The sequence below is a fragment of the Phalangium opilio genome, unplaced genomic scaffold (genome assembly GCF_054372755.1).
Source record: "Phalangium opilio isolate 3A_F unplaced genomic scaffold, DU_Popi_V2 ptg000059l_1, whole genome shotgun sequence".
NCBI lineage: Eukaryota > Metazoa > Arthropoda > Arachnida > Opiliones > Phalangiidae > Phalangium > Phalangium opilio.
Genome location: NW_028324176.1, coordinates 492,043 through 546,787, shown reverse-complemented (window position 1 = coordinate 546,787; position 54,745 = coordinate 492,043). Strand labels below are relative to the sequence as shown.

At 39.1% G+C, this 54,745-nt stretch overlaps 3 protein-coding genes and 1 pseudogene across 4 annotated transcripts; 2 read left to right on the top strand and 2 right to left on the bottom strand.

Annotated features, from left to right (window-relative positions):
• Positions 1 to 1,315: 1,315 nt before the first annotated feature.
• LOC149667232 (uncharacterized) lies at positions 1,316 to 4,732 on the bottom strand. 2 transcript variants are annotated; one of them, XM_089841363.1, is made up of 10 exons: positions 3,653 to 4,732; positions 3,073 to 3,170; positions 2,806 to 2,979; positions 2,578 to 2,720; positions 2,426 to 2,499; positions 2,314 to 2,363; positions 2,109 to 2,241; positions 1,812 to 1,986; positions 1,637 to 1,717; positions 1,316 to 1,573 (listed from the first exon to the last, which is right to left on the bottom strand). In XM_089841363.1, the coding sequence occupies exon 1, from the start codon at positions 4,730 to 4,732 to the stop codon at positions 3,956 to 3,958; it is 777 nt and encodes a 258-aa protein (XP_089697489.1). In that variant the 3' UTR covers positions 1,316 to 1,573; positions 1,637 to 1,717; positions 1,812 to 1,986; positions 2,109 to 2,241; positions 2,314 to 2,363; positions 2,426 to 2,499; positions 2,578 to 2,720; positions 2,806 to 2,979; positions 3,073 to 3,170; positions 3,653 to 3,955. The 2 variants fall into 2 exon arrangements, with proteins under 2 accessions (XP_089697489.1, XP_089697488.1); XM_089841362.1 differs by having other exon boundaries at positions 1,812 to 2,241.
• A 1,501-nt stretch (positions 4,733 to 6,233) lies between these two features.
• Positions 6,234 to 10,825, bottom strand: LOC149667231 (uncharacterized). The gene is made up of 3 exons (XM_089841364.1): positions 10,358 to 10,825; positions 10,213 to 10,289; positions 6,234 to 6,370 (listed from the first exon to the last, which is right to left on the bottom strand). The coding sequence occupies exons 1-2, from the start codon at positions 10,823 to 10,825 to the stop codon at positions 10,275 to 10,277; spliced, it is 483 nt and encodes a 160-aa protein (XP_089697490.1). The 3' UTR covers positions 6,234 to 6,370; positions 10,213 to 10,274.
• Positions 10,826 to 10,831: 6 nt separating this feature from the next.
• LOC149667230 (uncharacterized) lies at positions 10,832 to 12,733 on the top strand. The gene is made up of 3 exons (XM_089841365.1): positions 10,832 to 11,840; positions 11,899 to 12,032; positions 12,096 to 12,733. The coding sequence occupies exons 1-3, from the start codon at positions 11,582 to 11,584 to the stop codon at positions 12,147 to 12,149; spliced, it is 447 nt and encodes a 148-aa protein (XP_089697491.1). The 5' UTR covers positions 10,832 to 11,581; the 3' UTR covers positions 12,150 to 12,733.
• Positions 12,734 to 19,106: 6,373 nt separating this feature from the next.
• LOC149667229 (large subunit ribosomal RNA) lies at positions 19,107 to 20,019 on the top strand (annotated as a pseudogene; the record flags this gene model as incomplete).
• Between the last annotated feature and the right edge of the window lie 34,726 nt (positions 20,020 to 54,745).

Here is a 54,745-nt window from a genome sequence, read left to right as displayed (position 1 = left end):
TTCTTTATTGCGCAAAATTACGCCCTTTATTAGGCCGGCCATTAGTACGTTAGCGTCCGAAGCTGTTGGGTTAACGAGTAGAGTAATTAGCGATGCCCAAAACCCCGGAATATCACCTCGAGAATCGATTAAAAGAAATGTCAAACAATCAATAAATTCCCTACTACATAAAGGCGTGGACCGGTTCGTCAACACTCAAAGCGGGACGGGCCGAAAACGAAAGAGGACTGCTAAAACAAGCCGGAGCAAACGTGTTAAGCGACGCACTAAACGCGATTTTCTAGACTAATCATGTCGACCTACGAAAGTGTTCTTTCCGACTTTGAAGTATTTGAAAAGCCAGTGGTGAATAATAATATTGTGGGGACTAAAACGACTGCTCATTATCCCATTGCTCCCCTAACTAATGCTAAATATGTAGAATTTATCATTCCTCCCTCTAACAATTATCATGATTTGACTAAAACTCTTTTGAGATTAAAATTTCGCGTTTTGCACGAGGACGGCACGGTCGTTCCAGATGCGGAAAAGAAAGTCTCGGTGACAAATTTAATAATTGCCTCGCTATTTTGTCAAGTAGAATTATTTCTTAATGGCGTCGCTGTCCAGCAACCAAATAATATGTACCCATACATGGCCTATTTTAAAATACTTTTAAATTATGGACAAACGGCGGCCAATTCCTGGTTAACTTCTATGTTATATTATTTGGATACCATTATTGATCCGGCGACGGCTTTAGCGGACGCCGATATCAACAAAGAAGATAATGGTATTGGTCGTCGCGCTAAACGCGTGGCCCAATCAAAGACGTGCGATGTAATTGGCGAATTATTTTTGGATATGTTCAAAACGCCCAAATTCTTACTAGATAATATCGAGGTGCGAATTAGACTTCATCGAAGCTCCGCGGATTTCGCTATTATTCACAATGAGCAGGGCAAAAAGTATAAGATTGATTTAACGGAATGCACCTTGTTTACGCGCGAAATTGAGGTTAATCCCGAACTGCAACTAGCGCACGCCCAGATGTTAAACTCGGGAATAAACGCTCGCTACGAAATAAACTCTATTGTTATGAAAAATTTCTTAATAACCACCGGAACGCAAGATTTTATTAGGGACAGCTTGTTTACGGGGCAATTACCCTCGCGAACTGTCGTGGCTTTCGTTACTAATAAAAAATTTGTAGGGGAAGCAACTTCCAACCCCCTGGATCTCCAACACTTCAAACTCGATTTCATGCAATTCTCTTTAAATTCGCAAAATTATCCCGATATCCCCTTTACGCCCAATTTTGCCGACGACCAGTACGTTAGATGTTACAATTCTTTATTCGAGGGTCTCGAGATATTAGGTCTTGACCGAGGAAATATAATTTCTTACGATTTATATAAGAAGGGCTTTTTTGTCGTTGTTTTTGATTTGAGTAGAGAACATCTCGCTTCGTTAGGTCTAAATTCCATGCCCCAGACTGGTAACTTGCGATTATCGTTAAGATTTAGCTCTCCGCTAACCGAAAACGTCACGTGCATTGTCATGGCCGAATTTCCAAACAACCAATTAATAATATCTAAAAACAGAGAAATTATTTATAATCACCCCAACGTATAAAAGACTAAAACTTTATAAATACAATATCAGTCGCGAGCCAAGATGCACCAAGTACACACCGTCACGCCAAAGCTCGATATTTGCGTCATTGAATCTATTGAACCTAAAATATTAATTCAAAGATCGGATACGCGTACAAAAACTATATTAAAACCTAACGCCTGGTACGCTTTGTTTCGGTTTCAAAATGAACTCACGTCCTTTTTTGACGGAAAAATACCTCGCTATTATATTTGGTTGCCCGTCAAAGAGCGCATCAAGCTGGAATGCTTCGTCAACTCGAAAGATGAACGTCTAATCGATCTTCGATACTATGAACGAGGCAGCGGCAGTCGTTATTTCCTCAACTTTAGCACCAGCGAAGGATTTAGCCTGAACAAAACAGGATGGCAGACGTTGATCGACTTAAAGCCGTTGATTGACGAGGATCTCAAGGCTAAAGGGATAGCTGTCTGTCGCATGCGCGAATTAATTTTAAACGAGCTCACTACCACCTTGTTTGACGTCACTTCCACTTGCGCCAACGTCGAGTGTCGAAAACAAATATGCCACTCTCAAAGCTGCTCGGAATTTGACACAAATTTCAGCGATCGAGTCGAGCGTAATTTGCACGAAGCGCTGCCTCAACTGGATCGTGAGAAAATTTTGCATCAATTTGAGACCGAACACGGATGGATCGAGGATCAAGAGGATATTTACGCTTATTTTGTCAACAGTTTTGCCGATTTAAAGAATGCCTTGATTTATGGCTATTAAGATAAATGTATTGATATATCGTATTTGTTTAACTGATATTGTTTTTATAAAATACCTTTGCGTGTATTAAATAAAGTTGTTTATTGGGAAACCATTTAGTCGTTATTTATACTTGTCAAGACATGGATGCTAAAATTAGAAAAATTTATTACGACGTGGCAAATCCGGCCGCTTATGGGTCGCTAGCCAGATTACAAAAGGCCTTACCGGACGTGCCAAAAGCAAAATTAATCGCCTTTCTCGAGAAACAACCCGCCTATACGAAACATCGATTTCGACGTTTCCGATTCAAAACTAACCAAGTGTACGCCTCAACTATCGATGACGTTTTTCAAGCTGATTTGTTGGATCTACCGAAATTAAAACGTTTTAATAAAAATGTTCGCTATGTTTTGTGCGTCATTGACGTCTTAAGCCGCTACGGATGGACAGTACCTCTTAGAAACAAAACATCTGGCGAGGTTATCGAGGCTTTTAAAAAAATATTTCGAGAGAGGATCCCTTTAAAAATATACACGGACTACGGTGGGGAATTTAGTTCGCGCAACTTTGCCTCCTTCTTGAAACGAAACAATGTGCAAATACATTTTGCCCGGAGTCAGCATAAGGCTAGTTTAGCGGAACGCTTTATTAGAACAATTAAGGAACAAATTGCCCGGGTTATTACGGCCACGGGGAATAAAAATTACGTTAAATATTTACCTTTAATTACTCAAGCCTATAATGAACGGGTTCATTCAACTACTGGAATTGCACCGGTTCATGTTAATATAGATAACGAATCAATCATTTGGAATAAACTGTACGGGAAATCAAACGGCATTAATCGATACGCACCGAGGCTTAAAGTTGGCGATCACGTGCGTCTTTCTATAGCTAGTAGAGTATTTAGAAAAACCAGCTCGGGAGGCACCTTTACTGACGAAATATTTCGAGTTGTTGACGTCATACCCAGGTCACCGCCCGTCTATCGCGTAGCGGATTTAAAGGGGGAGCAAATTTTGGGTGTTTTTTACGGCGCCGAACTACAAAAAGTCTCGTTACCCGAGACGGGTCTTGTCAAGAATAAATTATGAACACTTCGCAAATAAACGCTCTCTTAACTTGCGACAAAAGAACGCGACCCTACTATTTAGGATGCTTCCCAGTAAACAGACTCCCAGAACGGCCAAAAAGGTCCAAATTTTGCTTTATATTCAATAATGAAGCAGCTGGAGAGGCTGGAGAACATTGGATAGCGTGCTTTTCTAACAATGACACGGTGGAAATGTTTTGCACTTACGGAAATTCGCCGCGATACTATAAAGTTAATTTAAAACGATACGGGAAACGAGTTGTTTACAATAAACAACAAATTCAACATCCATTCTTTCAACTGTGTGGCGTCCATTGTTGTCTGTACCTATCACTCCGCTGTAAGGGCGTAGCTAGAAAGACGATATTAGACGCCATCTATGACCAGAATCTTAAACTTAACGACTATGTCGCTTTATTATATTTATCTTTACATTTAAAAAAACATGTACACAGATATTGTTCGCAATAAAACAATTTTTTATTTGTCTAAATATTACATTTTTTTTTATTAATCAATATCGCGCCATTTATTATGCCTCTTTCTCCTCTCGTTAGATGGAACCAGAGGTCCTAAGTTTTGAAGCTCGTCTTTCTTTTTCCGAGGTTTTTTCTTTTTTTTCTTGTTTTTCTGTTTAGCGGAGGCCGTCTCAAACAGGTTTTCCAAGTCCGTTAAATTGTCCCCGTTTTCCTCCGCTAAATTCTCTTGTTCATCGACAATTTCCTCTTGTAAATCGTCGTCACGATTTGCATAACCGACAGCTCCTTCTTCTAGCTCTCTTTTTGGCGTGAAAAATGTGTTTTGCAAATGATTTGCAAGAACTTCGGCTTGCCGTTTCACCATATCTCCAACATAGGTCGGCCCAAATTGTTGGTAAAAATCTTCTGGTGTTGGTGTCCCCGCAGCCGTTTCGCTTTTGAAAACCTTTTGCCGAGGCTCGGCTCGTTTAGGCGTAGTAAAAGAACTGCCCGAAGCGCTTGTTGTCGGTGATGACGTGGCATAGCTCGGCCATGACAATTGTTTTTTTCGCGGGGGCATTTTAGGGGTGACCGGTAATGGCGGCGTGGGGACATTAGACATTGCCTGTGTTACGACCTCAAATTTAGGTAAAGGAATTTGTTTCTCGATACTTAAATATTTCTTAAAAGCGTCTAAATATTTATATAATTTATCGTAGGCATTCAATGGCGATTTTAAAATATCCTCAATCTCTCGGTCCAAAGCAGAGTGCTCTTGGGCAGCTGTTGAAGTTACTGCGCTAGCGGGCACAAGAACCATTTGTTTCATAGTTTAGCAGCTATGGCTTGGACAATCGAAGGCAAGATTGCGGCAAGCAACGTCGTAAGAAAACCACCTGATTGCTGCAACAACAGCTTTTTTTTGCTTTTCTGCGACAAGGTACTTGATCCGAGTTGTCTAATAATTTTCTTGTACTTTGCTAGCTTTTTCTTGCGGTCTTTACTCAAATAAATGCCCCCGCCCTTTAAATTCTTACAAATTGTCTGAATGCTCTTTAATTGAGGCGCGCTACTATTGTTTAAGAGGGTTCGCCGTTGTTTACAGCTAGTTTGACGCAAACTCTGTAAATAAGGGACAAATTTGGCAAACTTGGTCGAGGGACGCGCTACGACGAGCCGGGAGCGTTTTGCTGATCGACGTTTAACGTGTGGGGCCATTATTCAAATGACAATTAAATTTAATCGACATAGACATACATAGGTGATTCGTGAGGTAGAACTCGCGACCTTAATCGTAAATTTTCCGGAGTTTCTTGTTTTAAATCAATTAACAAATAGCTATAGGGTTCTCTAGTGGCTAGTCTGTACGCCTCCGTAATACGCTTCGGGTTATCTGGACTTATTTGTTGCGCCAAATATCTAATAGAGGCGACATCTCGAGGATTTTTCATTATTATAAAATAGGAAGAGTTTTGAGAAATTATCCGCGATTGGCTACCCTTGGGAAACAGTTGTTGAGTAATAATAATAACCGTATACCCTAAATGATGCGACGTCACGCACACTAAATCGGCAATATGAGCTTGTTTAAATAATTGGCTAGCTAAATCGTCTAGTATCAAGTAGGAGTCGCGATGAGTCTCCCAAAAATCCGGATCCGCCGTTGGCAAGCCTTGAATAAATTGAATTCCTGGAATCAATTGTTTCAATTTTTCGTAGTTTGGCTGCCAGGCGGCGTAGCAATAAATAACCTTTTTATGCGGCGGGTCAAACATAAGCCGATGATTTTGCAATAAGTTACTTAAAAGAAAACTCTTCCCCGCTTGCGTTGGCCCCACGATTAGAAACTGGGCGGGTGTTTGGAACTTTAAAGAATGCGAGACTGACTTGGTTGGATTCATCTTGATTAATAAACATTTTTATTTTAATTAACAGTTTATATATATATAATCAAAAATACAATTAACCCAAAACCCAAAGACCATTAATAAACACAAATTAAAAAATATTTAAACAATATAAACGAAACCCTTTTACCCAAAAAAAAAAAATCCCCTATGAAGTAATTGTTTTTTTAAAAAGTTTCTCTTCTAATTCCAGACAACGCTGGCGGAAGCGTTGCACGTTGAGGAGGTTAAAGTTGACGCGAGACTCGGAGGGTAGTTGGTACACACGCACTACAGAAGAAAACACGACGGATTTATGCGCACGCGCACTTTTTCGTTTCCCGACCGCTCGTTGTTGGTGGCTGGGCATGTTTGGATTAGAGGCTCGCAAACATCCTCGCCCTCGCTGGTCGGGAAGTCGGGAAACCCCTGACGCAGTGGTTTGTTGTTGCACGGTTTTTTGGAAACCATCGGACACGATGGGCTGTGTTTCCGATGTTCCCTCGATGGATGGTCCGTGCAACGCCACTGGTACAAGGCGATGCCGCAAAAGGCGCAGCGCGTCGTCTGTGTTTCTACATCTGCAAGATAGAAACCGTCTTTGGCCAGGGCTTCGATGGGAACGCAAGATTCCCACAAGCCCTCAAAAGTATGTCTTCGCCTAGCCTCGTAATTCATGCGAGAGAGATGTTGAAGCGGGTGTTGCCTCTTTGAAACCGTAGGGTCGACTGGTTGTCAAATCGGCGTTCAACAATCTCTTATTCGAGGTTTGGCGAAATCTTTTGGTGATTTTAACGGCCTCTAGCTGCAGCTTGTATTTATCCCGTTTAAAATTAAAAGGGACATTGACTGTAACTTCCTTTTCCGGATTCATCGCTACACTTTCAAAGGTTTCAAAGTCAAGTTTTTCAAGATTTTCTCGATTTAACGTCAACCCTTTAATTTTCTTGACTTCTTTTCCTTTGCTAGTGCGAAACGAGTAACTTTTGGCACCGGTACTACAAAAGGAAGTTATATAATCACCGCCGAGTTCATCCGCCCAGCAACCAATATGATTGCCAGTTGGAATGTCAAACTTTCCCGGTAGATGGCGGTAGATTATCGAGTCGGTGTCACAATACAAGGCTGCGCGGTCTAATCGAAGCAACATCTTGTTCAATTCGAGTCGCCCGTAGCAAGAAACAAAGCTCCCCACAATGGCCGACCCCAGTTTGTAGTCCGAAACGTAATCGCTTTTGGCTTTGTACGATAAAAGAGCGATCGACTCCGTAACTGGCCGTAAGTCGACTAATTCCAGAGTGTAATCGCTCGCGTATCGTATCAATTCGTAATAATTGTTGATAAAGATGCTGCGAATCTTTCCCGTATTCAGAGCCATGCGACCCCAAAGAGAATTTAAATTAATTTTAGCGATATTACGCAGTGAAGGATTTGATTGAATATCCGCCACGGTCAGAGAAAGCTTTTCATTCTTGTTTATATCAGCGATATACGCCTCTTTTTGCAGAGGCGTTTGAGCGTGAGCGGGAAATCCGGAATTCTTCACTTTTAGGGCGATAAAATCAGTCATGTACTGGGCGAAGAAATATTCCGTTTTTGGATAATGGTACACTTCGAATATATCGAGGAGTTTATATCCATGCTCCATAGCGGCATAGACTTCAACCGTTGGCCAGACTGATTCGAAAGCCCTTTCGTTGACAGTGTGATCGCAGATTTCCGCTCGCAATTCTAGACACGTGCGACAGAGGGCGTAGGCTAATTTACCACCGCTGCGGAAGGGAATTAAGGGGATGTGGAGATCTTGAGGGGGAAGCAGACGACAACTCATAACGCCAAAATACCACCCTGGCGATTTGTCAAAATCTCTGCTATAGATTATGGGGTGGCCGCTAGGGTACGGACAATCGCGACAAACTTTCGGGTACAAAGAAATAATATCCTTGTAGAAAATTTTCTCCTCACCTTGCACGTGGCAGTTAAGAACAAAATTTTCCGTTCGTCCCCCATAGAGAGCGCTACGGGCTGATATTTGAGGTCGAAAAGTTAAACTTTTGCAGAAAGCCTTTGCTTCGGCGTTTTCTTTTAAAAGCTTAGCAAATTGACACTCAAAGATCGAGGTATATTCATACCCGACCATCTTCTCTTTAATAAACAGCTCTCTATCTAAAGTTCGCTCGTACAGAAATCTGTTGCTGGCTTTGAGTTGGGTATTGTAGGCATTAAGTTTTTGGCATGGACAACCGTGAAAGTAGCAACCGTGGAAATCGTAGATTTTGGGAGGAGTTTCGCTATAGCCGTCCACTAAATAGCGACCCACGCGGTACTCGCCCCCGTAGCTTAAAGCAGTGCGCAATTTTATATTTTCAGTTTTCTCCACCCAAGCGAGATATTTTAAGCTAATCTGACTGTGATTAAATTTTGCGTTATAGCCGTTAGAAGGAACAATACCCATGCTGTAAGGTTTATAGTAATTGTTAAGATAAATAGTGGTTAGAGCACCCGCCAAAGTAATATTTTTTAAGCAAAAAGGGTCTAATTTGGTTAGATCTACGTAAATTTTTCTAAAAGCTTCGACGCCTTGTCTTAGGACTTTGACGTCTTGAATGCAATATTTAATAAGCTCCTCTTTGATGTTGTAAATAGATCCTTCCATTGACGCGTACCAAGTTTGAAAATCTCGATAATCATTGGCTTTCATTTGAGCTACGTTAAAGTACGAAGCTTCAGGGATGACGCCAATGTAATTAAGATTTTCTTCGGTATGAAAATCAAATGGAAAGAATCCTTTCGCCACATCGCCGAGGCTAAACATGCTGGTGAAATTACGCAGAGGTTGACTAATGTAATTGAAGCTATCGAGGAATCTAATTTGCGGTCCCTCGAGATGAATCATGAGAATTTTACTGCCGTCAAAAATAACGGCAGGGGTGACGTGTCTATGAACTAAAGCGTTAAGAATTAAGAAGTTATCAAAAGCTTTCGCGTAATGAGCTACGACTTGAGTGTTAGTAAAGCGCGGTTGGTACGTTTTACGTTTCTGTCCAGTCAAAACTACCTGCTCGACGCTAAATAAATAATTTAAAAATTGCTCGACGCAATTGGCGCCGTAAAAAATTTTGGTTTCAAAGCCAGCTTCAGTCTCTACGTCGCAAACTAGTAAAATGGGGACGTGGATATTATTTCTAAGAATAGTCTCAATGTCGTAATAAATAAACCGCGAGGCTTTCATTTTGGTTTCCAAAGGCATAACAAAATGTTCACCTGGCGGATGAACTATTTTACACTGAGAGCATTCGGGATTGCAGTCGTGGTCGTCACCCATCAGTCGCCCACATTCTAAACATCGTTTTTGGCTCGCGCAGGTGCCATTAAGTAAATGAGTTTCGTAGCAGGGGCCCGGGAAAAAGTAGCGGTGGCATTCATCGCAACGTTTTAAAACGTCCTCGTTGGTTAAATGAAAAGCTTCTCCTTGGCACCGAAAACATATATAAGCTTTTGTATCCTCGGGGCATTTATGCTCTTTTAACAATTCACGTTTGTAAAATGATTTCAAGCATAAATTGCAAGAGGTAACACCGCCCATCATGCCGTGCCAAGTTTTCGCGGGGTGGATATGGTCGCCAATTTTTAATAAATAGATAAATTTAGGAGCTTGGGGGCCTTTGAAAAATATGGTAAAATTATTCGCAGCATCAACGATTACGATTCGATAATGGGGAACTAAATAATTTTGAAATTTTTGAATATCTTCTAGAGTAACGAAACCTTCGGGGACTCCGGCTTTTCGGTGCAAGATTTTTGCAATATTGCCCACGAGGGTGCTATTGCGTTTCAGTTTGTCAAAATTGTTCTGGTTAAAGGGAGGACCTTGCTTATTTTGTTGATAAAAATTGCGATCGGCCATCTCTTTACCCAGAACTAAACTCCGAGCAAAACAGAGATTATCATTATTTTCCATAAAAATAAATTGGTTATTTTGTTTAACGAAATAATCCAAATTAACCAAAGTTCTATTTTTTATAGATTTATAATAAGTTCCTATATTTGCATCGAGGTTTAGAAAAATTATATCAAACTGAAAATCTTCGCCATTAAAGACAAAGTCCCGACTAGATTGCGTTACTCTATAGATGGTTCGCATGATTCGCTTACTGGTGAATTTGTCAATTTTTATAAATTTAATATTAACGGGGGTCGTCAATCCGGGGGAGCTTAAAACAAATCGAACCCGATTATACCCGGGATTCTCGGTTACTAATTTGCGTATAACTTCGTCGAGAATTTTTCGAAAAATTCGAAAAAAATCTCGCGTTGGAATGTCTTCCAGATTTTTGAAAGCTATACGCAAATCGATTTGTTTACAATGCCACTTGCGACTCGTTTTGTCAATCTGTCGCTCAATTGTGTAGTACCGGTTTACCTGTGCGTGTTCCTCTCCGCCACTACCCTCCGAGTCACTCCCGCTGCTGCCGCTGCTCGAACTCATTTTTTGAATCTCTATCAGAAATAAAAAAAATTGGAACAAAATTTTTGGTTTGTAAATTTATTGTTAATAAGATACTTACTTTGCTTGGCGGCTGCTGAGCGGCTTCTGCGTCGTTCTTCACGTCGTCCACCAAGCGATGGAAAGCGTTTAGAAGTTTGACGGCGTCTTTGTTTTTAGCGTCAACGACTCTTTTTAGCCGCTTATGTCTACACTCCCACAGTTTGTCCGCCTGGGCGTCTTTTATGTCTTTAAATTTATATATACTGATATCTATGTAGAAATCCCCTTTTCGCGGGGGGATTTTAGTTTCAAAATATTGCCCGTCGCTTCTCAAGCGATAGGACCCCTCAACCCCGTTGACGCCGACAACGTGTTTCTGCAACACGTCCTGGACAAACTCCTCGTCGTCAGAATCGAGGAGGATCTCAACGGGGTCGGGTTTTACAAATTGACTCAGCGTTCGTTGACCGTTGCTGGATCCTTGTCGATTATTAGGAGAAGAAGGTGGAGATTCAAACATAGATTGAGACTCTTGGTACTTGTTCATGGCTGGATCGATTGTGAAAATCCAATACCCATGCTCAAGCTTTTATACCCAAAATCTCAGGGCCATTTTTTTTAGAATACAGGCTTAGACATGGTTTTTTTTATTAAGAATTTAAAAAATATAATTATGTCTGATACGCTATTTTTAATTTGACCTAAAAACATTTTTTTATTGTGGAGTTGGTACTAAAGATTATAGAAGACATTAGGATATCTATCTATATAAAAAATACCTCTATAGTTTAATATTAATATACATTTATTTAGATTTAAATCATGTCAAAAAAACAATTTCCGTCCCTCCCAAAGTAATTAGTTTTAACCTTCACTAATAAATTGTTTTTCTTATATAAAGCGATCTCGTGAGAATTATTCAAATTATTCGAAACACGCCTAAACAAGCTTTTGCATACGAATAATATTTGTCCCCTTAGGCATTTATCAAAGTAACTTCTTTTTAACCTTCGCTAAAGGGTTTTTTATATAACACGATCTCGTTTGAATTATTTAAAACACACCTAGACAACTTTTTTGCATACGAAAAAAAAACTTAGACCTCGGAGAGATTTTGTAATTTTATACCTATATATCTAATTAACTTTTTGGCTATTTATTAAATTTTAAAAATCTTGAAAGTATTGGCTAGACACTATTAGATTTGACCTCGCTAATTTTGTATATAAGCCCCGTGTTTCAAAATGAAAGTTATCAGTTGTTTAACTTCTGTTTCTGAAACACCAGTCCCAAAAACTTTAAGATGTCTTTCTCTACCGCTCCTCGTTTGCCCTGCCTGCCCGTGATTAAAATCCATCCGGCAGCGCTTACTCCCCGTCGTGCCACCCCCCAGTCGGCCGGACTGGACTTATATTGTCCAGTGGATACCGTAATCGACCCTCACGGTATCAAAATCGTGTCGACTGGGTTAGGCGTGATGCTGCCCGAGAACAGCTACGGCCGCCTTGTTGGCCGTAGCAGCTTAACAGCCCAAGGGCTGTTTGTCGCCGAGGGGACGATAGGTATGTTTATTAGTTATTTTATAGTGCTTAAAAGTATAATAATTCTTAACAATAATAGACGCCGACTATCGGGGACCCATAAAAGTCGTCATAGCCAACGTCGGGGACACCGCCTACAATATTCGGCGGGGCAATAGGCTTGCCCAATTGATAGTGACCCCGGTTATATTGTTAAGACCGGTGGAAACGGCGGTAAATATTTTCAAGTTTTTAATTTAGGTTTCAGCACGTAACACATTTTTATGTTGTTTCTAGACTTTGACCCCGACGGCACGCGGCAGTGGGGGGTTTGGGTCGACCGGTGTTTAATCTTTTTAAATGGTGGTGGGTTTTTCATATAAATATTTGTTATTGTATATATTATATTGTTTGTTATTAAAAAATCTTTATTTCTATATTTGTTATTCTTGTCAGACTTATAATTATAGGCTTATTTTCTAACTCCACCTTAATTAACCTATCCAATGATATTATCTCTTTACTTACGCTCCGCCTAATGTGACAAATAGGATCCAATTAAAACTGCCTCTTACCTCTCTAGTTTGTTACATATAGCACGTACTAGCAATTTAAATATCATTTGCTATCATAGCCCTCGCAATATGTTGGGCCTCATTTTCTTTTTTGTTTACGGGTTAATAGTCAACGTTTTGTTAACTCTTTACGAAATTGAACGGCGAAACAGAAAACAATTAGAAAATAAGCCCAAACGTCCCTCCGCCGATTGCACTTCCGAGTCAAATAACGATACAGGGTCAACGTGAAAAATGAACTCTTTAAAACATGTTTGTTTATCCTTGTTGGTTGTTGATTATTTTGTAATATATATTCTGTATTTATTTATCACCCATATCTGTACATCTTATAAAAAGTAAATATTTGATGTCTTAAAATCTGTGTTTTTATTAACTTTAGGCTTACAGAGAAAAAAGGGTAACACCCAATGTTAGCAAGCCAGGGATGACGTCAAGGTTGACTATAGTTTTAGTTTTAGTTTAAGTTAAGAAGATGATGTCATGGGAGGGATGAAACTAACAGCTCGGGCTAGTCTAGACTTGTCTGAAAAGTTTGGTTTGAGTCTGGTGGATGGGGAGAGGGCGGCCATCTTGGGGTGGCGGCCATCTTGGATCTCTGCGAATCTAGGTAGTCCCTACTACTCATTTGGATAGCCAATTTCAAGCGCGCTCACAAGTTTGCAGTTACTGCGACGGTTATCATCATTACAACGACTGTCGCGCCGAGAAGCCACGGTGCGTCAATTGTTCCGCTAGCAACAAGAATAGGAGGAGTACTTACCCGACAGACCACGAAGCATCTTCATCCTATTGTTCAGTGTACCGCCGGGAAATAGAACGCTTTCAATCACGAATCAACTACACCGCATAGTAAGTTTTTATTTAGTTTTATTCTATCGCGCAGTTCGGGTCGTTTTTATATTTTTAAACTTTTAAAACTTTTAACATAACTTAGTAACTTAGTAACTTAATAATACAATGTCACGGTTCGAATATCCAATTGAGGGTGACGCGCAGTGTCCGCGTTTCACTAAACATTTCGCGTCTCACGCGGCATGGCGCTCCCATGTCGTTTCACATGGTCTAAAGCATGAGGACATATCGTATGTTTGCAAAAAATGCTTCAAGTCTTATCCCACTATCTTCGGCGTATCAAGTCATTTTTCCGCATGCCCGCCTCCTTCGGTCGCATGCAATGGCCCACCAACTAGTCCTCCTGATTCGCATTCTTGTGAGTGGTGTGATTTCTCTTGTCTTACACTCCGAGGCTTAGGGGTACACAAGCATGTCCGCCACCCTGCAGAATATGCTCTTGCCAACCAACACTCCGGACAATATCGCTATTGGCACAGGGACGAAACTAACCACTTGGCCAGCTTCGAGGCGACTTTACCACCAAACGTATCCAATATCAATATGCGGCTTGCAGAACTTTTTCCGGAACGTCCAATAACAGCAATTAAGGCCAAACGTCGGGACAAAGGTTATAAGGAACTTGTTCGGAATATTCGGACTTTGCCTAACTCAGCTAGTGAACCATTGGTTGACGACACATCGCTTCCGGAACCCCTCATGATTACCGAAAATAATATGGACTTTCGGGAGTATTTTTCATCTTACGCTATCAACGCTACAACACCCGAGTTATTACGGGTATTCGCTAATCGCATCTTAACGGACGAGACCAACATCCTGGTAGATATAGAAAAGATCCTTTCTGAGCGGTACCCGAAAACGGAGAAGAGGCCCTACTCTCGGCAAACTGGGGGTCCTCGTCGAGCCATGAAACCCCGCCAACACCCCCAATGCCAAACATTGTTTAAATCTAACCGGAGGAAGCTGTCCAAGTTAATCTTGGATCCGTATGATGACGCCCAGGACGTTCCTAGTTCAGAGGACATCACTTCAACGTTTGGCTCTCTTCTCTCGTCCAAATCACCGCCTGATAACGATCCTTATTCGACCAAAGATAGACTGATGTCGACTTATTTTCCGGTGAGTACTCATGAAGTAGTTGCTGTCTTGAAACGCCAAGGGTCAACTTCAGCGGGTCCCAATGGGCTAATTCACAAAGACTTGCGGACGTTTCGCGTAGAGGACCTCGCGTTTTTATTTAACATATTTTTTATATCAAAGACTTTACGGCGTGTCTTAAAGTCTGTCGAACTGTGATAATACCCAAGGACGGTGATCTAACGAGTGCGACTAATGGCGTCCAATAACCATTTTATTGATTTTAGTCCGGCTCTTTCATAACGTTCTCGCCCATCGGTTAAACGCGGCAATCAGGTTAAATCCGGCACAACAGGCATTTATTGCGGCGGACGGTACTATGGCTAACACGCTTCTTCTCGACTTCGGAATAAATGACGCGAAGAAACGTCGGCACCCGCTCGCGTTGGTCTCGGTCGATTTGGCCAAAGCGTTTGATTCCATCGGACATCATAGTCTTCAGCGCGCTTTGGTGCGTCTCGGTGCTGAAGCTGAAACGATTAATTATATTTTAAATACTTACCGTGATGCGTCGACTTCTATTTCCTGCGGCGATTCTACTAGCGGACCTTTCCCTTTAACTTGCGGGGTAAAACAGGGCGACCCGTTGTCCCCGGTACTTTTTAACGCGGTAATGGACGAATTGCTCGAGACTCTACCATCTGATGTGGGCATTCGTGTGAATAACGCGCGCATTAACTTCCTTGCCTTTGCCGATGATTTATTTTTCGCAGCCGAGTCGGAATACGGTATCCGCCGCCTTTTATCTACGGCTACTGACCTCTTTGCTGCCCGTAGTTTGCGGGTTAATGTTAGCAAATGCTATTCCTTGGTGTTCCGGAAACATGGTTCCTCTGGCCAGCATACGGTCCCAGCAGGATCAGCCTTCGAGCTCTGCAACGACAAGAACCGCTCGGTGGCCGTACAGGACTGTTTCAAGTATCTTGGCATCCATTACTCTCAGAACGGCAGGACCTCACCTACTGTCACTAAGATGGAAACATACTTAGAACGCCTCCGTCGATCATGTTTGAAGCCACAACAAAAACTAGTAATTTTAAAAACTTTCTTACTATCGCGATTTACACATATTTTAACTCTGTCTAGTTTATCTAGGCGCCTTCTTACAAGGCTTGATTCTTTGGTACGATTATTTATACGCAAAATTTTAAAATTACCTCATTACACGCCCCTAGCTTTTTTTATATCTCCAGCAAGGAAGATGGTCTAGAACTTTTAAATTTTTCCAAATCAATGCCATTAAATGCGTTAAATAGACTTATTGCCCTTGTCAATAACCCTTCACCGGTCATTCGTGCGTTACTCGAAACTAATTAAGTCACGCGATTTCTCCGTAATTGTCGTACATTGCTTGGTCCCGGTATTAATTCCCAGTCGGACTTGCAGTTGTCTTTCTTAACGTCTTTCTCCCATTCGGTATATGGTACGGGCTTGAACCAAGGCGATCGTTCTATTTCAAATCACTGGGTTAGTATAAGAGCCCAGGATATGGATGCCCGCCTATTTATAATGCAACTTAAACTTCGTCTAAATTTACTGTCATGTAAAGGTATGCCTTCGAATCGTGGGGATCGCCTATTTCGGGCTGGCTGTGGTAGGGTCGAGTCACTGAGTCACATATCCGGCAATGTACGTCGGTTTCTGATAAAAGGATTGAGAGGCATAATAGGGTCTTGTTTCTTTTGGATAAGTCTATAACTCTGACGGAATATGTCAAATTGCGTGAACCAATCTTTTCTGCTAATGCCACGGATGGCTCTCAGTCCATATTTAAGCCTGATATAGTCCTTGTGTCCGGCACTAAAATAATTGTAATGGACGTGGGTATTTGTTGGAAAACCTATAGCCTTCTCTCACCAGTTAAAAGCACGAACCTATGATACCCCAGCTTTCGGCTTCATCCCAATAGAAGCCTTCACTTTCACGCATTGACAGTTTCCGGCAGGGGACCATTTGCCTCTGGTAATAATGAAATATGCTTAGAGTTGGGCCTAGGCAGAGGTTTCAGAATTAAGGCAGTTGCCATAGTCATGGATCGCACCTATTTCTTGTATCAGGAATTTATGAAACGGGGACTTAAATCGTAATTATACAAAAACGTCTTTGTTTGGACCAAGACCGAAAAAACCAACGATATGAGTGAGGTTTATCAATTGACTGAAGTTCAGATATTGAAATTTTTCTTTAAGTATTTCTAGTAGTTTAATCCTTAATCACTATTTAATTCAATCAACTGATTTTACTCTTAATCGATCTATTCCCTCTAAATTTATTCAAAAAATTGCATATCTCCGCTTTTTCAAGAACAATTCCATTTTCCGAAAACATTTTATCATGAAATTAATTATTTTGAAGGGATTTCGTGTCGTTGCACATTAACTTGTAAGCACCTTGACGGACATTGGTTTAAATGTTAGTGGCTTGAGAAATTTTCAAGTTTGCACCAAAAAATGTTTTTTCAATGGTTACAATTTGCTGAGAAGAGTAATTTATTTTGCTCGGACTAATAAAATAATGTCGTTTATCAAAGGAAAATTAACAACTTTTGTCCCATGTGGTACCTTTTAGTAGGTAGCTCTCCTTTCATGGACGGGAAAAATATTTTATAAGCATAAAAATAACCAAAGGTTAGTGTAAAGATTCCATAAAAAGAAAAATTTCTCAGTACTGTACAATGTCATTTTATATTCTTTTCAGCGGAATTAATACGTAAATGACTTCACTTACTTTGCAGTCATCCGTGCTTGCAGTGTATGGGTGCTCTTATTAGAAATTCAGTGGAATATTACAAATATTAATTATTGATCCCTCTAAACGTACTCCCTTCAAAATAATTAATTTCATGATAAAATGTTTTCGGAAAATGGAATTGTTCTTGAAAAAGCGGAGATATGCAATTTTTTGAATAAATTTAGAGGGAATAGATCGATTAAGAGTAAAATCAGTTGATTGAATTAAATAGTGATTAAGGATTAAACTACTAGAAATACTTAAAGAAAAATTTCAATATCTGAAACTTCAGTCAATTGATAAACCTCACTCATATCGTTGGTTTTTTCGGTCTTGGTCCAAACAAAGACGTTTTAGTATAATATGTGTCACTTCAGTCTTAAGGCAGTAGTCAATTCTTAACAGGCTGAAAATGTCATTTCCCGTCCCTATTATCTAAGGAACCAAAAATGCTATTTGTTAGCGGTTTTGAATAAAATATAAAACGAAATCATCTTTGGTTTGTCATACATTATTGATAATGATGGCACGAGATATTAGTGAGTATTAAATAAAATTAATAGCCTTTTCAAAATCGTAAAGTTAATTTCGTAGAACTGTTTACTTCTTAAATAAGTGCATTGATTATGGCTAAAAGTGCGCCTCTTTTTAGGGTAGAAAGAAGCTAAAATACCATTTTTTTAGAAAATTTGTGGCAATAAACAAGATAATTAGCAATAATCAGGGGTAAAAACAAATCCAATTTAGTAAAATTTTGGAGCAGGGGAAATATATTCAGTTGATAAAACTTGATAATTCCAAAAACAGGTGAACATTTAGCCGCTCATAACAACCTAGCCTAACATAAGCTTAACCCTGTATCTAAATTTCACATGATCTATTACATCATAAATCAAATGGGTCTTAGGTTGCCTATTTATACCCTTGATGATCAATACATATTCTTGATTATTATAATAATTTGCCCTAATATGTTAAACTTACAGTTTTGGAGACTTGAGAGACCACAAAAATCCGAAATTGCGTTCTAACATATGAATGCTCACTGAGAATAGCCAAAATAAAATTAATATATAATTAAAAAATAATGAAACCCTGTATACCTCATATGGAAGTGTTGAATTAGCTGCGCTTACGTAAACACCACTGTCTTAACTGCCAAGCAAAAACACTCTTTGTCATCTTTTCAGTAGTATTTTAAGTGTAAAACCTAGGGTTGGGAACTTAGGATATGTTTCTAGCATGAAACGAAGCAGACTAAATCAAATTCCAAAACAGAGCTGGAAATCAGCTTTTTTTATAATCATAAAGGACGAAAGACGCTATAAAGAGTATATTACACAGACTTACCAAAATTCAACTTAAGCCTTGGCCAAAACGAACGTCGAAAAATTACTTCAAACGATATTAAAACCTCTATTAACTGTAATTATTTACCTGAATTACTTTTTTAGACGAAAATTGGACCTGATAAAAACAATTTTGGTTTTTAAGGGCGTTATAGTTCATATAGAAAATCCAAATAAAGGTGTTAAAGCTCGGATGAAATATAAAAAAAATAATTAGCGTTGCCTTACAGTCGTCTGCTATCATAGCCCACTCGATCACGCGCGTCACGACGCAAGCTGCTCGCGCTCGAGCAGCGCAGCGTCCAGGAGCGCGGATCGAGTGGGCTATGCTGCTATGAAATAAACTTTCTTACTGTCGTCTGCTATGAAATAGGGAATTCGAGGCATAATTAATTAGTTAAATTACAAAAATTAGACTTCAATTATTTAAAAACTAAGCAGGTAAGTTTTTCATTTAGTAAATGCTTGTTAATTTGAAAGTATTCCGAAAACTAACTTCGCTGTAGTTTTTCCGTATCGCCTATGACAAAATCCCCAAAAAAACCAGGTAAAATGTAATGCTTTTTCTATGGGACGCTAACCCTAAAAATGTGATTTTTTTCGTTTAGCATTACAAACGGGTATCAAGTCATATCTACAAGGGCCTACCGGCCCTGTAGAATATCTAGCATTGTATAATTTTAAAATTGATTTAATTTACTGGTTATAACTCTTTTTTTTATAATTTTACTTGTGCATTTTTTTCTTGGTTTTATTATTACTCATTGTATTTATCTATTTTTAGTTACTTCCCATGATAGGCATAGCCTTAATTCCAACCGGGGTCATGGTGAGGTATTTACCGGCTCTAGTCCGAGGACAGTGTCAGGTGGGGAGTTTGACTGGGGCGGTACATCTGTCAAAAGGTAACGCAGGTGTCCTAAGGCGAGCTCAGCGAGGAAAGAAAACTCGCGTAGAGCAAAAGGGCAAATGCTGGCTTGATCTTGATTTTCAGTATGAATACGGAACGCGAAAGCGGGGCCTATCGATCCTTTTGACTTTTAAGAGTTTGAAGCAAGAGGTGTCAGAAAAGTTACCACAGGGATAACTGGCTTGTGGCGACCAAGCGTTTATAGCGACATCGCTTTTTGATCCTTCGATGTCGGCTCTTCCTATCATTGCGAAGCAGAATTCGCCAAGCGTTGGATTGTTCACCCAATAATAGGGATCGTGAGCTGGGTTAAGACCGTCGGGAGACAGGTTAGTTTTACCCTACTGTAGACTCGTCGTTGCGATAGTAATCCTGCTCAGTACGAGGGGAACCGCAGGTTCGGACATTTGGTACATGTGCTTGGTCGAGCGGCGAATGGTGCGAAGCTACCATCCGTGGGATTATGACTGAACGCCTTTAAGTCAGAATACCGTCTAGTCGCTGCAACGATATCGTTCGTGCCTTTTGCGTTTGTTGGCTACGCTAGTCGAGACGTTTTCTTATTTTTTTATACACAAGTTCCTTAACTACGGTATCCTTATTTATAGAATATAACGTTTTTAAATCTTTTTTTTTGTATGTCCACAAACTACGGGAGGTTTTTATTTTTTTGGAAAGAAAATGGTCATAATATTAATAATCAGTTGTGGAGTCCGCGTTTAGTCTAGGCGTCCCTGTTTACTATCTGCCCAAACCATTGCTTGAAAATGACACCCTGCTTGCTGCTCCTAAATCCTGCACCTGACGTATCGTCGCTCAATGCTAGGTATGATATGAAGTCGGAGGGGAAGTTCGGAAGCCTGTGAGCATTCATATATGCTATAGTTATACAATATATAGAGATGTACGTACGTATATATGTATGTATTTGTTCATTCATTCATTCATTCATTTCTTTCCTTTTAGCAGGAATCCCGTTACCTTGATTGCCTGCCTGCATGCATGCTTGCTTGTTTGCCTGCCTGCTTGCTTTATACCTTCCAATCATTCATTCAGTCATACATTCATTAATTCAATCATTTAGTTACTTGCTTACTTACCTACTAACTTACATACTTACTTATATATATTTATTTTGGTCACCCAAACTTTTATGAATTAAGCTACGTGAACGCAGAAATACATCCTGAACATTAGCATAACTTAAAGCAATGTAAATGTTATTCTCTAACTGATGCTATTATAACTATTTATTTTATTTTTCGGGGATAGGGCGTTAATAAAGAAAAATACGGTAATGTGAGTAAGCCGTCTTACACTTCATTTCCTCACCATAAAACACTGTCAATGAAAGTTTACCTTAATTCCGTTAACTTATATTAACCTCGCACTCCACTAACACCCCCCTCCCTACCACCAACCCACCCACCCTCCCTCTTTCTTCCCTTCGCATATTGAAAAAAGAGAGTCAATTAAAATTGTTCATCGTTAGTGAGTTCAAGTTTTTAACGGACTTTGGGAAAAATGATTGGAATGTTAAAAATTTGAAAATTCCCAAACTGGTAAGTTTTCCCTAATACTTATGTTCCACGGTACTATTATGGAGCGTGTTCGTTTTGTCTTTCAATTTAAACCATCATTTGATGCAAATTGTCTCTACTATTTCAAGCATCAATTTGTGGTAATTGAAAGACAATGAAATACGTCACTTCTCCCGGACCTTCCGGCGAGAACGAAAGTCTAGCCGACTTTCGGCCGTCGAAGCGATAATTTTATCAGCTAGTCCCAGATCGTCCTCGTAACGGAGGTGCGACGTTGGTGGGCCAATAGGTAATAATTGCTTTTCGATGGTGAGTTTGTCTCGTAAAGGGCAATAGTCCAAGTATCTCAGCGTTCACGCTCGAACACGGCGATTGAAATATATCGCCTCGGGTGAATGAATCGAGAAACAGAAGCGAAGAAAACCGTTTCCGAGAGGGTTCGGCTTCTCGTTTTAACGTCAATAAAGTTGGAACCGTCCGCTTCAAGCGGCGGTTCTACGACCAGGGCTCGACAAAAGACACTAGTCAAGGCATTTGACTACTAAAAAAATGCCTTGACTACTAAAATAAATCGAAATCTGGGGGCTCACTAGTCAACTTGACTAGTAAAAAAATGTCCCAAATATTCGTAAACCATGCGTCTCACTAGTCAGTGACTACTAAAAAAAATTGGGATAGGGGGGCTCACTAGTCAGGCTGACTACTAAAAAAAATATCCTTATGTCGAGCCCTGTCTACGACGCCTTTAACCCGGCTCGTCGGTCCTTAATCGGGCCGCTCGTAGCACGGGACTGGCGTCAACTGACGGCAACGTTATTCGTTATTACCTGGTTGATCCTGCCAGTAGTCATATGCTTGTCTCAAAGACTAAGCCATGCATGTCTAAGTACATGCCGAATTAAGTTGAAACCGCGAATGGCTCATTAAATCAGTTATGGTTTCTTAGATCGTACTTTTTTTACTAGATAACTGTGGTAATTCTAGAGCTTATACATGCAGCAGAGCCCCGACCTTAGGGAAGGGGCGCTTTTATTAGACCAAGACCAATCGGGCTTCGGCCCGCTTACCATGGCGGCTCTGGATAACTTTGGGCAAATCTTATTAATGATTTCTTTTCTTAGAACTAACTATGTTAGCTTTGGCTAATAATGAAGAAATTAAAGCCTCATTCCATAGAGCTGCATCCCAAATTGAAGAGGTGATAAATAGAGGATTCTCGTACGAAGACTTAGAAGAATTTCGTAAAACCTGGCACAGAAAACTAGGTCACGCAAAATTTGGAGATCTATTTCGACAAGCAACTCAACAAAGAAACGACCGAAAGGGAAAACGAGGCGTTGGGGGTCAAAATCTTAGGTGCTTTCTCTAAAGAAATACACTAAATAAGGGTGGGAAAAACCTGAAATGTACACAAACCACCTCTATCAAAACCAAGAAACAAATTAAAGTTTCAACCAAAACTGAAGGAGAAAGTCTTGCGACAACTAAGGTTCCTAAGACAACTAGAAACGTTTCAACCAAAAATGAAAGTCCTACCAATAAATCTAGTAAAGTTTATGCTAATAAAATTCCAGGTCCTATCAAGAAAAACGCTTCTACGAAAAAGAAAGTTTCTATCAAAAAGACTAGTCAAATAAACAAAAGCAAAGCTACGGAAAAAAAAGATATCACAACCGAATCCAAAGGAAAACGTCTAGTCACTACAATGTTACGATAGGCCTGGCAATAGAAAAGCCCGAAATCTCACACCAATGATCATTTGAAAATACTGTTTTCACTCATAACCCATACAAGACATTCAGAAATTGAACGTCACAGCAATCGTAAATTAAAACATTCTTCTATGAATAAGTTAGTGTGGTGTGTAAGGATTTCAAACTAGTCTAGCTACGCGGCGTTGTTCGGGTGTAAAAATTGACTTAGACCAGGTGTTTGACAGCTCTCAAATTCAAAATAACAATGCTTAATAAGGGTTCATTCATAAAACTAATATGTTGCGGGTCTATAATAGGACGTTCCTAAGAGAGTGAATAACTAGACATTCGTAGACCCAGCCTCTGCTAATCCACATGTGAAGTCATCCTCTATTTTTAGTGGCCAAATTGGTTAACTAACCGTGACTGTGCATAAAGACTAAATAAACTAAAATACAAACTAACTTTTCAAAAATAAGATCACAGCTACTTAAGAAAATACCTACTTTGAACCTTCACCTTACGGGTTATATTTGGCTTGAGTAGACCGACCGTTCTGATTATTCATGGTGAAGTCAAAATATCGTGTAGCTCGGTCATTAACAGCAGCTTAGATTACGAGATTTAATCCAAACAGGTAAACACTGCTAAACAGGGCCGGGAATAGGCACAAGACACAGGACATTGTCCAATTAAATTTGATAATGCCCCATAATTTTTAAAATAAAAAATTAAGGTCACTTCACATTTTGACCGATAAATATTTCCGAAGTTGAGATAGCTTGACTATTAGGTTTCGACACTATTTTTGGACATTCCGGAGGACAGGGTTCTATATATTTTCCTGTCAAAGGAGGGGTTACTGGAAACACGTTATATAATAATTTTACCTTATTTCAGGCCCTGCTACTAAACCAATGGGAAAGTAGTCTTTACATTTAAAAAAAAACAATGTGACAGTTACATCGACCAGGTAATATTGAAGTGAAAGACCAAATTCTTCAAATTCAGAACATTTATGTATCCCTTTAAACATAATGAAAAGATCAAGTTAGCTGGAACTTACTAATTCGTCATATCAACAAAAAGGTAGGTAGAAATACCCTATATGGGATATTCTAGATATCTGTGTAAACGGTTTTCATTTTCACTTTTTGTGGAACTTAGTGGGTTCTCAATTTTATAAATTTGAACAAGTTGAAATATCTTGCGAAATATGAAAGATACAAGGAAATTGAAGGCACTTTCTAAATATAAATTGAACCCCCTGATAACGAAAATCACATTTATTTTCTCCAAAAACTAATATTTAAAAAGTTGAACATTTTCAGATTTTCGAAAAATTCGCGTTTTATAGCACGTGCTTGGACCTACGACTTCAAATTTGGTCTCATTTGATGGGGAACTAAAATATTGTAGCATGGCTGCCAGATTCCTGGAGTTTCTACTCGTTGGATATGGCAGGGTATTATGCCTCCATGCTACATGCTTCTCCTCCTCTCAGATCTTCTGTTATTTTTACCTCTCCGAGTGACGTATGTCACGGAGAGGTATTACACCGGCCGTGTCTGTCTGTCTGTCTGTCAGACCCTACGTGACCGCGTTCGCAGTTTACAAATCGGAGCAAACAAATACCCAATTTCCGGAACGCGTTCACGGTTCACGGAAATTTGGCCATTCATTTGCCAACACCAGTCTTTACTAACTGGCTTCTAAGGACCACAATCTGCTAGTCTTTGTCCATCGCACATGGACACTAGCCTGTACTTGCTAGCTCGTAAGTACCACCATCTTCTGTTCTTCGTCAATCCCACATTGACACCAGCTTCTATGCACCACCATCTTCAGGTCTTTGTCCATTTCGGCTTCTTCTCCATCGTTATCGTTTGGTTTTAAGATATACGCGGCGATCGGCTAGGGTTACGAGAAACGTCTAGCCTCCCAATGGCAAGGCTTCCACCATCGGTTCTCCCGAATGCGTTTTTATCTATTATTATAATGGAAACGAATCGTATATATACCCTAAAATTTGAAGAAAGCGGGCAAGAGGGGTACCCTTCACTTTAAACGTCAATATTAGCAAAGTTTCGAAAGATAATAGGAACAACTTTATTTTAAACGATTTAACTATTTTTAAAGTTCTTTATGGTATACTTCTATTGAATAGAATCCCGTTGGACCGAATTCAGATTTGTACAATTGTAGCCAAATTTAAAACAATTTATAGCCCAAAGAGCGATTTTCGGCTCAATGGGTATATTTATATGGAATAGCTTTCGACTGAATGGGATGGGTTTACACATAGAAAATCACAGCGTTTTCCTTCTGTTTCCGAGCTCCAGTAGCGCAGTGAATAGAGTGAGTTGGATGATCGAAGAAGTTAAGCAGCATCGAGCGCCGTCAGTATTTGGGAGGGAATTCACTTAAAGGTATGGTTGGGTTAGAGTTAGGTTAGTAATATTTCATAAGAAAAACTAAAATGTTACGCCTTGTTCAAAGCATTGAAGTTTATCTTCATTGACTATCCAAATTAATATGCCTTTTCCAAAGGTTAGGTTAGTAATTTTTATTAAAAAAAAAGTGAAATGTTACGCCTTTTCCAATATATTGAAGTTTATCTTCACTGAATTTCCAAATTAATATGCCTTTTCCAAAGATTACATTACGTTACTAAAATTTTACAAAAAACTAAAATGGTACGACTTTTCCCAAATATTGAAGTTTATCTTCATTGACTTTCCAAATTAATATGCCTTTTCCAAAGATTAGGTTAGGTTACTAATATTTCACAAAAAACTAAAATGCTACGCTTTTCCAAAATATTGAAGTTTTATCTTCATTGACTTTCCAAATTAATATGCCTTTTCCAAAGATTAGGTTAGGTTACTAATATTTTACAAAAAAATAAAATGCTACGCCGTTTCCAAAATATTGAAGTTTATCTTCATTGACTTTCCAAATTAGTATGCATTTTCCAAAGATTAGGTTAGGTTACTAATATTTTACAAAAAAACTAAAATGCTACGCCTTTTCCAAAATATTGAAGTTTATCTTCATTGACTTTCCAAATAAAAATGTCTTTTCTAAAGATAGGTTAGGTTACTAATATTTTACAAAAAACTAAAATGCTACGCCTTTTCCAAAATATTGAAGTTTATCTTCATTGACTTTCCAAATTAATATGCCTTTTCCAAAAAATTACATTTTATATTCACTTCCGATTAGGGATGGCAACAATTCCGGAATTCCGGAACATATCCGGAATTTTCCGAAAAATTCCGGTACGGAATTTTCCAAGTTGAAAACCGGAATTCCGTATCATACGGAATACCGGTTTGTGCGGAATTCCGGATCATACGGGATACCGGTTTGTACGGAATTCCGGATCATACGGGATACCGGTTTGTACGGAATTCCGGATCATACGGGATACCGGTTTGTACGGAATTCCGGATCGTACGGAATACCGGTTTGAACGGAATTCCGGATCATACGGAATACCGGTTTGAACGGAATTCCGGATCATACGGAATAACGGTTTGTACGGAATTCCGGATCATACGGAATGTTTTCAGCCAACATTACTCAAGAATCAAGAGTAAGACACACCACTATTGTCTTCAATCTTCATCTCTTCAAATAATACAAATGGAAACCTTCCATAAACGGCGTCACACTCTTAAAGGGGGGGTTTCTGAATTTGTGACAGTCCGTCACAAGGGGGGGTTCGGAATTTGTGACAGTCCGTGACAAGGGGGAGTCCGGCGTAATGCTATTCGTGGCGTCACATTCAACTGTAATTTTGTTAGGAAGTCGGTGGCTAAGAGGGGCGGATTGGCTCTCTTTCGTGATAAAATAATAAAGAAAATTCTAAATTCCACCGTGGAAAACAAACTAAACAATATACAATAATAGCTAATGGTGTATAGCCTATTTGTCTGTCCATAATTTTAACAAAATTTATTTTCCTTGCCTTGATTAGTTATATAGCTAATGTAAGTTATAGCTATATAGTTAATGTAAGTTATAGCTATATAGTTAATGTTAATAGCTCCGGTTTTGATATCGGTTAAATTCCGGATTTGGTGTCGGTGTAATTTTGGTTTTGATTCCGAAATTGAAGCCGGTTTGATTCCAGAATTGAAGCCGGTTTGATTCCGGAATTGAAACCGTTTTGATTCCGGAATTGAAACCGTATTGATTCCGGAATTGAAACCGTATTGATTCCGGAATTGAAACCGTATTGATTCCGGAATTGAAACCGTATTGATTCCGGAATTGAAACCGTATTGATTCCGGAATCAATGCGGTTTGGTTCCGGAATTAAAACCGGATTGATTCCGGGATTTTTCGGAGTGTCAAAAGATTCCGGAATTCCGGTAAATTCCGGATTTGACATCGTCAAATACCGGTTTCGGAATTTTCCGAAAACCGCCATCCCTACTTCCGATATAACGTTACTCCTTTTTGAATAATATTGTTCTTTATTTTTGAACTAAGATATTCGCATTACAAATGAAACCATTAGCTCTGATCATACGAATAAATACTAACTTAAAAACAACAATTTGAAAAAAAAAACACAAATTAAAGGAAAATTCATGATTGGAAATCCGCCCAAATGGCGGTATTCGGTCCAACGGGATTCGGTCGAACAAGATGTTCGATCCAATGGGATTCGACCCAAGGGTAGACAATCGTTATTTACTGGCGATTAAAATAATTAATATCATTTATATTTAATTAATTATTTAAGATAAACTTATTTCTATGTAATGACACAAGTGAGAGTTTATATAGAACGAGTAATGAAGATTGCATCCGAATCTAAACACTACACGCACATCAAAGTTAATATAAAGCGAGTAGGATGATAAGATCTCTTACAAAACGATAACATTTCCTTTTTGCAGAATATTAAATGGAAATATTTTAAATATTTTTCGGCATTACGATTCTTTAAGTAGTTGTGTAGCTATAAAGCTCTGTTTCATCTTAATATTCCAAGAACATCTTTTGATATTAACATTTCAAATTTGGTGTTTACTTTTTAATTCAGCTTTACTATATTTATATATAATGTAAACGCATTTTTTATATTCATTAGAAAATATCAGAAGGGAATAAGAGAGAAGGGACACATTTCATATCTCCATAATGCTTTACACTCGTAACAACAGTCTTACTAACCTCAAATCAACTACCCTTCACTGATTGGCTAACTAACTTCTGCCTTAGCTATGACGTCACATAAGAAGGTGACGTCTCGGTTGACGAATAAAAAGTAGTTTTGTTTACAACTTTACATTGAAGGAGATAAAAATGGCCGAATTTCATGTTAATAAACGAAATCAAGCTGTGCAATTAATTTAGATACAAGGGAATTGAGAACATACCAAAATCAGATAATTTGAAGGTATTAAATAGATGAAAACTAATTATTTTGAATTAATATTAAAAAATACAAATGAGTTTCAATAAATTACATACTTGAGGTTATAATTACACAAGAACGAAACATGGACAGCCCTAAGCCTTTGGAGAATGAAAATCTAGCAGACAAATAGGCAGCCTGATACCGCGTAGAACTTAAAGAACTATTTTTGCAGTAAATTGGTTAAAAGCTGTGTACTTGCGCAAAGTTTTCGCGGTTTTCTTGAGGTTGGTCGGACTCTCGTTACCAAAGCAGGCTCTAATGTCTCCCTTCTCTCTTATTCCCTTCTGATAATATGGATGTTAATTCTTCATCTATCCACTAGTGTTGAAACGATTGGGTCTGTGAAATAAGATAACCTAGATTTAAACTAGAAATTACCTTGTTTCGCCTTCTCTTATAGGAGGTGTTAACGGTTCAGAGTGAGCCGAAAGTTAAATACACCCTTCAGTGATACATCTAAAGCTGATTCTAAGCTTAAGATAGAGATTTCCCATAGGAGTCAGAAAGATAAGTAATCGGTAGAAGATTTATTCGGGGAGGTTATGAAGCTAAATTTAGGGATGACCCATCCTCTTTCCGAAAAGGATTTAGGTCCTATTATTTAGAGCAATTTAAAGGATGAACTAAGAACTCCTCTCCTTTTCTTGCAATTTACTACAATGGAACAATTAAGGAATTCCTGTAAAACTATTGTAAAGGATATTGAAGTTAGGAAAAAGAATGCCGAAAAAAGGAAAAAAGAGGAGATCACCCCCTTAAACCTAAGGTTACAGCTGAGTCCTCTTGCCCAGCTAACAGGGGCTCCGCCCATAGTCATTGTTCCCCCGGGCATTGTCAAAGCCCTGCAATCCTTCCAATTCTCCTCAATGGGAATATCCCTTAAAACCTTTAGACTCTAGACCCAAAGCTAAGGCTAACAACTCCAATAGAGGTCAAAGATCCATTACTAGATATAATAATCAGAGATCAAAACCTCCTGGTCTTCAATTGGCCTTGTCCTACCCCTCTACACGTACTATCAAATGTTATAATTGCCAAAAACCAGGTCATCTAGCACCCGACTGTCAAGAAAAAAAGATTAGCAAGTCGGGGGAAGCCAAAGCGGGAGAGGTCCCTCGTGGTCCATCTCCCGGTACCCAATAAATTCCCCTACCAAAAAGCGTGTCGCGTTCCCACTGAGGATTTAATCCGTCAGGAAAGGTTCAGTTTATAAAAGGGTCACCATTCCCGTTACTTTTGAACACGCGTGAGTTCACGCTAAGTTAGATAGTGGGCTGATGCCTCTTTTGTCAGTTTAGATCAGTGGCAAAGATTTGTAAATTTAGAAACTCTTCAGGATAACCTGAAGATGAACAATTAGATTGTGTAGTTTGGGGCGATGGCCGATATACTTTTACAAAAGGTTCTTATGATCTAGAGTTTACTCTTAAGTCAAACAAAAGTGAGAAACAATTTCACTTTAAATTCTACATAGTTCCTTCCCTAAATAGTGACTTTATATTGGGTCACGATTTCCTTGAAGAAAACAGGGTCAAGTTAGATTTCGAATCATCTCGATGTTTAGTGGATAACCTAAAGATCCCTTTTTCAATTCCATTTGAAAAGGATCCAATAGATAAGGAGATTGTGAATAGTATTAGGGACGCAGTTTCCGCAGCCCCTATTTATTATGAACAACGTCGTCAATTAGAATCCCTTTTATTGAAATTTCCTGAGTTGTTTTCGGATAAAGAAGAACAGGACTAGTCTTCCATGAGATTCATACGGGAAATAGTCCGCCCATAAAATCTCAGCCTTATCGTGTTAATGATTAGAAAAAGAAAACAATAGAACAACATGTAAGGGAAATGTTAGATGACGGGATAATCAGACCCTCTGTGTCTCCTTGGGCTTCGCCCGTAGTTTTAGTTGATCAAACAAAACGGGGTAAACCCTATAGGTTTTGGTATTGATTACAGAAAACTAAATCAGGTTACCATAAAGGACCCTTATCCCTTGCCTAATATAGAGGACATGTTAGCTAGGGTTGGAAGACCGAAGTTTATAACAACACTTGACCTTAAATCAGGGTATTGGCAAGTGGAAATGCACCCTAAGAGTAGAGAAAAAACTGCTTTTGTGACTCATATGGGAAAGTACGAGTTTAACCTACTCCGTTTTGGGCTCTGTAACGCCCCTAGCTCTTTTCAGCGTTTAATTGACGAAATTTTTTGAGACTCAGATTACTTCCAATTAATAGACTATTTAGATGATTTAATCTTGCTTAGCGAGGATTGGGATCAACACTTCGCTTGTTTAGAATATGTCTTAAATAGATTAAAGGAAGCGGGTCTCACCCTTCAGTTAAAAAAATGTCGGTTCGCTCAGAAAGAAGCTACCATATGCGGTTACATAGTAAATGAATCAGGAGTGCACATAGATCCTTCTAAGATAGAAGCCATTCAAAAATTCCCTCCACCTAAAAATGTTAAGGAAGTCCAGAGATTTTTAGGGATGGCAGGTTGGCATAATCGATTTATTAATCACTAGTCTCAAATAGTAGCCCCTATTAAAAAGCTTAAAAGGAAGGATCAAAAATTTAATTTAGGAATCGAACAGCAACAAGCGTTCGAAAAGATCAAGGAAGAAATCAGTAAGGCTCATCCCTTAGCTTCCTTTAGAAGGGATTCCCCGAGCATTCTAACTACAGATGCCAGTGATGCAGGGTTAGGTGCCCTTCTTTCCCAAATTCAAGACAATGTCGAAGTTCCTATAGCTTACGCTAGTACAGGACTTAAAGACGCAGAAACTAGGTACTCCACTAGCGAGAAAGAGTGTTTAGCCTTTTGTTGGGCAAAGAAGAAGTTTAGGCCCTTTCTAGAAGGTCGTAAATTCACTGTCCTTACTGACCATCAAGCTCTACAATGGTTATTTAATATTAGGGAACCTAATTCTCGTCTAGTTAAATTGGCAATGTACCTTGAAACATTTGACTTTACTATTAAGCATAAAAAAGGAGTAGAAAACGTAGTAGCAGACGCTTGTCGAGGGCCCCGATAAACGTTTTAAGCATTAACTTTAGCTCCTCTACTTCTAATTGGATCCAATTAGTAGTAGTACCAGTCAAAATTCTACCGATAGTCGTAGTTCAACTTCCTCTAGTGATTCGGTTGAAGGTCGGATACGTCCTCTAGGTCCTAGAGCCTTATATTCAGTCTTTACAATAGAAGACGTAAGAAAATCTCAAAGGGAAGACCCATTTGCTTCCCCTATTATCAATTCCTTGCAAGGACCTAACCCCATTAGGCATAAACTTTTCGAATTAAAGAATGATCTTCTTTATAGAAGACCTTACAGGAACTATCCTGAAAAAATTTATTTACCTCCTCGTTTAAGGCTAGAACCCTCGAGGTTATTACATGACCACCCACTGTCAGCTCACAGGGGCAAAGATAAGACCCTTAGCAAAGTGGCATATAGATATTGGTGGCCTACTATAGTTAGTGATATCCAGGATTTTGTTAGAGGATGCACGTTATGCCAACAATTTAAGGCTAGGAATAGAAAAAAGCCAGGGCTAATGCAAACCTTTGAGATAAAAAGTCCTTGGGACCAGATTAGTGTCGATATTATGGGACCTTTCCCTCAAAGTAGACACCACTTTAAATATTTAATAGTTTTTGTCGATTATATGACTAAATTTGTGGAAATGATACCACTTAAAACTATTACAACTAAGACCTGTGTGCAGGCTTTCAAGTCTATTATTTCTAGGTGGGAAGCTCCTAAAGCTATTCTTAGTGATAGAGGGGTACAATTTACTTCGAAACTTTGGCTGCAAACTTGCAGATCTTTAAGAATAAATCCCAAGTTTACTACCCCCTACACACCTAAGGGAAATCCCACCGAACGAGTTAATCGTGTATAGGCGAACTTATATCATTTTATGTAGGGAATCATCATGATAGATGGGATGAATTCCTGGACCTTCTTCAATTTGCTATCAATTCTGCACCCCATGAAACTACGGGCAGATCCCCTTTCTTTTTAAATTTAGGGCGGGAGCCACGTCTCCCTTGGGATTTAGAAATTGAAGAACCCTTTCTGGACCCTGATGACCCCAGTCGTACAAAAGCTTTAAAAGTTCTTAAGGAGCAATTAGAATTCAGTAATGAATTAGCTAAGTTAGCCAAAGCTCACCAAAAGAAATACTATGACCTCCGTCATGACCCTCTAGAATTTGAGGAAGGAACCCTCGTATGGATGGAAACACATCCTTTATCAAGTACGACAGTTCAGCTTATGAAAAAGCTTAGTCCTAAATGGGCAGGTCCCTTTAAAATAGTTGCAAAACATTCTCCCGTAGACTACGAGTTAGAAGACGCTAACTCAGGAAAAAATGTAGGGAAAGTTTACCTAGAGCATCTTAAACTCTACTGGACTAACGTAGCCGTCTTCGACAATGCCGAAAATGCCCCCACGTCACAATCGAACGTTGCAGATGATCCCGAGCCTAGTCCCGCAACTAATGGTGGTACCATAGACCACCCTCCTACGGCAACTTCCTCAACTACGTCATCTGAATCATCATCATCATCTTCTACTTCACCGTCACCGCCTCGGGACGGTCAGGAAGTCGATCAACAGATCATTCCTGCTATTCCAGATGTCCCTCATCCGTCGACATCAAGTCCTCTAGAAGATCAAGCAGCGGATCCACAGATCCCTCCGCAATTCCAGATGATGCAAATCAACAAACTGACTCTGATAGTGAACCGGGCATGGCCCTTTTTGAAGACCCTCCTCTCCTACTCCGTACTAACCACGATATGAGGGCTTTTCAGCTCAATCATCCCACTAACGATAGTCCGCCTTCTGCGGCAGGGGAGGCTTCCCCGTCTGATCATGAAAAATCAGTCGCGGAACCAGAGCTACAAAAGTCAACTTCCAGTTTTACAGAAGAAATTCTTACGCCGGAAAACAAATCAACGTCTGCTGAACAATCAGTATCGGAACCGGCGTTACACCATTCTTCTTCTTCTGGTTTCTCGGAGGAGATTTTAGCTCCTGAACAAATGTCTCTATCGCAATCCCGATCGCTTCGTGCGTCTGAAAGTTCGTCGACCACGTTGTCGGAGTCTATGAGAACTCCTCGTTTAAATAGGGCTACATTACGCGATATTTATTTAGAACCTTTTAAATTGGGATGGCGACGAGAAGTGTGTAAGAGGGCGTCGGTTCAGCCAGAAGGTAATGAAGTAGATATCTGTTTTCGACCTCCTGTTAATAAACGATTACGGTCGAAATATGAAGTCCAAGTTTACCTCCAAAATAATAAGATCACGAACTTAACAAGGGAATATTTCTGTTTTTCCCGAGAGCCAATCTCTGTCTTCCCATGGGAGTTTATCTCCCAAGCATCTAAGCGGAATTACAAAAACACTTCATTTTTCTGATGGCGGAAGGAGGAAGCGATAGGCCAACTTATTTCGATCCTCCTAAAGGATTTTCCCAAAAACCTAAACCCTACTCGCGCACCCATCTTTCAAATGTGGACAAATCGCTAGCAGTTTTAGAAACTCTTCAAGGCCCAAGATGCCAAAAAGTATGCAAATCATGCAAACAAGAAGGCCACGATCGCCAAGACTACTATGTTCCCCCAGAACATCTCATATTTTATGCGAGCCCAGCAGGGCCTCAAGAATATAGTGACGAAATCGTAGTCTGCTGCGCCTCGTGTGGGGAAGAGGGGCATATTGCCCGATAATGTTATTTAGTACAAGATCTGACTGCAGATGAAGAGGAATTGAAGATGATGGGACCCATTACGGCATACGCCAAGCTCAAAAAACAAATATTGGAAGAGAAAGAACAAGATGAAAATTCGGGACTCGTCCCATCGGGCAGACGCCTAAAAAACCAGAGTTTGGTTTCCCTCCGATTCCTTGGCCTCAACCCCCAGCGCGGTTCCCGGTCCATCCTGCTCCTCCCCAGAACGTTGATCCTCACCTAAACATTCCTCCGGAAGACGAGGAGGAGCTCCATTGGGAGCGTTTCGGAAACATGGGATGAATTCCCAAGAGAGCTTCATCAATTCAACAAGCGGCCCTTCAGATCCTTCCCAATAAAGCTCCTATGAAGAAGAAAAGGTTGATCCCAGCCAAAGTTCCCGGGGCCAAAAAGAATTATATCTGGTCAGACGCAGTTTGCCTTCGTTGCCATATGGTTGGCCAGCATATGGTGACCGACTTCCCACACCCAAGGAGCGCTGAAGCCTGCGAAGCAGGGATTAAAAGTCAAAATTCGCCCTTCTGGCGAAGATCTCGAAAATATAAAGACAAAAAAAAAATACTTTTTCTTATTAAACTTATGTGATAACCCCTTCAAAAGATTTTAAGGTTCCTCGGGGTAACCTTTTGTTTTGTTTCTACAATAACCACAGTTCCTAACGAGGGGGGATGTAGCATGGCTGCCTGAATCCTTGGAGCTTCTGCTCCTTGGATCTGGCAGGGCTTTTACCTCCATGCTACATGGTCCTCCTCCCCCCTTTTTTTCTCTCTCAAAAATGTTTTTTTGGAACTATTCAGTTAACGGTCGACGGTCGACGAGAACGGTTCTCGGTAGTTTTGTAGATACCTCCTAAGACGGAGCTAGTAAAAGTCGATTAAGTTAGATTGCGGGATTGTTATCCCTTTATCGTTTTTTTACGTTAATAAAGTATAGAAGATTAGTCTTCGTGTTTTGGATATTAAACTGTAAGTTGTCTTTATTCATTTTTATGGCTCTCGGGAGCTTTCTCCCTTAGTTAAATTCTACGGTGTGTTACAATATACATCTTACAAATACGTTGAGAGTTTGTAATGAAAATATAAAGTCAACAATAGCTAGGAAACGAATTAATCCCGAACAGTGGGGATGGGTTCGCTATCGCCACCCATTCACACCACTATGATTCCTGCATCAGATATAGCTTTGCATTTCTTTGTTTCAGATTTTTGGATAGTAATCTTTCAGTGACCATCTTTAACATGGGGCAATAACTTAGACTTGGAAATAGTTATTTTTATGGTGTTTAATACGTTCATGAAAATTATCTACCTAGTAAAGAAATATCGAAAAAATTTATATATCGGTAATATATTTGGCATTTCACGCAGTCATTTTCCAAAACTATCAGCAGCACGTCTTAAATATTCAAGTAAAATTCAAAAATAAATTTACCAATTTTCATAATATTCGAGAAGTATACTGTATCTAAATGACATTCCCGGCGGCCATTTTCAACATGGCGGCCAAACTTTCTATTGAATGGCTTCAATATTTTACTATGAGGTTCACACAGCTTTTATTATAATATCTATAAATTTTCATAGATCTTCAACAACATGGTGAAATAAACTGTACCTAGCATTCACTGTGGCCATTTTCCAGTATGGCGACCAAACTATCAAACAAAGAGCTGTGAAATTTTACTATGATGTTCATGTGGTTAAATTCAAAATATTCACCAATTTTAGTAATTTTTGAAGAAGAACGTGGAATACATTGATGCTGGCATTCCCGGCGGCCATTTTCCAAGATGTCGGTGAAAGCTCGCGCTCTACAGCAGAGGACTTTTAGTATATTTTTTGTTGGGTCAGAAACAACACCTATACCAATTTTCATCTTTATGTTCAAATGTTCTAGGTAAAGCCCTTATTTAGCCTATCTGTCCTGGCCTATAGTTATATAAACTAGTGATGCCGCGAATATTGATTTTGCCGAATACCGAATACCGAATATTCGGCCATGCTCTCGGCCGAAGCACCGAATATTCGGCCACCGAATATTCGGGCGTGAGATATGTGCAACTCGCGCGAAACGGGTTATGAGCTGTAACCCATTACGCGAAATACGTACATCCCCCGCACGGACCGCAATGGGACAGGTCTCATCATAGAAGAAGAAGGGTATGGAATGGTGAGGTGAATAGGCAGACGGCAACGCGAAATGTAGGGTCACGTGGGAAAACTCTCCTCTCCTCTCGGCACTAGCTGTAACGCGATTACTGCTCTGCGCAATATTGGCGCGCAAGCAGAGAGAGGGATACACTGTTTAGATCCTCTCTCTACCGCCTCTGCTACAGCGCGCCTGCGCGGAAGCTTTCAACGTTAGTGATAAACTCGGGAAGGAGGGAATGAAAGGGGGAAGTTACGATTTCTCAACGCGCTCTCTTTAACACTATACCGCCTCTGCTACAGCGCGCCTGCGCGGAAGCTTTCAACGTTAGTGATAAACTCGGGAAGGAGGGAATGAAAAGGGGGAAGTTACGATTTCTCAACGCGCTCTCTTTAACACTATAGGACCCGTCTATAGCGTCTTTAGGTTTCTGATTCATTTGGGAGTAGTTCGTGTCACTATATGCTTTTTTTTATTCATCACAACTTACCACTGGTAGATTATAAATATTTAAGTAAAAATTGTTATTGAAATAAATAATTTTTGAGTAATTTTTCCGTTTTTTTCCTTCATGATTGGAGATTCGGTATTCGGCCGAATATTACGAAATATTCGGCCGAAGGCCGAATACCGAATACGAAAAAATGGCCGAATAGGCCGAATACCGAATAGTAACCGAATATTCGTGGCATCACTAATATAAACCATTTTCGACTTTTTAAAAATATTGAACTTTACACTTTTTTAAACTATATCAAGTTTGTTGTTTTGGGCTTCATAGATATCAGAGCTTAATGTGCTCCATTTTTGAAAGCATACAGTGTTTACACTTTTTGAAAGCATACAGTGTTTACACTTTTTAAGAGCATACAGTGTTTACACTTCTTGAAAGCGCAGATTTGCAGAAGCATAATTTGAAATTTCCAGATTAGTGATGCATATTTGAAATCTTCTTTCATTCAAAATTTTAATTCTGGCTTGATAAAATTCTAAATATGTCTCTTCGTCCTGAGATATTATTTTGGTGTAGGAACAAACGAACAATAGTAGTCCAATACAGTGTTTACATTTTTTGAAAGCGCAGATTTGCAGGAGCATGTTTTGAAATTTCCAGAAACTTTCAACAAACATGTTAGTTTTGACGATCGATCTCTGTTTATGTCACTTGTTTTCAAGAACAATGCTTTAATTTTCAAGTAGTTCAATATTTTTCGGGTGCGCCATCTGGTAGCCAAGTTAGCCCCTACTAGGTTTATGTGTATTTTGACGTTTGTAATGTCTTAATAGTCTTATCCTTATGGTAGGTTAAACATTTCATTGGTAAATATCTCTTAACATTGGAGATGCAGAGAAAAAACTATAGAAAATTGCCCAAAATGAGTCACTTTTTATCAATGATTACTCTTAAACGCGCGAGTGAATTGCGGCGCGCTTTTCTTTAGAATGTAGTGCAAATATCATACTATATAAATACCTAGTAGGATATTTGCGGTTTTGTCTGGTCTTTTAACAGTTGGTGTTTCGAAGCCTAAAAAAAGAGGAACGAAATATGCAAAAAGTGGAACGGCGCACTTACAAATCATACAACAGTTTATTGGGAATGCAGTGATATTTGTTAAGTTCGAAATCGAGCCATTTCGAAAGTACTAGCTTTCGTAAACACGGTTGCGAATGCCCATCGAATAGTCTTTGACTCAAAATTTTCAGTCAAATTTCGACCTTTGCGAATTAAGAAAACAATTTTGCGCAAAATCCAAAGTGTCTCTACCACCAGACGGGGACGAAATAGTGGTAAAGATAGTACCGTTCCTAGGACACACTGCTTACTGCGCTGATAGCGAAGAGTGACAAAGTCATTTGCGTTCTTTCGCTGAACTGGCCCCTCATTATTCGGGAATTAGAACTATTCTGAATAATATTTATCAAGTCAAAGCCTTGCTCAACGCTTTAATTAAAATTTCAACTGAAATTGAGAGTGGTGATTAGTGATTACGAATATATGACAAATGTCATGGGGAAATCGAGGAAAATTCTTGCCACACGTGGGAAAAATTTAAATAAGAAGCAAAACAATGCTCCCACAGGAAGCGTTAACGCTCCTCGTCCAAGTCTCGATGAAAGTGAAATCTTGAGTCTTTACGAGAATCAATTCGCTCGGGCAATGCTACATACCAACGAATTTCACGATACGCCCTGCGACTGCTGTTTTAGATTACTGAAAAAATCTGATTTAAGAGCGGTAGAAAAATTGTTAAACAGTGCTGTTTTTTTTTGAACGAGGCCTATTTGATTTTAAGAGCTGGCTGGATAATGAATAATTCCAACACGAGAGAAACCGACATGCTTCGTTGTCGTTACTCCGCTACGGATTTGGGAAAGGGTAAAGTCCCCATCAGATGCATCCTGAACAACTTGACAGATTTCACCAATTTAAACATGTTTGAGAAAGTTTTAATTCAGCTTGTGAAGCCCTTCCACATTGTGTTACGGATAGGTACCAAAACCAATTCCAACGTTAAGTTCGGTACGGTTAAGAGTAATTTATATTCCAATAACCGTGGAGAAAAATTTGATGATGATTCCCAAGACGTTGCCCAAAAATCACGAACTGCATATCTTGGTGAATGGCGTTCCCACTGCGGACAAAAAGGTTTGGCAACAGGTTGTTTGCCTCAAAAAAGTGTTCAATGCATTCAGTGTGCTGAAAACATTAATCCTTTGTATAAGGACATTGATATTTCGGCAATGAACGGGGATTATATTTGTGGGACGCAAGAAATTGATAAAATTAAAATTCTTTGACTCCCCATGAATTACTGAGCGTAACAGACCCACTTGCTTTGCTTAACGATGGCTGTGATGTGGTGCCAAGTGCTTCCGCTACGCTTCCAATGGAAGCGCTTCGGTGGATAGCAGTCGCGACATGGAAGCTGACCAAAACGTTTCAAATATGGTCGTGCATGGTGAAAATAAGTTGAATCTTGCAGCAGATAACTACGCAATTTTAAAACTTTGTTGCGAAATCTTTCTGAAGGCGAAGCCAACGATATGTACGATCATTACTCTATTCATCTGGTGTACGTCCAACCACCAAAAGATTTATTGAGTGCTTACCAAATGAAGCGCGTCTAAGCCGAGCCAGTTAACACTTGGGACAAAAACTTGGAATACACGAGTTGTGTTCATTTGTTCCCTAAGGGTAGTTACGGCAAGCACGATGATAGACCATTGGGAAATTAACTGAAACAGAGTATCGTTTATCTTGCCTTCTGAACAAAAGTCCAATTTTTAGACGAGATTAAGCCTATCTCTTCTATTCTTATCAAGAAAGCGAAATGAAAGCGATTTCTGGCAGTTTGAACTACGTTCTTCGTGGGGTTGAAAATTTACTCAATCGAGTTGAATCTGGCGATAAAGAACTTGAGAGTAATTTAGTAATTAGTTATTCTTGGGTCACATTAGAGGAACTAAGGACTACTGGTATAAAGTCCTTAGATCCGTTCTAGCGATTAATTTGGTCCTCCCATGTGGCTCTTGACTTTTAATCCGGCCGAATACGATGACTAGGAACTGCACGATCACTTGAGAAAAATTAATTCAGACGTTCCAGGAGTAGAGTCGATGACGGTTGCTGAACAGTTGAATTTCGACCGACTTAGCATCAATTTGCACTTTCACAACAAAGTTCGTACGCTGCTAAACAACTTTATTTTGTGTAAGCAATATCCAGTTCTTGCCATGATAGAACATAATTTTTAGCGGGTTGAATACCAATCTCGCAGTTTCCCTCACTACCACATGCCTTTGTGGGCCAAGGACGCTCCAAAGATTGGAACTTCTTCTACCGAGACTATTTTGGATTACGTGCAAAAACACGTCACGTGTTCGATGCCAAGAGCATCGGTAAGTCCGGAACTGCAACGGCTGGTAAAAAAATTCCAAACTCACAAATGCACCTCCAGTTTTTATAAGAAGGTGAAAAATTCTAAAAAAGGATTGAAAGTGTGTCGTTACGGTTTCCCTCGAAACGTAACAAACATTGCTACTATGAATTCTGTTAGATCAGTTACTCGTCACCGTAAAAGGAAGAAGGTGCAGAAACGACTGTACGACTTGCCGAGAAAACAGCACGAAGTTTTAATCAATGATTATAATCCCACGCTATTATTGGCTTCCAAAGCCAACATGGATTTGCAATTTGTCGCTGACCAATCGGAAATAGTGGCAAACTATGTCACGGCTTACGTGACAAAGAGAGACCGGGCTTACATGCACCAAACCTTTGCCGAGTTAGGGAACGAAAGTTTGTCCAAAAAATTATTTGCCTATAGATTGAAATCTTTGACGTGCAAGCAAATAGGAATTTATGAAGCTCTCGATATGATGCTGGGCCAAGACCTTTACAACAAGTCCGACAGCACTAAATTTATTAACACTAACTTAAAAGAAAACCTATCGAGAGTTTTGAAAGGTTACAAGGAACTCGCGCGTTTGAGGGAAACTGACCCCGAAAGCACGGACACTTGCCAAAAAGGGTTCGTCGACGACGAATATCCGAATCGTCCTGACAGCTTGGAAAATCTTAGTTTGCGGGAATTTGGTCAGTTTTACGATTACGCGATGCGCTCTGAGGGTGTTATTTTATAAAACGATCGGAGTTCACGTTATGGCGGAGCAAGTTAGGAATTTTTAAATGTATTAATTTAAAAATAGAAAAAGGGGTCTCAAAACAATCTCAGAGTATTTCCGTGCCAGAAAAATATATTTCTGTCGGCTTCTGATTCATCCATTATGTCGAAATAACCAACTTCTTTAAAAGCCTTAGCACGTCACTCGATACGTCGTCGCCATAAATAACGTAAACACCGTGCACATGGATGAAACCTCAATGCTTGAACTTACTCAGATAAAAAAATTAGCCCCGCCTGTTTAATTGTGGAGCGCTGCTTAAAAACCTCTTTCCCGGTCGTGGTCGAGATTTTAGTAATTTTATCTTTCTATTCACACGAGCTCCGTTGGGAACGTCAAAAAGCATAACGTCACAATTTTCAGAACTAGAGGCTACGGCAAAAAATCTTATTTAGGACCTTGGGGTTAGATTATTCTCCTTGTGATATTACTCAACATGTTGATTAGGGAATGGATTAGATTTAGGACACGTTTTTAACATTTGTTTCATATTTATCATCATCCTGAAGATTTTTTATTTTAGCTAATACCTTGACAATGTCCGCACAATGCCGAGAAAACTAATCCTCCTCGTCTACATTTACAGTTCTTTACACAAGATGTTCTGCAGATTGCAGGTGCAGGTGATGAGTGTTGAAAGTTCATCTGATGCAGAAAGGAGAGTTGTGTGAATGGGTTTTCGACTTTCGCGATCACGAAACCTTCCCCACTGTTCGGGATTAAATCTTTTCCTAGCCATTGTTGGACTTGAAGATACCATCGGAAAGAATGTAATTTTGCGGCGTTGGTTTTTGGATGAAGCTTAGCGAGATCAAACACTGTTAATAAAAACTGTACAATCTTGGACAAAGCATGTGCAGAGTGGTGACTCTGACACAGCACAGAATTTTGACCAAGTCTGCACAGATATAATCATGTGCTAATGTGCACATCAGTTTGATTGCGGGTAAGTGGTTCGACTTAGTAGTAAAAGATCATTTATTTTTGGTTAATAATTTTTAATTTATATGTAGAAAAAGCCGTTCTTTTAAGGTATATATTCTTATGTTACTTGAACTTTTTCTTTAAGCGCCAAAAGCACCAAAAAGAAAATAAAAACTTATAGATCGAATCTTATCTTTAACTAGTAATATTATAACTGCTGTATTTGGACATTTTTTTACGATTCTGAGGGTTTAGTGCAAAGTAAACCAAATCCAATTTATAACAAGTTGGGAAAACCAAAATATTACCTCTCCGTGTAAACTTATTAACTCAGATATGGAAATGTTTCTTTTTTATTTATGAACAAATACTGAAGTTAAAATTTATGAAATATCAAACCAGTATACAAATCATGGCGAATAAACTGTAAATCAGACGACATTTTACATCCAATAAGGATATACTTGTACACATTAAAATCATCCGATGGGGAAAAAACGTGAAGTCAAGAGATAAAAATTTGGAGGGATATTACCTTTACGTGTTTGTAAAGGCCCAATTTTCTACTCCTCAACTGTATGCCCTCTAAGATCAAAGACATATTCAAAGCAGGGTTGCCGTGTAAACACTATCCTCTCGTTTCACCTCAACGATATTTTTAGTTTGTCAACATGACTGTTAACGTTACATAACCCCAAAGCTTATTTGTGGCTACATGCACTGAAACTAAATGCGCACCATAAAAAGCATGAAAACACGAAGCTATAATCCAATTACGATCAGCAGAACTCACCAAAAAAGACAACGGATTTTGGAATACGTTTACCATTGAGCTCTGTCGTCATAGCTTTGCTGAACGCTTTTCTCCGGTCATCGGTGTTTTAAAAATGACGCTAGCTTAATAAAGTTTGAAAGGTACCGAAATTTGTATGATAACATATTTATAGAGATAGATAAGAGCAAATTTCATATTTAAAATTGGAAAGACTAACATGTCTCTTAAAACTATCGCGTGATCAACTGGTTTCACGCCAATTAAATAGGTATAGTCCCATCAGAATCACCAAGAGCTATTTGTAATACTTCCTCCATGTTTTTTCGCCAAGCTGAGAACTACGCGTGTTACGTCACGACTATTTTCTTTGGTGATCGAGCTGGCTCAGCGCTAAGCACAAAAACAAAATCCCGTTCTGTAGGACATTGCTAACCGCGCTGCTAAACGTGGCCCAGATTTCCACCATGATTCTTTATTCAAATATAAAATCTAAGCCTGATTATTTAAAAGTGTATTTAACTTTCGGCTCTCTCTTAAGACTGAACCGTTAATGTCTCTGCATTACAGAAAAGAAAACCAAGCGATTACATTTAGGTTAACTAGGCCTATTGACATATAAAAGTTCATTTGACCGACATAATAGCGTTGTTTTGTAATCATTAAAGAAAGGATTATGTTATAAACAGATGTAATATAGCTAAAGTAATATATAAACATCCATTTCAAATAATAATATAAAAAAATATTCTTGGGATATCAAAATGAAACAGAGCTTTCAGGCTACAAAACTGCTAAAGGCATCGAAATTACGAAAAATATTTCCATATATTAATTTTACTTTATAAGAAAACCAAATAATAAGGTTTTGTTGTATTTCTTTACACATCAAGACAAGGCGAACTGCTAACGCGGTGAACTAGCGTAATAACGGACGGACACACACAGACAATCACATAGACTGCTTTTTAAATATTTTCGTATTAACTTTGATTTGAGAAACAAGATTATCTTAAATACTAGAATAAATATTATTAATATTAAACATTTCATTTTTTTCGTTAGTTATTCGCCTTATTGAGAGATTCATCGTTTTAAAAAAGAACAATTAATCATTCTTGAGAGACTTGACTAATTTTGACGTTTGAAATGAAGCATACGCCTGTTGCGTCGCCTTCTCAAATAGGTAGTATATAATGGATTCGAATAGTAGATATGGATAAGAAAATCCGCAATTGCGTGAACCTTTGGTGGAAGCCCCGCCATTGGGAGGCTAGACGTTTCTCTTAATGCCTTGCCGATCGCCGCGTATATCTTAACCTTAACGATTATAGTGGAGTAGAAGCCAGTGTGTACAGACTGGTGTCAATGTGGGATGGACAAAGACCAGAAGATGGTGGTGTGTAGAAGCCAGTGTGTAAAGACTGGTGTCCATGTGGTATGGGCAAAGACCAAAAGATGGTGGTGTTTAGAAGCCGGGGTGTGCAGACTGGTGTCCATGTGGGATGGGCAAAGACAAGAAGATGGTGGTGTTTAGAAGCCAGTGTGTACAGACTGGTGTCCATGTGGGATGGACAAAGAGCAGCAAATATTGGTGATTAGAAATCAGAAAGTACAGGACAAAAATCCAGGCGATGGTGGTGTTAGACAGGCATTGGAATAATAGCCAGTGTAAGTGGAATACAATTTTCGAAATTTCCAGGAAATGCGGTCCGGAAATGCACAACAAGTTTGGTCCGATTTGCAAACTGTGACCGCGGTCACGTGAAGATAACAACAGACACACAGACAAACACGTCGAAATAGAACCTCTCCGTGACATACGTCACTCGGAGAGGTAAGAACATAGTGCAATTACAAACTACAAGGAAAATAAGTGTACCATTAAATTGAAATCAAATAAAGTTAATAGTTTGATATTATTAAGAAACAAAGAACCATTGTTTTAGAAAATTGAAGCTAATGCGTGAAGAGCAAATCGAATTTTAGCTTTTAACACCATATTGTTGTGAGAAAATTTGATACAAAGACTCATGTAAACTTACTGCATGGATTTAGTTTGGTAAATCTTTCAGCAAAACCTGGTAGGTAGTGCATGATTCTCTTCTATATTTTTCTTCATAGACTACGCTCTAGCAGGTTTCTCGTCGTCCTTAAAAGAAAGTTAAGTCATGGAGGAATTATGTTTTCACGCCACAGGATAGACAACGCCCAATCTCCGACGGCAGCTTATTATAACTCAATATAAGAGAACAGGACACCATTACCGCCTCACCCACCCCCCTTTATTCCGTCAGTAGAACGTTTAGTTAACGTTGCAGTTCAACTTAATACAGGGAAGAAATGATTTTTTTAACTTTTCTTCCTCCACGGAGAATCGAACCGCGGACCTTTCACTTGCCAGCACAGTACTATACAGCCTCGCCTAAAATCGCTTGTTAAGAGACGGTCTCGAATAAAGTGCTATACTCGGAGAGAGAGGTCTGTCCCAGGCACAGTCCCCTTCTCTTTCTCCCTCTATCTCTTCAACTAGGAGTCATGATCTTATCCGAGGCCAGGAGATATAACTTCGCGGTTGGAGAGGCAAAAGCATATTAAATTTTTGCCGACCGGGCAGAAGTTTTTATCACTGTTTAGGGGCTATTCACTCTGATTTTATGCACGGTAAATCATTTAAGCATTGTAAAAGATAGCATTATTCACTCATTAGGGTAAGGTATAGAGGGGTTATCCACTCATTAGGGTAGGTATAGAGGGGGTATTCACTCGTACGATGTGGCTACTATTACGAACCCTTGGGTCGCCTTGTTCTGTGTACTATTTCCTCCTTTAAACTCTCTCGGGCGCTGGTCGCTCGAAGAGTAAAAAAAGGGGTTATATTTTTTGCACGACTTTCAGGCGCCATGGTTAGAGTGTTAGGCCTCGCTCCTTTCTTGTCTCCTGATCCTATCTATAGCTTAAACATTACTTTCGCAAGGTTTTAGCGGTGACCATCCCAAGTGAGGACCGCTGGTAATACCCAAGGTTCAACTCCGTGCCTATAGTTCTTTTGTATTTTCTATTTCTGACAGAAAGGGTTTCGACCAATTTTATGTAGAAAGTACCAATTGCCTAGGTTGTCGCCAACCAAAAATAAAGCCCTACCTATGGGCAATTGGTACTTTCTACATAACATTGGTCGAAACCCTTTTTGTCAGAAATAGAAAATACAAAAGAACTACTAGGCACGGAGGAAAATCATTGTAAAAATTAAAGCGTTCTTTTAAAAGATTATTATCACGGCCTCGACCACCAGTGCTAAGGTGTTCGAACTTTCAAGGTCGTGAGAAAGTTACCTCCATGGTCGAGCATGCCCCGGGAATGCCTCTGACCAATGGCGAGCGTTCAGCGTACACCACGCGTGACATGACCGGACGCTAACCCTTGCCTGATTGGCAAAGGTTTCGCGGGCTTTCGTTTGATTGGAAAGCAGTTTCGCAGGCTTCCGGGACGCGGTCCTAATTGGTGGACATAGATGCGGGTCCAAAATGAAAACTCATAAAAAGACGGACTCCATAGGAGAGAGACAGGAGATAATGACATGATAATATGAGATCCGAACCTTGCAAGAGGAGCCAAAAAATAAAAGAGTTCCTGTGAACTACGATGTTCCGAAAAGACGATATAGCCCCGATGGCATACGCGAGGTGCGCGACGTGTAAATATACGTAAATAACTTGTAAATATTCGGCACCCGGTTACGCGTCGTGGCGGTCAAGGAACAGGACGCTCGCTACAAACTGTAACGTACAGATTTATTTTTAATTTACTATTGACGTCCTTTATTTGGCATTGGTACAGCCGTAAGGCCAATGCATATTTTGCTGTTAGTTGAATTGTTGTTTTTATTTGATTGATGATTAAATCTGGAGTATTTGCGAAACCTAAACCATGGTCTTCTTATTCCTAACGCAAAAGTATAAAAAAATACCCTAGACATATGGACAAGACTCACTAACCCCACCCTCTACCGTTAAAGGTGGAGGAACCCGGAGGTAAAAGTATTTATCGATAAAATGGGGGTCCGTCCGGGATACAATGGCTTTATTCGAAGTGTAAGATGGGCGTTAGAAAGAATACCATGGTTTTGTTCGTATATAGTTAAATAGTGTTTTTAAATAAGGAAATGCTAGTAGTAGGATTAGATGTGTAGGGTTGTAAGATAGTGTGTAATTACGGTAACTGTGCAGGGTTGAAAGAGTTTTTGATTTTTAGTTAACGTACTGTATCGAATGGTTTAAGTGGTTTAATTGTGGTAACAAGGTTTTGTTTATGGCTAATACTTATAGTAGATCCGATTCAACGTTAGTAGAGACATTAAAACAGTTACGTAATGAGCGTTATGAGAGCCGCAACGCGATAAGTCAGCCAGGTAGTAATTCAGCGCAAGGTGTGAACGTAACCATGTATTTGTCATCAACCTCGACGCATTCCAGGCAACCGTCGCCTATTAAATCACAACCTACAACTCCTAGCTTCCCTACTGTTCTTCATCCCAATGTGAGTCAGGCACAAACGCAAAGTGTTCCCACAGCAGGTCCCGTTCAGACCATCTCTCCTGGAACTCAGTGTCTCGGTGTTAGTTTAATTAGTAATGTTAATTCTATTAATAATAATGTTCCCATCGGTAATAATGTTCCCGTCGGTAATAGTAATGTTCCCACTGGTAATAATAGCGGTAATGCCTCACTTAACGCTTCTTCGAATGTAGTACTCCCACGGGATGCCCTAAACGCATTATTAACACGTATTGATTCATTATTCACTACCCAAAATTCTCAACAAAACTTGATTCAAACCCTAATGCAAAATGCTTTTGCGTCAGGTGCGGCAAGCGCCGTATTTGTACCGTCCAACGCTAGCGCTCCTAGCGTAAATCCAAATACAGCAACCTCGGGAGGATCTATGGTAGCTCCCCCTCCAGTATTTCCAGGGCCATCCTTTACTTATTCTACCCCATTAAACATTCCCTCGTTCACCGGTAATCCGTCAGACCCCGGTCCGAAACAGTTTTTGAAGAGAGCGAGACAGGTGATGCTAACTAGCAATCAGCCTGAATCAGAATTTATTCAACGATGGATGTTGACAATGTTGTTGGGTCCAGCGTTTGACTGGTTTGACGAACACTGTTAGAAAAAAAGGTGTTTCATGGGTGTTCGGAAATACCTTGAGGTGTTTATACACTCTTTTTGGAGTGTTTTTTAACTGAGATGGTGTTTTCTCCGTAAAAAGGTGCTAGTTGACTGTTTTAAGGTACTTTTTAAGGAAATCGTGATTCTCTGGTACGTAGACACACCTTTAGGTGTTAATTGACCCTTATTAAATTGTTTTTTAAAAGGAAATAGTGTTTTTAATATAAATCTGTTCGAATGGTGCGAATAAACACCTTTGGGCTTTACTTTACACATTTTCAGCTGATATGATGTTTTTTTAAGTGAAAGGTTATTGATATGAGCTTAGAGGGAAATAATCTACTAATTCTACCTGCATAGTGAAGCATCCTAAAAATAACCCAAAGGTTTTAAAAATCTAAATTATTTAACATTTCTTAAGACTAGCTTATTCTAATATTTGAAGGAATTTATACTTATTTTGAATTTTCAATCATTGGAAAATAATTCTTGAAGAGTTCAATATGCTGGAATGTCTTGGAATTAGAGTAATTAATAAAATTATCACTTGAATTTCCCCTTGACACAGGTTTTAATCTCTCCGAGTGACGATGACGTCACGGAGAGGTATAACACTGGACGTATCTGTGTGTCTGAGATAATCAAAGCTTTATAGCTACACAACTACTAAAAGAATCGTAATGCCGAAAAATATTTAAAATATTTCCATTTAATATTCTGCAAAAAGAAAATGTTATCGTTTTGTAAGAGATCTTATCATCCTACTCGCTTTATATTAACTTTGATATGCGTGTTGTGTCTCGATTCAGATGCAATCTTCATTACTCGTTCTATATAAACTCTTTTTTTGTCATTCCAAAGAAAGAAGTTTATCTTAAATAATTAAATAAATATAAGTGCTATGAGTTATTTTAACTGTCAGTATTTTACGTTAATTATAGTTAGGTCGGTTTAAGAAATTTAATTCCTAAAATAATTTTAAACATAGCTATCTATAAAGTTATACTTCTAGGAAACACCTATATCAGAACTTTTGTAAATTTTGGGTATATAAGGTGATTGATTCACACTAAGAGATAAGAAATGCGCAATTGCTTGAACCTTTGGTGGAAGCTCTGCCATTAGGAGGCTAGACGTTTCTCATGTCTCACGTGTGGCGTATGTGGTGTACACGAAAGACTAGTGCATGGTGTTGTTGTTAGAAACATTTAAATACCGGAGAGCAGTGGGTGAAACAATTGGTTGTTAGACAGCAGATGAAGGTTTAACGAATAGTTAATGATTGACGTTAAATAAGATGGATATAGCAAAGATGTAACATTTTCCGAATTTCTGTATACTGCGAACGCGTTCCGGAAATTACGAACACGTTTGCTTCGATTTGCCAACTGCGAACGCGGTGACAGACAGACAGACAGACACACAGACACGTCCAGTCACTTGGAGAGAGGTAAAAATTCTACTTCATTACTCTATCGCCACACTTGTTTTTCTAATGGAATATGGTATATACCACATACACGCTAATCTGTACTTATTGTCTTCTGACAACGCCATCATATAGTCTTCTGTGTATATCACATACACGCCAATCTGAAACATTGGCTTCTACTCCATTATCATCGTTGGGATTAAGATGTACGCGTGATCGGCTTAAGTTACGAGAAATGACCAGCCTCCCAATGGCAGGGCTTCGACCAAAGGTTCACGCAATAGCGCTTATTCCTACCATTTGTGAATCAATCGCCTTATATACCCTAAATTTCCAAAAATTGTGGAAACGGTTTACGCTAGAAGTCAAACGTCAACAATAGCTATGTTTAAAATCATTTTAAGAATAACGTTCTTAAAACCACCTAACTAGAATTAAGGTAAAATACTGACGATTAAAAAATTAATATCATTTAAATTTATTTAAATATTTAAGATAATTTTCTTTCTTCGGAACGACACAAGTGAAAGTTTATATAGAACGAGTAATGAAGATTGGATCTGAGTCGAAACACTACATGCATATCACGAGTAGGATAAAATTATCTGTTACAAAACCATAACATTTTCTTATTGTAGAATATTAAATGAAAATATGTTAAGTATGTTTCGGCATTACGATTCTTTAAGTAGTTTTGGAGCTATAAAGCTCTTTTTCATTTCAATATTCTAAGAAGATCTTTTATATTAATATATCAAATTTGGTGCTTACTTTCTAATTCAGCTTTACTACATTTATATACAGTGTAAACATGAAATTTAACTTTCCTAGTTTCACTAAATGTTACTTCTAAATATTTTGGTAAGCGTTGTTCGGATTGGTTCCTTGAATTCGTGTGTCTTTGAGGAGGTCTTGACGGTTCACAGTGAGCCGAAAATTAAATACACATTTCAATGATGTAAATCAGGTCCTTAAATAGAACTATTGAGGATATTCAGTAAAGGTTAAACGTAACCATTTCACACGCATATCAATTCTTACACGGTTGAATAAGGCTTACAGCAGAAAAAACGTTTACCCTTAATCCACTGGATTTGAGCAGCAGATTTTGAGCAGCTATTTTGAAAGACTAATCTATGGTAACTCATGTGTTTTGAAAAAAATTATTTCAAAAAACACCTTTTACAGAGTTGATAGACACCTTTCTGGTATAATTATAATCCTCTATTAAGGGTGATGAATTAAACCTAACAAGAATTAAAAAGCACCAAATTAGTCTCAAAAAGACCTTTTTTTAAAGGGTTTATTAACACTTTTTCTGGTATTAATATACACCTCTATTCAAAGTGATTAAAACACCTCACAGGATATTAAAAGCACCTTCAGAGAAGGTAATATTTCGCACCGTTTTGAAAGGTGCGTATTGACATCCTCTCGAATGGTGCTTTTAAACACTAAAAGGGGTGCTGCTGGGGATGCATTAGGAAACACCTCTAAAGGTGTCAAACAGTTCCATTTTTTTAACAGTGAAGAGGGCGGATTTCATGACTGGGCCGATTTTAAAAGTAGATGTAGGGCTCGTTTCGAGCGTACGACTAATGACGAACATGTCAAGGATAAAATTTTTGAACGCTTACAAAAACACAGGAATTGGTCTGTGAATATTTAGACGTCCTCCAAAAATTGTTTGGACAATTAAATGAGCCCCTTTCGTCAGCCGAACAAGTCAGGCTAGCGAGACGCAATCTCAGACCGGAGATTAAAATCCATCTCATATCGAAGAGTTATGCCACGTTACGAGATTTAATTGATGACGCGGTAATGATAGAAAGATTAGCAAGAAGGAATAGGCAGCCTTCGTTCTTAAATCAAAATGTAGCTAACCATAGTGCGAACACTGCCGGTCACCCAACCCGTCAAAATTTTCAAAGAGTAAATAACGGTGCTCGTCCTCGTGAATGCGCGCGCTGTGGGAAACAGGGGCATACCATAGACAATTGTTGGTCTAGGCCAAGTAACCGGCCAGACCACGGAAGGAGTGCCCCTTACTTTCCAAACAATCAGTGTTACGAATGCAATCAGTTCGAGCACAAAAATGTTCACTGTCTAAATAAAAATGGGCCGGTTCCGATAACCAAAGAAAGGGAATCGAAGTGGCGGGCGGCCAAATAGGGGTCAGCCGTCCCGCATCGAGGTAAAGAAGAAGGAGAACCTCGCTAGCTCGTGTATAACGAAACCACTGAACTTTGTAGGGGGTCAAGATTATCTTGATATTTGTGTAGGTCCTATACCGTGCTTAGCTTTACTGGATCCTGGATCCACTCATACTTTGCTTAACAGCGCAATAAAACCCCATATAGAAAAATTTGGATATTGCACAAAACAAAATAATTTAACATTAGCTAAATCAGATGGTACACTTTTGGCTACAGAAGGTTTAATTAAAGTAGATTTTGGTTTACCGAAGAAACAATTTTAAGTTTTGAGGCAGTCTACGTTCCGAACATAGAGTATTCGTCTCTAGGTAGTTATATGTTACGGGAAACGGGTATGATAGCTAATTTTGGGAAAAATTGATTTAGTTGGCCCGATAAGGATAGCGAGCTAATAGAATTTCAGAATGTAAATGCAAAGGTACCATTGTGTTGTAGTTTAACTCATCAAAACCGTTTCACCGATTATGAAGGAATTAAAGCAGCCTTAGAAAGGACAGGAGATTTTGAGAAGCAGGAACAGCTTAGGGACTGGTGTATAGGTTCCGAAGCATATTTTCCAAAATTCCCGGTAGAACCGAAAGAATCGAACATTATAATTATATTGACGTGGGGAACACGTTACTAAAATCTAGTCTCCCATACCGTTTCAACCCAGCCAAAAGGGTGATTTTAGAGAACATTATTAGTGATATGATTAAGTTAGATCTAATTGAGCCAAGTAACAGCCCCTGGGCAAGCCCAGCATTTTTAGTTATGCAAAAGTCGAAACCGAGAATGTGCATAGATTTTAGACCGGTTAATAGTGTAATTAGAAAAGACGCATATCCGTTGCCGTGTATAGACGACATTTTAGACTCCATCCATAAGCCCGCTTTCATAACGACCTTAGACATGAACGCCGCATACCATAAAGTACCGATATATGAGCCACACCGCGATATAGCTGCGCTCGTGACACCGAGCGGATTGTTTCGACCAAAAGTTGTCATGTTTGGTCTCACCGGTGCACCGGCTACATTTCAGCGCATGGTCAACAACATGTTTGCTGACCTATCGCTATCGGGAAAAGGCGTCTGCGCTTATTTGGACGATTTAATTATTGCTTCCGCAGATTTTAGTTCACATTTAGAAACGTTGGAAAACGCATGCAATCGGTTATTGGAAGGCTTTGGTCCCATTGAACCGAATTCCCATTCGACAGAACGGCTTTTTTGTGGTGTCCCATTCGACCGAACGTACCCCAAAGGTGCGATTTTATTATAGTCCCATTGGACCGAAATTCTATTGAACTGGAAGAAGACATACTGTATAATTTTGCATTAAATATATTTTTAATTAATAGGAAAATGTTTTGGAAAAGGTGGCAGCTAATTAATAGGAGAATATTTTAAAAAAGGTGGCAGCTAATTAATAGGAGAATATTTTAAAAAAGGTGGTAGCTAATTAAAAGGAGAATATTTTGGAAAAGGTGGTAGCTTATTAAAAGGACAATAATTTGGATAATGTGGCAGCTAATTAGTAGGAGAATGTTTTGGAAAAGGTTGCAGCTAATTAATAGGAGTTATTTTGGAAAAGGTGGCAGCTAATTAATAGGAGAATGTTTTGGAAAAGGTGGCAGCTAATTAATAGGAGAATATTTTGGAAAAGGTGGCAGCTAATTAATAGGAAAATCTTTGGGAAAAGGTGGCAGCTAATTAATAGGAGAATGTTTTGGAAAAGGTGGTAGCTATTTAAAGGGAGAATATTTTGGAAAAGGTGGTAGCTAATTAAAAGGAGCATATTTTGGAAAAGGTGTCAACGAATTATTGGAACCTAACCTAACCTAATCTAACCTAACCTAACCTAACCGAACCTTACCTAACCGAACCTAACCCACCCGAAACAAAATTATTAAAATTTTAATGTAAAACTCTAAGACATTGATGGAACTACCGTTAAGACTGTACTTCATTTTAAGCACAATTTGTTTATTAATTCTATATATCTCTTGCCTTGAAAGGAATGAAACTGAGCGTTTTAATTAGTATCACGAAACATTTACTTTTAATATTATTAACATACCTTTCGGAGATTTGAACCAACAACCTATCGCTTCGCAGTCCAACATCGTATCCACTACACCAGCTAATCGCTGACGGCTACAGTGTTTCAAATCATATTCATGTATTTTTTTAGGGGCATATTCGGACGATTGGGATTTCGGTCCATTGGGAATATAGCCATTGGGCTGGAAATCTAAAATCATTGCGGGATATTCGGTCGAATGGGAGTTCGGTCCATAGGGAATTCGGTTGAAAGGAACGATACCATTGGAAGCAGGGTTGGCAGTGAGCGCAGCAAAAATGCAATTTTGCAAAAAGGAATGCAAAATTTTGGGACGTATTGTTTCGGAGCTTGGTGTGAAGGTGGACCCAGAAAAGACAGAAGCTATGGCCGAATTCCCTACCCCAAGGAACGTCCGTCAGCATAGACGTTTTCTCGGCATGGCGAGCTATTACAGGCGATTTATAAAAGATTTCGCTAAAATCGCCAGTCCACTTCATCACCTCTTGAAAAACGAAACAGATTGGAGGTGGGGCGACGAGCAAGACCAAGAATATATGTAACGAGAGTCTGTACATAGCCGAATTCAGTCTTAGAAAGGGTAAAATTCCCCTACAAAACCCATTCCCTTCCATATTTTAAACTTTAAAAGTACAACTCTTTTAGCCTGGGTTTATTTTAAATTAAAAATATTGATTGGAAAAATGCATTATTCATCATTTTCATTTCAGTTACCCTGGCAACAGAAACATTAGCAGGAGTGTTTGGTTAACAAAATTAGCTATTAAAATGATATTTTATATTCATTATGCAAACTGTTCGGCACGAGGCTTGACATACTTAAACGTAAAAAGGTACTCGAAGGAGCGTAGCAAACTTTCTTAAAATTTAACAAAATCGTTATGCCTCGAAAGTTTTAGAGATTTGACGATAAAAGGATTGTCGTAATTCGAATTTCGGATTTAACACGTTATGATTTAAGTGGAGCCCAAAATGGCGCTGAACGAAATGGAATTTCTGGGAAATAATCGATATTTCAAATACAGGTATAGAATTTGAATTTTCAAATCGTAAATGTTATTTATCCTTGATTTTCACAAATGCGTGGTTTATAATAGGTTCGCCAATGAGACCGAAATTAACTACGGGACACTTGCAGTGAGTTTATAATTATTGTTGAAGCGAGATTGCCCAGAGTCTCGGGATTAAAATCCATTTTCTAGAACATTTGAACTTTTATTTATTTTCAGGAATTTCATTATAGCATAAATAAAAGGGTCGAGAACGAAATGATGCGGCAGTATTTAAAACGATCCCTGAACATGAAGTAAATTTCATATTTCAAACTATTAGACAACTATTAATTGGGGCGAGCGAGAAAGAATCGCCTTAACGCAATGAATTAATCTTGGCTTGCTCGCTCTTTTGACGAAATCGATCTGCGAAATGTGGAAAGCTCTAATGTAATCGAACCGTTTGGTTGTGATCTGAGACAAAAATATATGAAAAATTCCTTATACGTTATCTTAATTATCCCTCAGAAACGAATATC

What these genes read in the sequence shown, in the direction of transcription:
- LOC149667230 (XM_089841365.1), top strand. Translation starts at nt 11,582, where the DNA reads ATGTCTTTCTCTACCGCTCCTCGTTTGCCCTGCCTGCCCGTGATTAAA. An exon ending in TGTCGCCGAGGGGACGATAG is followed by an intron (nt 11,841 to 11,898) that starts GTATGTTTATTA and finishes TAACAATAATAG; the next exon opens with ACGCCGACTATCGGGGACCC. An exon ending in TAAGACCGGTGGAAACGGCG is followed by an intron (nt 12,033 to 12,095) that starts GTAAATATTTTC and finishes TGTTGTTTCTAG; the next exon opens with ACTTTGACCCCGACGGCACG.
- LOC149667231 (XM_089841364.1), bottom strand. Translation starts at nt 10,825, where the DNA reads ATGAACAAGTACCAAGAGTCTCAATCTATGTTTGAATCTCCACCTTCT.
- LOC149667232 (XM_089841362.1), bottom strand. Translation starts at nt 4,732, where the DNA reads ATGAAACAAATGGTTCTTGTGCCCGCTAGCGCAGTAACTTCAACAGCT.